This window comes from Triticum aestivum, chromosome 2A (assembly GCF_018294505.1).
Source record: "Triticum aestivum cultivar Chinese Spring chromosome 2A, IWGSC CS RefSeq v2.1, whole genome shotgun sequence".
NCBI classification, from domain to species: Eukaryota; Viridiplantae; Streptophyta; class Magnoliopsida; order Poales; family Poaceae; genus Triticum; species Triticum aestivum.
In genome coordinates this window covers 561370585-561437972 of record NC_057797.1, presented here as the reverse complement: position 1 = coordinate 561437972, position 67388 = coordinate 561370585, and the positions used below count along the sequence as shown (strand labels likewise).

General features: G+C 44.6%; 2 protein-coding genes and 2 pseudogenes across 3 annotated transcripts; 2 read left to right on the top strand and 2 right to left on the bottom strand.

The window, feature by feature from the left end:
- The first annotated feature begins 22518 nt into the window (after positions 1 to 22518).
- On the top strand, positions 22519 to 25715 carry LOC123189422 (uncharacterized). Of its 2 annotated transcripts, none has more exons than XM_044601834.1 (4): positions 22519 to 23051; positions 23128 to 23763; positions 23869 to 24795; positions 25039 to 25715. In XM_044601834.1, exons 2-4 carry the CDS (start codon positions 23731 to 23733, stop codon positions 25171 to 25173), a joined length of 1095 nt encoding a protein of 364 aa, XP_044457769.1. In that variant the 5' UTR covers positions 22519 to 23051; positions 23128 to 23730; the 3' UTR covers positions 25174 to 25715. The 2 variants fall into 2 exon arrangements, with proteins under 2 accessions (XP_044457769.1, XP_044457768.1); XM_044601833.1 differs by having other exon boundaries at positions 22519 to 23054.
- Positions 25716 to 26127: 412 nt separating this feature from the next.
- On the bottom strand, positions 26128 to 28633 carry LOC123191752 (glyceraldehyde-3-phosphate dehydrogenase A, chloroplastic-like; annotated as a pseudogene).
- Positions 28634 to 29454: 821 nt separating this feature from the next.
- Positions 29455 to 44782, top strand: LOC123191750 (ran guanine nucleotide release factor-like; annotated as a pseudogene).
- An 856-nt stretch (positions 44783 to 45638) lies between these two features.
- Positions 45639 to 47577, bottom strand: LOC123189421 (glyceraldehyde-3-phosphate dehydrogenase A, chloroplastic). Its single transcript, XM_044601832.1, has 4 exons — positions 47347 to 47577; positions 47136 to 47243; positions 46498 to 47050; positions 45639 to 46410 (listed from the first exon to the last, which is right to left on the bottom strand). Exons 1-4 carry the CDS (start codon positions 47386 to 47388, stop codon positions 45908 to 45910), a joined length of 1206 nt encoding a protein of 401 aa, XP_044457767.1. The 5' UTR covers positions 47389 to 47577; the 3' UTR covers positions 45639 to 45907.
- Between the last annotated feature and the right edge of the window lie 19811 nt (positions 47578 to 67388).

Below are 67388 nucleotides of genomic sequence, written 5' to 3'. Positions count from 1 at the left end.
GGCGGCGCGGTCGATGTGGGCGCGGGCGGCGGCGAGTGGGAGGCAGACACGTGGCGGCGGCAGCTGGGTTGGACACGTTCGGCCTGGTTCGGACGTGTCCGGCGGCGCGGGGGAGACGGATCTAGGGGTTTCGGGGGAAGAAGGAGACGTGAAATTTCGGAGGGGGGCTATTTATAGGGATAGAGGGAGCTAGGAGTGTCCAAATGAGGTGCGGTTTTCGGCCATGCGATCATGATCGAACGCTCTATATGATGGAGAGGGTTCAGGTGGGTTTTGGGCCAAATTGGAAGGGTGTTGGGCTGCAACACACACGAGGCCTTCTCGGTCCCTCGGTTAACCGTTGGAGCATCAAACAAAGTCCAAATGGTATGAAACTTGACAGGCGGTCTACCGGTGGTTACCCAAGGCCTCTTGGAAATTCTCGGTCCATTCCGGAAATGTTTAACCCCCACACACGAAAGAAAGGTAGAAATGACCACCGGAGGAGAACGGGGCACCGGAATGCAAAACGGACAACGGGGAAAATGCTCGGATGCATGAGACGAACACGTATGCAAATGCAATGCACATGATGACATGATATGAGATGCATGACAACGACAACAACACACGAAGACAAAAACCCAAACCCGAGAAAATAAAATAACTTAGTGCCGGAAACGGCAAGAGTTGGATTACATATTAGGTAAATTACAACCGGGTGTTACAGATCCACTCCTGGATTACTTTGGTACCTCCCTGCTAGACTAATAGGAAGGCACACATCAGGTCTTGTACACAACATTGCATACATGATAGAGCCTATGGCTGAAGCATAGGGAACACTTTTGATTTTCTCTCTATCTTCTGAAGTGGTCGGGCATTGAGTCTTACTCAACTTCACACCTTGTAACACAGGCAAGAACCCCTTCTTAGCTTGATCCATTTTGAACTTCTAAACTTTATAAAGGTATGTGCTTTGTGAAAGTCCAATTAAGCGTCTTGATCTATCTCTAGAGATCTTGATGCCCAATATATAAGCAGCTTCACCGAGGTCTTTCATTGAAAAACTCTTATTCAAGTATCCTTTTATATCATTTCCAATCAACAATATGCCATCCACATATAATATTAGAAATGCTACAGAGCTCCCTCTCACTTTCTTGTAAATACAGGCTTCTCCAAAAGTCTGTATAAAACCATATGCTTTGAACGCACTATCAAAACGTTTATTCCAACTCCGAGAGGCTTGTACTAGTCCATAAATGGATCGCTGGAGCTTGCAAACTTTGTTAGTACCCTTTGGATCGATAAAACCTTCAGGTTGCATCATATACAACTGTTCTTCCAGAAATCGATTCAGGAATGCAGTCTTTACATCCATTTTCCAAATTTCATAATCATAAAATGCGGCAATTGCTAACATGATTCAGGCAGACTTAAGCATCGCTACGGGTGAGAAGGTCTCATCGTAGTCAACTCCTTGAACTTGTCGAAAACCTTTCGCAACAAGTCTAGCTTTGTAGACAGTAACATTACCGTCAGCGTCAGTCTTCTTCTTGAAGATCCATTTATTCTCGATGGCTTGCCGATCATCGGGCAAGTCAACCAAAGTCCACACTTTGTTCTCATACATGGATCCCATCTCAGATTTCATGGCCTCAAGCCATTTTGCGGAATCTACGCTCATCATCGCTTCCTCATAGTTCATAGGTTCGTCATGGTCAAGTAACATGACTTCCAGAACAGGATTACTGTACCACTCTGGTGCGGATCTTGCTCTGGTTTACCTACGAGGTTCAGTAGTAACTTGATCTAAAGTTTCATGTTCATTATCATTGTCTTCCTCACTAATTGGTGTAGGTGTCACAGGAACCGGTTTCTGTGATGAACTACTTTCCAATAAGGGAGCAGGTACAGTTACCTCATCAAGTTCTACTTTCCTCCCACTCACTTCTTTCGGGAGAAACTCCTTCTCTAGAAAGGATCCATTCTTAGCAACGAATGTCTTGCCTTTGGATCTGTGATATAAGGTGTACCCAACAGTTTCCTTTGGGTATCCTATGAAGACACATTTCTCCGATTTCGATTCGAGCTTATCAGGTTGAAGCTTTTTCACATAAGCATCGCAACCCCAAACTTTAAGAAACGACAACTTTGGTTTCTTGCCAAACCATAGTTCATAAGGCGCCATCTCAACGGATTTTGATGGTGCCCTATTTAACGTGAATGCAGTTGTCTCTAAAGCATAACCCCAAAATGATAGTGGTAAATCAGCAAGAGACATCATAGATCTCACCATATCTAGTAAAGTATGATTACGACATTCTGACACACCATTACGTTGTGGTGTTCCGGGTGGCGTGAGTTGTGAGACTATTCCGCATTGTTTCAAATGTAGACCAAACTCGTAGCTCAAATATTCTCCTCCATGATCAGATCGTAGCTCAAATATTCTCCTCCATGATTGTTTCAAATGTAGACCAAACTTGTTACTTCACTCTGAAATTCTTTGAACTTTTCAAATGCTTCAGACTTATGTTTCATTAAGTAGATATACCCATATCTACTCAAATCATCTGTGAAGGTGAGAAAATAACGATACTCGCCGCGAGCTTCAATATTCATCGGACCACATACATCAGTATGTATGATTTCCAATAAATCTGTTGCTCGCTCCATTGTTCCGGAGAACGGCGTTCTAGTCATCTTGCCCATGAGGCATGGTTCGCAAGTACCAAGTGATTTATAATCAAGTGATTCCAGAAGTCCATCAGTATGGAGTTTCTTCATGCGCTTTACACCAATATGACCCAAACGGCAGTGCCACAAATAAGTTGCACTATCATTATTAACTCTGCATCTTTTGGCTTCAACATTATGAATATGTGTATCACTAATATCGAGATTCAACACAAATAGACCACTCTTCAAGGGTGCATGACCATAAAAGATATTACTCATATAAATAGAACAACCATTATTCTCAGATTTAAATGAATAACCGTCTCACATTAAACAAGATCCAGATATAATGTTCATGCTTAACGCTGGCACCAAATAACAATTATTTGGGTCTAAAACTAATCCCGAAGGTAGATGTAGAGGTAGCGTGCCGACGGCGATCACATCAACTTTGGAACCATTTCCCACACGCATCGTCACCTCGTCCTTAGCTAGTCTTCGCTTGATCCGTAGTTCCTGTTTCGAGTTGCAAATATCATCAACAGAACCAGTATCAAATACCCAGGTGCTACTGCGAGCTCTAGTAAGGTACACATCAATAACATGTATATCACATATACCTTTGTTCACTTTGCCATCCTTCTTGTCCGCCAAATACTTGGGGTAGTTACGCTTCCAGCGACCAGTCTGTTTGCAGTAGAAGCACTCAGTCTCAGGCTTAGGTCCAGACTTGGGTTTCTTCTCCTGAGCAGCAACTTGTTTGCTGTTCTTCTTGAAGTTCCCCTTCTTCTTCCCTTTACCCTTTTTCTTGAAACTGGTGGTCTTGTTGACCATCAACACTTGATGTTCTTTCTTGATTTCTACCTCTGCTGCCTTTAGCATTGCGAAGAGCTCGGGAATTGTCTTATTCATCCCTTGCATATTATAGTTCATCACGAAGCTCTTGTAGCTTGGTGGCAGTGATTGAAGAACTCTATCAATGACACTATCAACAGGAAGATTAACTCCCAATTGAGTCAAGTGGTTATGATACCCGGACATTTTGAGTATATGTTCACTGACAGAACTATTCTCCTCCATCTTGCAGCTGTAGAACTTATTGGAGACTTCATATCTCTCAATTCGGGCATTTGCTTGAAATATTAACTTCAACTCCTGGAACATCTCATATGCTCCATGACGTTCAAAACGACGTTGAAGTCCCGGTTCTAAGCCGTAAAGCATGGCACACTGAACTATCGAGTAGTCATCAACTTTACTCTACCAGATGTTCTTAACATCATCAGCAGCATCTGCAGCAGGCCTGGCACCCAGCGGTGCTTCTAGGACGTAATTCTTATGTGCAGCAATGAGGATAATCCTCAAGTTATGGACCCAGTCCATGTAATTGCTACCATCATCTTTCAAATTTGCTTTCTCAAGGAACGCATTAAAATTCAACGGAACAACAACACGGTCCATCTGTCTACAATAACATAGACAAGCAAAATACTATTAGGCACTAAGTTCATGATAAATTTAAGTTCAATTAACACTGGTAGAAAAAGGGCCTATAGTCCTGGTTCGTAAGGGCCTTTAGTCCCGGTTCCTGAACCGGGACTAAAGTGTCGGTACTAATGCCCTGACCCTTTAGTCCCAGTTCAATCCAGAACCGGGACTAAAGGGCGCGGCCACGTGGAGCTCCACCTTTAGTCCCGGTTGGTAACACCAACCGGGACTAAAGGAAATTTTATGATTTTTTTTGAAAAAAAATTGAAATTTTTTTTTGAAATTTTTTTTATTTTCAAACTTCTGAATTATTTTAACCTCTAGTCTGTAATCACCACCCCTCATCACTTCTCAATTTATCCTCTAATCACCCCTCATCATTCCAAATCATCTAACTTCCCGAACGGTCACCCATCCTCCCACTCCCCCAGCCTAAGCACGCTTAACTTCCGGGTTCTATTCTCCCTCGCTCCAAGTCTGCACTTGTTGTTTTCCTGACAATAGTAAGATGTCAATCCTATTAACCTTCAGGAATTTTCTTGAGCATGAAGTGACACATTTCACTGTTTGAGTTTGAAACTATTGTTTTAAAAAACAATAATTATTTAGTAACACTAATATTTCTTGAATAATGAGTTTGACCATTGTTTGACCATAGTTTGACCACAATTTGACCACAGTTTGACCAAATTTGACCAAAATTGAAATAACTAAAATAATTATTTAGTAACACTAATATTCTAGAATAATTAGTTTGACCATTGTTTGACCACAGTTTGCCCACTGTTTGAATATTTTTCAATTTTTTCCACTCTAGATCTTAAAAGCCCCGTAACTTTTTTCTATTAGGTTTTTGAGGATTTTGAAAATGTTTAACGGGGTTTCCCCAGTTAAATTTGGCTTTAACTTTTTGAGTAGATGATTTTTCATATAAAAAACTTTTTCATCCGAGTTAGTATGCAAAAGTTATGCCCATTTTTACAAATTTCAGAGAGATTTTGCAAATAAAGTCAAAATTCACATTTGCAAATTTTCCCAACAACTAGACCACATATCACATGAGAAACTTATTTTCTTTTATTTTTTTGACATTTCCATTATTTTCTTTTATTTTTTTAAAACTGAAAAGGTGATCCACAGGGGGGGGGGTAGAGTTTGAAAATGGGACCTTTAGTACCGGTTCGTGGCACGAACCGGGACTAAAGGTCTCAACCCCATTAGTCCCGGTTCGTGCCTCAAACCGGGACTAAAGGTCTAATCTTTAGTCCCGGTTTGAGGCACGAACCGGGACTAAAGGTCATCGCACCCTTTAGTCCCGGTTCATGTCTTAAACCGGGACTAAAGGGCCCGAGTGAACCGGGACTAATGCCTTAGCCGCACGAACCGGGACCAATGCTCACATTAGTCCCGGTTCTAGACTGAACCGGGACTAATGGGCTGAGCCGGCCTGGACCATAGCCCTGTTTTCTACTAGTGTAATCATATTACTTAAGAACTCCAACTTAGATAGATATCCCTCTAATCATCTAAGTGATCACGTGATCCATATCAACTAAACCATAACCGATCATCACGTGAAATGGAGTAGTTTTTCAATGGTGAACATCACTATGTTGATCATATCTACTATATGATTCACGCTCGACCTTTCGGTCTCAGTGTTCCGAGGCCATATCTGCATATGCTAGGCTCATCAAGTTTAACCTGAGTATTCTACGTGTGTAAAACTGACTTACACCCGTTGTAGATGAACGCTGAGCTTATCACACCCGATCATCATGTGGTGTCTCGGCACGACAAACTTTGGCAATGGTGCATACTCAGGGAGAACACTTTTACCTTGAAATTTAGTGAGAGATCATCTTATAATGCTACCGTCAAACAAAGCAGAATAAGTCGCATAAAGGATAAACATCACATGCAATCAATATAAGTGATATGATATGGCCATCATCATCTTGTGCCTTTGATCTCCATCTCCAAAGCACCGTCATGATCACCATCGTCACCGGCGCGACACCTTGATTTCCATCGTAGCATCGTTGTCGTCTCCCCAACTATTGCTTCTACGACTATCGCTACCGCTTAGTGATAAAGTAAAGCAATTACAGGGCGATTGCATTGCATACAATAAAGCGACAACCATATGGCTCCTGCCAGTTGCCGATAATTCGTTACAAAACATGATCATCTCATACAATAAATATAGCATCATGTCTTGACCATATCACATCACAACATGCCCTGCAAAAACAAGTTAGACGTCCTCTACTTTGTTGTTGCAAGTTTTACGCGGCTGCTACAGGCTGAGCAAGAACCATTCGTACCTACGCATCAAAACCACAATGATAGTTCGTCAAGTTAGTGTTCTTTTAACCTTCACAAGGACCGGGCATAGCCACACTCGGTTCAACTAAAGTTGGAGAAATTGACACCCGCCAGCCACCTATGTGCAAAGCACGTCGGTAGAACCAGTCTCGCGTAAGCGTACGCGTAATGTCGGTCCGGGCCGCTTCATCCAACAATACCGCCGAACCAAAGTATGACATGCTAGTAAGTAGTATGACTTGTATCACCCACAACTCACTTGTGTTCTACTTATGCATATAACATCTACGCAATAACTTGGCTCTGGTACCACTTTTGGGGAACGCAGTAATTTCAAAAAAAAATTCCTACACACACGCAAGATCATGGTGATGCATAGCAACAAGAGGGGAGAGTGTTGTCCACGTACCCTCGTAGATCGCTAAGCGTTAGCGTTATCACAACGCGGTTGATGTAGTCGTACGTCTTCACGATCGATCGATCCTCAGTACCGAACGTACGGCACCTCCGCGTTCAACACACGTTCAGCCTGGTGACGTCCCACGAACTCACAATCCAGTAGAGCATGGGGAAGAGTTTCGTCAGCACGACGGCGTGGTGACGATGTTGATGAAGCTACCATCACAGGGCTTCACCTAAGCACCACTACAGTATGACTGAGGTGGATTATGGTGGAGGGGGCACCTCATACGGCTGGGAGAGATCAATGATCAACTTGTGTCTAGAGGTGCCCCCCTGCCCCCGTATATAAAGGAGCAAGGGGGAGGCCGGCCAGCCCCTGTAGGCGTGCCAGGAGGAGGAATCCTCCTCCTAGTAGGAGTAGGATTCCCCTCTTTCCTACTCCTACTAGGAGGGGGAAAGGAAGGAGAGAAGGAGAAGGAAAGGGGGGCGCCGCCCCCCTCTCCTAGTCCAATTCAGACCAGAGGGGGAGGGGTTGCGCGGCCTGCCCTGGTCGACCCCTCTTTCTCTCCACTAGGGCCCACCAAGTCCCATTAACCCCCGGTGGGTTCCGGTAACCCCTCCTGCACTCCGGTAAAATCCCGATTTCACCCGGAACTCTTCCGATGTCCAAATGTAGGCTTCCAATATATCAATCTTCATGTCCCGACCATTTAGAGACTCCTCGTCATGTCGGTGATCATATCCGGGACTCCGAACTACCTTCGGTACATCAAAACATATAAACTCATAATACCGATCATCACAGAACTTTAAGCGTGCGGACCCTACGGGTTCGAGAACTATGTAGACATGACCGAGACATGTCTTCGGCCAATAACCAATAGCGGAACCTGGATGCTCATAACAATATATGTTGTTCCCTTTGTCATCGGTATGTTACTTGCTCGAGATTTGATCGTCGGTATCTCAATACCTAGTTCAATCTCGTTACCGGCAAGTCTCTTTACTCGTTCCGTAATGCACTATCCCACAATTAACTCTTTAGTTGCATTTCTTGCAAGGCTTATAGTGATGTGCATTATCAAGAGGGCCCAGAGATACCTCTCCGGCAATTGGAGTGACAAATCCTAATCTTGATCTATGCCAACTCAACAAGTACCATCGGAGACACCTGTAGAGCACCTTTATAATCACCCAGTTACATCGTGACGTTTGGTAGCACACAAAGTGTTCCTCCGGTAATCGGGAGTTGCATAATCTCATAGTCATAGGAACATTTATAAGTCATGAAGAAAGCAATAGCAGTAAACTAAAACGATCAAGTGCTAAGCTAACGGAATTGGTCAAGTCAATCACATCGTTCTCCTAATGATGTGATCCCATTGATCAAATAATAACTCATGTCTATGGTTAGGAAACTTAACCATCTTTGATCAATGAGCTAGTCAAGTAGAGGCATACTAGTGACACTATGTTTGTCTATGTATTCACACATGTATTATTTTCTGGTTAATACAATTCTAGCATGAATAATAAACATTTATCATGAAATAAGGAAATAAATAATAAATTTATTATTGCCTCTAGGGCATATTTCCTTCAAGAACTTCTTCAAACGGCTCTAGAACAGCATGAGGCGTATTCTTATAGTCGAGACAGGATTCATTCGACCCCTCGCCCAAACCGGAGCCCGAGTTATAGCAGACATATAGATTCAGCAGCCGTTTCAAGCAACACCCAGCGCCATGACCAGCCGTGCGGGCATAACCCGTTTGAGCTCCTAACTTGATCGATCAGGACAGGATATGCTAGGAGGCTGAGCGGGCGGCTCAGCAGGCAGCTTACTAGTATTTTCCAATTTATCCGACGGCTTCTATTGAGGCAGGCGTGACCACAAGGACTGGAGGTATCCCTTGTTTGGTACCGGCTCTACGTAATGAGCGTTTGCCCAAGGATTTCAAGGGGCCTCGAAAGGTGCCTAATTACACAGCCGACTTGCAGCCCAGAGCATGGATTGAAAGCTATGAGATGGCCATGGATCTATTGGAGGTCAGTGACGCAGCAATGGCCAAGTACATCACCATGATGTTGGATGGAGCGGCCCGCACTTGGTTGAAGGGGCTGCCGCCTAATTCCATTGGTTCATGGGTAGAGTTAAAGGCCCGGTTTATTCAGAACTTCAAAGACACATGCAAGCGACCCATGTCAATTTTGGATTTGACTAATTGCAAGCAAGAGGAAGGTGAGTCCACGACCCATTGGGTGCACTGGGTCAAGGCCATAATACATTCATCTGATAAGATGGATGCCGGCTCTGCAGTCTTGATGTTGGAGAAGAATTACCGTTTTACGCCTCTGAAACAGAAGCTGGGGCGTCTCAAGCACGATTGTAACAACATGGGCCAGCTAATGGCGGCTTTGGTCAAGTACGCTGACTTTGATAGTACCAAGGATCCCGAATCTGATGAGGATAAGACAGGGAAGGGAAAGAAGAATGGCAATACCAAGGGTCATCAGCATAACCCGGCGAATCAGGGAGGCAATAAACGTAAGGCTGGCGGTAGCCCGGAGTTTGTGGCTAACACCAATGCATAGGGTAACAATCAACGACGTAAGGGGAGACCACCTCCTCGGTCCGGCGGGTCAGGTCCTACTCTTGAATAGTTGCTCAATGAGCCCTGTCCAAGGCACGGTACTCGGTAGAAACCGGCCACTCACCTATGGAAGGATTGTACGATCATGAATAAGGATGGCAATTTTACCCATGGATATCCGATCCGAATGGATAGGGTTTGGATATTCTTTCGTGTCCATGGGCGGCGCCCAAACCCGACCCGATTGCTCGTGGGCAGGGCATGGATATAATCTTGCACCCATGGGTATACCCAAACCCGGCCCGATAGTATGACTTAATGGGAAAAAATCTGCTTTGCCTACCCCACAGTCACATGTCCCACTGCAATTTTACACTTTGTTATGTAAAATATGCAAAAGAAATTACACAATCCCCATCATAACTTTTATTAGTTGACACTCAATCCCCTTAGTAACCTACTCCAATGCCCCTCCCCTTATTTTTATCTCCTTGTTAAATGGCTCGTCATTCTCGTCTGTTAGAAAAATATACTAAATGATTTTAGGTTGTTAGTGGACGTTGATTTACCATAAGTTGATGTTTACCATATGTCAAGACTAGCCTGTCATGAGGTGAAGAATAGAAGAGATTATGTTAACACTGTGTTATGTCTTATTTATATGCCTCGAGAGGAGCCAATGGATATCCAGTGGATATGGATATCCATCAGGTTTGGACATGGACACAATTTTTCACCCGTGGATTTTTTTCATGGGCGGGCAAAGACTGTCTTCATGAATATGGATATGGATTTGATATTGTTCAACCTGATCCAAACCCGACCTATTGCCATCCTTAATCATGAAGGCTTTCAAGAACTCTAACATGTTCGATGGCAACCATGGGCCGGGTAGTGGCTCAGGTGGCGACGGTTTTCACGGCCCGAGCGGCGGTTCAAATTCCGGCTTTCAAGGCTCTCAAGGAGGTCAAGGTGGTTATAATCAGCAATCTGGCCAGGGAGGTCAGCAGCAGCAGCAATATGGTTATCAGAGCAATCCAAAGCAGCTGAATAGTGGACAATATCATGTGTTCACACTACTAGGAAAAACCTTATACACAGAATCTTACCAGTAGCGTGTGTTAAAATGAGGCGCTACTGCTACTTAGCAGTACCGCGTTAGCTGTAGTGCCGTATTAGTAGTGCAGCTACCCGCACTACTGATAAGCATTTTACTCGCGCTACTGCTAGGCTTTTCCCTAGTAGTGTCACCACCAGTTTGTGCAAACGAGATCAGAAGCTTCATAAAAGGGCTGTGAACGCCGTTGAGCCGGCAGTTCCTCGTTATTTGAGATGGTTGGAGCAGCCTATTCTATGGAGTAGGGAAGATCACCCTCCCCGGGTTGACAATCCGGGTCACTTGGCCTTGGTGGTGGCACCTCAGGTTGGTGGATATAAATTCACTAAAGTGCTCATGGACGGAGGCAGTAGCATCAACATCATGTATTATGAGACATTCCGTCTTATGGGGTTGACTGGTAAGAGTCTTAATACATCCAACACCGTTTTCCATGGAGTGGTGCCTAGTAAATTGGCATACCCAGTGGGTAAGATTAAACTAGAAGTAGCCTTTGGAGATGAGCATGATTCTAGGGCTGAGAAGTTAACTTTTGAAGTGGTCAAAATCAAGAGCCCATATCACGCCCTGTTTGGACGGCCGGCTTATGCCAAGTTCATGGCGCGACCGTGTTATGTTTATCGGCAGCTCAAGATGTCGGGTTATAAGGGCACCATCACAGTGCATGGGCGTCAGAATATAGCATTGGAATGTGAGGAAGGTGATGCTGCTTACGCTGAATCTGTGTGTGCAATAGAGGAGTTGAAGTTCTATAAGGACAATGTTGACCCGGCGGACATGATGTCTTTGAAGAAGCCAACCACAGAACATGAGCCGGTGCTAAAGTTTAAATCAGCTGATGAAACCAAGCTTGTTGATTTTATCCCAGGCGACTCATCTAAGAAGTTCAGTATCAGCGCTAATCTGGATCCCAAATAGGAAAGCACGCTCATTGAGTTCATCCGTGAGAACCGGGACATCTTTGCATGGAAACCTTATGACATGTCGGGTGTACCGAGAGAAATCGCTGAGCACACTCTCAATATTGATCCAAAGTTTAAGCCGGTCAAGCAGTTTCTTCGGCAGTTTAATGAGGAGAGGCGTAAGGCCATTGGTGAGGAAGTGGCACGGCTCTTGGCAGTCGGGTTCATTATTGAAGTTTTCCATCCAGAGTGGTTGCCTAACCCAGTGCTCGTGCTTAAAAAGAACGGCACCTGGCGTATGTGTGTGGGTTACACGGACTTAAACAAGGCTTGTCCGGCTAATCCTTTCGCTCTCCCTCGTATTGATCAAATCATTGATGCTACGGCAGGTTGTGAGCGTTTGAGCTTTTTGGATGCTTATTCTGGTTATCATCAGATCAAGATAGCAGTTAAGGACCAGGAGAAGACGACTTTTATTACTCCGTTTGGAGCCTTCTGCTATGTGTCAATGCCTTTTGGGCTTAAGAGTGCCGAGGCGACTTATCAGTGATGTGTGCAGAACTGTCTACACAGTCAGATTGGGCGCAATGTTCATGCTTATGTGGACGACATTGTGGTGAAGTCCAGAGAGAAGGAGACCTTGATAGATGATCTAAATGAAACCTTTGATAACCTCTAGGTCTACAAGATGATGCTTAACCCGGCCAAGTGTGTTTTTGGAGTGCCAACGGGCAAGCTTTTGGGTTTTCTGGTTTCTAACAGAGGCATCGAGACTAACCCGAGAAGATCAAGGCAATCACCTCTTTGGCTAAACCGGCATGTATCAATGATGTTCAGTGTTTGGCGGGTTGTATTGCTGCTTTAAGCCGGTTCATAAGCCGGTTAGGTGAGAAGGCCATACCATTGTATCAGATGATGAAAAAGACAGACGACTTTATCTGGAGTGATGTTGCTAATGCTGCCTTTGAAGATTTGAAGAGACAGCTCATTGAGCCATCGGTCCTTGCTGCTCCTATTGATAAGGAGCCATTATTGTTATATGTGGCTGCTAACACACGTGCCGTCAGTGTGGCCATCGTCATAGAGCGCAAGGAGGCGGTCAAGGAATATCCAGTTCAACAGACGGTTTACTATGTCAGTGAGGTGCTTATTGAGTCTAAGCAAAGGTATCCACATTGGCAGAAGCTCGTCTATGGGGTATTCATGGCAAGCCGGAAACTTAAGCAATACTTCCAGGGTCATCCCATCACTATGGTTAGTTCTGCTCCTTTAGGAGATATCATTCAAAATAGAGAAGCCATAGGACGAGTCGCCAAGTGGGCCATTGAACTTGGGCCTCATGGTTTGAAGTATGTGACACACACCTCTATCAAGTCTCAAGCATTGGCGGACTTCATCAACGATTGGACAGAGCTAAAGATTCCTGAAGAGAAGCCGGACAATACATATTGGACTATTCATTTTGAAGGGTCCAGGCAATTGGAGGGCTCGGGGACTGGAGTTGTTTTAGCTTCCCCTCGAGGTGACAAATTTTGTTATGTGCTACGGTTGATGTTTCCATGTACTAACAATGCAGGTGAGTATGAGGCCTTGCTCCATGGTCTTCGGATGGCTAAGGAGATGAACTTAAGCCGGGTAAGGTGCTTTGGCGACTCAGATTTGGTGGCTCAACAAGTATTAGGCAAGTGGGATTCCAAGGATCCTCTCATGGCGGCTTATCACCGTGAAGTTGATGCCATTGCTGGACATTTCAAGGGCTACCAAGTGGAGCACATTGATCGCAGAAAGAATGAGACGGTTGATGCTTTAAGCCGGCTGGGGTCTCAGCGTAAGCCGGTGCCACCTAACACTTTCTTAGATATTCTGCATAACCCTTCTGTCAAGTTACCCACAAAGGAAGACTTGGCTCTTCCAGACCTGAAGGCTCAGTTGGTGGCAGCTCTTCACGTCATCCCAGATTGGACAGTGCCATATTTGGCTTATATGACCCGGGGCGAGTTGCCTGAGGATGAAACCTTGGCTAGACAGATAACCCGGCGGTCTAAGTCAATGACAATTGCCAATGGTGAGTTGCATCATCGTAGTGTCACTGGGGCGTTTCAACGTTGTGTCTCTCCTGAGGAAGGTTAAGAAATTCTTCGTGAGATCCATGAAGGAGATTGCGGCCATCACGCCGGTTCAAAGTCTCTTGTGGCCAAAGCTTTCCGTCATGGTTTTTATTGGCTGACGGCTCACGCTGATGCGGAAGATCTAGTCAGTAAATGTGATGGTTGCCAGAAGTTCTCACGACGGGCTCACGTGCCAGCTCAAGAATTGAGGATGATTCCAATTACTTGGCCATTTGCAGTCTGGGGGCTTTTGACATGGTTGGGCCTTTCAAAAGGTCCAAAGATAAAAAGACACACCTTCTAGTGGTGGTTGATAAATTCACAAAGTGGGTTGAGGCAGAGCCGGTTAGTAAGTGTGACACAGCCTTAGCGGTTCAATTCATGAAAAAGGTGATCTTTCGTTTTGGCTTTCCACACAACATCATAACTGACAATGGTATTAATCTGTCCAAAGGCGCTATGGAGGAGTTCTGTCAACGTGAGCATATCCGGCTTGATGTTTCGTCAGTAGCTCATCCCCAATCCAATGGTCAAGCAGAAAGAGCTAATCAGGAAATCTTGAAAGGCATCAAGCCCCGGCTTCTGGTTCCTTTACAACGAACACCGAGTTGTTGGGTGGAGGACTTACCCTCTGTGATATGGAGCATCAATACTACTCCTAATAGGTCTACGGGTTATACGCCTTTCTTCATGGTTTACGGAGCAGAGGTGGTTCTACCAAGTGACATATGTCATGACTCGCCCCGCGTGGCGGCTTATGTTGAAGCTAATAACGAACAAGCCCATCAGGATGCACTTGACCTATTAGATGAAAAGCGTGACTTGGCAACAGCCCGCTCGGCGATTTACCAACAGGATTTGCGTCATTATCACAGTCGCCGGGTTAAGTCCAGAACCTTTCAAGAAGGTGACTTGGTGCTCCAGCTCATCCAGGATCAAACTGATGCACACAAATTATCCCCACCTTGGGAAGGGCCTTTTGTGGTCAGCAAGAACTTGAACAACGGGTCATACTACCTCATTGATGTTCGAGAGCACAAAGACTCACGTAAATCGGAGGAGGAGACCCGCCGGCCGTGGAATATCGCTCATCTTCAGCCTTGCTATACTTGAGCCACCGGCTCTCATGATGTACATATTTTGATGATGTATATATTATGATAAGTAATAAAACAGGACCTCCGTCCTTTTCATCCTCAAAGTTCATATGTCTTCATTATAAAAATTTAAAACGACCAAAAGGGGGCTGATCGTGTTCGAGTCTGGCTTTCCTTTGGTCCGGCTCACGATCGTATTCAAATCTAGCCGTTAAACCTCATGATCACTAGGGGGCTTCCTGTTCAAACATAGGTCGTATTCGAACCAAAGAGAACATAGCTGTCGGTACCCTCTTGGTCGGCACAATGACAAACTCACTATGGGGTTTCTTGATCGTATTCGAATCATAGCTTAACCCCTTTTGGGTCCGACTTTGATCGTATTCGAATCAGGGTCGTTAAAAACCTCTCAATGTCATTTGGGGGCTTCCTGTTCAAACATATGTCTTATTCGAACCAAAGAGAACACAGCTGTTGGTACCCTCTTGATCGGCGCAATGCCAAAGCCACTGGGGGCTACATGATCGTATTCGAATCCTAGCTTAACCCCTTTGGTCCGGTTTACTGATCGTATTCAAATCAGAAGCCTCAAATATGTCTTTTTATCTTTTGCTCAAGTTTTTTTGGAAACAATCTTTGTTTTTCGCTTGAGACTTTTTGTCCAGATCTAAGTATAAGTATGGTTTCAATTTAACCCGGCTTTGTTTTGGACGATAAGTCGCCAGGGTATGACAATCATCATACATGTGGAAGCGTTGGCTTCTAAAATATTGGGTTATCACCCTTACTGTTCAGTTTACATGAACCGGCAGTGCAAATTCAAAATCATAGGTATGATATTGTCGTTGTGTTTCAAAGTTAAAATTCATAACAGGCTCATATGTGTCTTTTCTTTCAATATTAATGGTCGTATGTAAGATATTATGATCCACCCTGTGGTAAGCCACCAGCATAATTCAATATCATAAGAATGATATATTTCATGATTGGTTATTCTTGCATCCAGCCTTGGTTATAAAGCTATGTTGGTTTCCATGGTTGTGTATTGGGCGTTATGACCCCTCCGGCGATAAACCGCCAGGACAATTTTTTGCATGCAGGAACAGATTCAACACTATTGATATTTTAAGGGATGTCAAGCTTATCTCCACATAACAGATAAAATTGTTGTACGCATCCCAATATGCACGATGGCATAAGCAGAACATGAAGTTTTAAGCTAGCCTATTACAAGGCGCTTGGAGCCCAAAAGGATAACACTGTTTTTTACTCTCACACATAGCAGATGATATACTAGAGCCGGTTTATGAATCCTGGCCGGGTTGACTAGATGGTTGTGACTCATCCCTTGTCAGTTTGTCATCCTCCACCATTTGGAAATTGGGTTTGGACCAATCAAAGCCATGAAGGGCGACAAACTCAGCCTCATCATCAATCAGACCAGACGGGTCAATTTCTGGGGCAAAAGTGTGTTTTGGAATCGGTGGAACTAAGTCCATCACTTTATATGAAGCGGTCGCCATCTTCTTATTTTCTGCATCAAAACCCAGCTGATACGTGGTGAGATTGGTTTCTTCAGCAATAATGGTGGCATGAGGACGAATCCCTTTCACACAGGCAGCAAAGTCTTCTTGGTCGAAAGGAGTTCCATCTTCCTTAAGGCTGGGGTACCCACTGGCTATGTCCGCCGGGACTAACTCCGGTACCCAGGCTTTGGAGCGGTTTAACCAGTTACGGCTCCGGCTCTCACGCAAGAACACTTGATTTCCTAGAACCTGGCGGGTTAGATGGACAGCTTCTTCAAGACATCACTCAATAAGTTTGGTTCTTGGTTTGCTGGGGAGATAATGGCAAGAGCCTATTGAGCTGTAGTTTACAATTGCTCCACAAGTGTGTAAACTGCCTTGAGCTTTATCAGGGTGTCTTGACTCAAGTTGCTGCTCCGGGGACCTATCAAGTTTTCCCAAAAGTTAAGTAGGCGGCTTACATTATGGTGACAAATATAGACTTTGAGTAAATAATAAGGTGATTTACCAAAGATTGCAGAAACCATCTGAGACACACGGTTCTTTAAACCGGTGAGTTCAGCGATAACTTCTTTCAGAGCCGCCTCGGCCGTCTCGGCACGCTAGTCAAGGCAGTCTTCTCATTGGCCCAAGCCTTTTTCTCTGCACTAAAGCTAGTCTTCAGTTTTTCTGCTTCAGATACACTCAATTGGAGTTTGGATTCAGTTTTCTTTCTTTCAGTCTCTTGAGTCGCCAGCCGGTTGTTGGCCTCAGAAAATTGGGACTCCAGTTCTGTGGTTGCAGCCTGTATACAACATAAGGTTGCTTAGTTTCATGGCGGCTTATGTAGATGATAGTTGCATGGAGGATTATAAAACAAGTCCCAAGTACTTTGCCAGCAATAACACTTGGCACTTGGGGGCTAATGTCTGTCGGCGTAATTTTTTCAAAGGAACTGGATTCTTTCCAGAAGTCCCAAGTGCTTTGCAAGCAAGACCACTTGGCACTTGGGGGCTAATGCATATTGCTGTTTTTACCACCGAAGGCAAATTGAAACACTAGCAGCATCCGGTTTGGTTGTAAACCGGGCGTCGAAAGGAATCTAAGGCTTATAAGTCTATTAAAAGTCTACAGATCATTCACTCCTATCATAATCAACAAACTTGGGGCTGCTAGGGTACATAACTTATATAAACCGGAGAACATACCTCATATTTTTGGTGCATCTGTTTGACCATTTCAATCTCTGAATCACGGCTGGAGTGGACTTGACTGAGATAGCAAGATAGTACTTCACCATTACTCAAATGGGCATAGTGGGAGACATCAAACCTCACTTTCTGCCTCTCCATGACTTCTTGTTTTGTGGAGTGTCTTGCTAGCACAGTTGGATTCCCTGGTTCAATAAATCTGGTGTCAGTGATTAAAACATCATCGTCGTGAATCTCTGGCTGGTTAGCTGAGCTTGATGGTTCAGCAGTGGATGGATTAAGAACGGTTTCGTCAACAGATGGCTCAGGTACATCTGATTGAACGTTGATGGCAGGGTCTTCTGGTGCTTCAGTTTGTTTCAGGACAAGAGTCGGCTGCGCCGGTTCAGCAGCTTTTGGATCCTCAGACGGTTTTGCCACCTTTGCTTTCTTGGGCTTTGCTTGTCCACTAAGAAATAATTTGATGAGTCAGTATAACGATGCAGGCATAAAGGTGCAGAAGAAGAATAACTATCTTTACCCGGGGTGGTCCTAAAAGTCGGCAGCTGAGTTTGTGAAGAATCACCAGAGGAGGAACGAGCAATCTCCTGCAAAAGTGGAATTATAATTGAGTGACTTATAAAAGTAACTTGTTTATCAGAGTTAAGGTCTAAAAGAACCTCATTTTGGTGTTTCCGAGGGGTTTTTGGTAAGAAGGAGGGTAACTCATCATCTCCATCGGCCCGGGTCTGACAGCGGCTCTCATGTTGCTGTTGTTTCAAAAGAAAATGAGGATCTAAATAAGCCAAGGGGTGTGAAAACCTTACTTTCCAGGTTACCCACCGAAGTTTCTGCCTTGGTAAAGGTTCTGAGTCAGAGGAAATAATATTTATCTCTTCTTCAACTGCCTGGCTGGCCCCCGTGTCCTCCTGGTAATAGTCAGTGTCAATAAGGTTGTTAAAAAGCAGGCCAAGAGAGTCAAGGGCTACCTCCGACTCAGAGGTGTCATCCAGCTTGAGTAAGTCAGAAGCAGTTGTTTTCTTCCTAGACTTTCTGGCGATTTTCTTGGCCGCTAATGCAGCAGCTCTAGCTTTTTTGGCAGCCTCATGATCATATTTGGCCTTCCAAAAGTCAGACTTAGCCTGTAGAAAAATAACATGTTGAAACTCATGCAAATACTTAACTGCTAAGGAAAAAGGAGTCCAGAAGATTTACCTCTGGTGCCGGGTTAAGCTTGTAGAAAGGATTCAACCCTACTATGCTACAGTCTTCATATTTGCTGTTGACGAGGGTGGTTGACATTTCAACAATAGCTTCTTCGGTTAGACGCAAGGAACTATGATGTCATGGATTGTCTGTTCCTCTGGTATAGTTGCACATCAAGTCAGATCGGCGGCTCAGAGGGATGATCCGCCATGCGATCCAGCAGCAGATCAAGTCAAGTCCAGTTAAGCCATTTCCTAGCAAGCTTGAACCGTTTTGATTTTTGGGGTAAGCTTCTTGCGTTCAGCGGCAGAAAGTTTGTCAGGGAGTAAATATTTAGCATTAAGAAGCTCAGCGCGATAACCCGGCATTGGATTTTCATAAGCCGGCGACGTATCCTTGCAGTAGAACCAGGTTTGGTTTCAATCCTTGGGATGGCTTGTCAAGACTACTAGAGGAAAGACAACATCCCGTCTGCGTTGAATCGAAATCCCGCCAAGTTCCAAGCTGGGACCGTTGGTGTACTCGTTCTGGCGGTTCAAGTAGAAGTATTCTCTGAAGAGTTCAACAGTAGGTTCGTCTTGAAGATAAACCTCGCAGAAAACTTGGAAATTGCAGATGTTTGATATGGAATTGGGTCCAAGGTCTTGTGGATGAAGCTTGAAAAAATGCAGAATGTCTCTAAAGAATTTTGAGCCGGGCGGCGAGAAACCCCGGTTCATATGATCAGTGAAGACGATGATCTCACCATCCTTTGGCTGAGGTCTCTCTTCGGCCGGGTCAGGGGCGCGGTAAGACATGACACTCTTCTCTGGTAAGTATCCGATAGTGACAAAATCCTTTAGAGTATCCTCGATGACTGTGGAAGGGACCCAGTTGCAAGTTGTCATCGTCTTCGGCGGCATGGTGAAAAGACAATCTAAAAGGAAGTAATTTGCCGGCTCAAATTAGGTGGTGGAATTGCAAGCTAATGATTGTAGTACAGATGTATAATGGCGGTTTAAATAAGGGCTAATGGTATATACGGGGAAAATAAGCCGGCATGGTAAACCGCCATACCTAAAGATATTCAAGAGTTGCCAGCAACGAAAAATTGGCTAACTACTGAGATAAACAAGTTTCACAGGCTGCAACTATTATTTTGGATCAATGGCTGTTCAGGAAAAGGAAAATAAATCTAGACCTAAAAGTCGGTACAAATGAGTTCATGAGCTTGCACAAGGTTTTTTCTTCCAGGAAAGGGGATCTACTGATATCAAAAGTGGAAACAAACGACTACCGCATTGGTTTAACGCCATTTCCATATTAAAGGAGCTCGTGGTACAGCCTGGAAGATGAACTACGATGAACTACGAAGAACACAGAGAAGCTCGCAAACTCTAGTGCGGATCTAAGGTAGGAGAAGGCAGAAACTTACCGCCGCAGATCTGCTATGGAGGATTGCCGCCGTTATCTGGATCGACTCAGGTTGATGCAGCGGCCGAGGTTGAGGAAGACGAGGTGCTCTGCGGCGGTGATGGAGCTCGAGCGGTAGAAGGGTTGCGAGGGAAAGAAGAAAGAAGGAGAAAAATGGGAGATGGCTTTCGGATCCTATTTATAAGGAAATAGGGAACGTGCAGGTGCGAAATACGAGGAGACCGAAAATATGGTCATCCAACTACCAGGACGCCTCGATTCTCGGGATAATCATTAAGATAAAGATCCGTTGAGATATATTAGATAAAGTGTGAAGTAATTGCAGATAACGTCATGGCGAGTTATCACAAATCCTGGAGATGATGTCATGGCGGGTTACAAATTTTCGCACGATAAGGAGCAAAAGATTTCCTATAAGTGTTGAAGATTGACATGAACCAGTTCAAATCAATCTGGGGCCTAATGTTGGGGATATGACTATTAGGTATGACCCGCCTAGGAGGGGCCGGGTTACACCTATGGCGATTCATGAAGCCCAAGTCAGCTCTGGAAGATGGCAGTTCAGTTAAGGGCCCAAAACCCAAAGGTGACTCAAGGCCCGTAGAGATAAACCGACATATGTACATAACTTGTATTGTAAGGTAGGAATAATTAGAGACCGAGCCGGACACTATTTATGAGCCGGCCGGGACTCTATGAGCCGCTGGGCGTCAGCCTCTGTATATAAAGGGATGACCCCACGACGGTTCAGGACAAGTAACCACAGATCGGAAGCTAGGTCAAGCGGATTCGCTCCTTAGCAATCGAAACATAAGCAATACCACCTCAAACTGGATTAGACCTTTACCTTCACCGCAAGGGGCCGAACCAGTATAAACCCTCATGTCCTTTGTCCCGTTTTAACCCCTTTAAGCTTCCTAGTTGCAATGGCTCCACGCTTAAGTCCTTTCACTAGGACATCTGCTGTGACAATTCCACGACACTGGCCGAAGGCTTTACAAGGGCAATATCAGGGTCATGTTAAGAATCACACCACCATTCTTGAAGCAGTCGCATCATAGGATCTTTGGATTTGGCATGCCCGGGTCTCACACTGACATCAATGTGCCGCAATGATCGTCGTTGTTTGCGAGGCTGATTGAAGGAAAAGCTCCTCCTTGCCACTATACTGTCAATGGACATGAGTACACCATGAGCTACTATCTGGTTGATGGTATGTATCCTCCATGGGCTACCTTTGTCAGCACCATCTCAAACCTAGTTGGCTAGAAAAAGTCTCACTTTGCCCAAAGACAAGAAGCAGCTAGAAATGATGTCGAGAGGTCATTTGAAGTCCTTCAGTCCCATTTTGCAATTGTTCGTGGACCTGCAAAACAATGGGATCCGGAGACCTTGTGGGAGGTGATGACATGTTGTGTGATCATATACAACATGATCATCGAGGATGAGGGTGACAACGCTGCTGCAACTTTGGAATTTGAGAACATGAGTGGTCTTATCCAACTTCCGGACGAGAATTCGACCACATTTGAGGAGTTTATTCAAATGCATCAACAAATTCGGCATCGACCAACTCACGAGCAGCTCAAGGAGGACCTGATTTAGCATCAGTGGGCGGTGAAAGGAGACAACAATGTTGGGATATAAAATATTTGAAGTTTTTTAAGTTTAAACTAGTGTTGCATGCGGCCATTTGAACTTTCGTGCCCTTTGCATGTGGCTACTTGATCGTGTCAACTGGGGGAAAAATCTGAAAGCCCAGATGTATGCGGCTATGGTTACTATTTCCCGCATCCGACTAATGCGGTAAGGTTTTTTGCGGGTTACCGTTGGAGATGCCCTAAGCACCCATCCTGGGAGTCGGTTGTGGTGTTGGGTTTCCCATCCCCTTAATTTTTCATCTAAAAAGGTTGGTACCCTAAGTGTTGCTAAAACCTAATTTTACCAAAAAAAAATGAATAACATTTTAAAAATACTCATTTGAATTTGATTACAGTCTAAAGTTATTAAAAATATGCAAATATTTTCAATGTGTACATGGTTTTAAATGGGACTCTGTGCCATTTAGCGCAACGTGACCTCGTTTCGCTGGATGTGCTTCCCCCGTAAGAAAGGAAAACAATTCGCTGGATGTGGTTCCCCTAAAGAAAGACAAATTGCGAATCAATCTGTAGTTGAGTTGGTTAGGTGGACAGTGGTATCCCCAACCCACCAGGGTTCAAATCCTGGTGCTCGCATTATTCCTGGATTTATTTCAGGATTTCCGGGGATGCGCTTTTCGTGGGAGGAGACGTTCCCGTCGAAGACAAGGCGCCTACGGTGACTTCGTAAATCTCAAGATGATATGCCGGCTCAGTCTCTCGGAGGTGCTCATAGGGGTAGGGTGTGCGTGCGTGCGTTCATAGGGATGAGTGTATGCGCGTGTATATGAGCGCTTGTGTCTGTACTGATGCTAAAAAAAAAGACAATTCGCTGGCTGTGGTTCCCCTAAGAAAAAAATTAATTCGCTGGATAGCCGATCGTGGGGATCCGTAGGCGCCGCCCCTCCCCTGCGGCAACCACCTACCCCTTCCCTGCTCCGCTCCGCTCCCGCCTGCCACCACCACTCTACGCCGCCGCCATCCCCCGCGACAGCCCGCTGCCCTACACCTCCCGTCCTGCTCCGGCCACCACGACTCTCCTCCATCGTCATCCCCTGCGACAGCCCCCTACCCCACACCTCCCGTCCGGCTCCGGCCACCATGATCTCCTGCGGCGGTCCCCTACCCCACACCTGCGACAGCCCCCTATCCAATACCTGCCGTTCGCCGCTAGCCACCACACCATCCCTTGCGACAGCCCCCACTGCAACCCCTGCCATCCGCCGCCGACCTCCATCGCTCTCCTTCGTCGCCACCTCCACTGCCTGGGCTAATATGCCTGGCTGCGTTTCGGGCGAAATAATCTTGCGGGAGACGGACTTAATTTGCTTCTGTTCGTGCGGCAGGCGCAGTCTAAAAGGAGTAATTTTTTTCCGAAGGAGTCTGTCTGTTGAGAAGTTGTAATCAGGATCCTCTTCCTCTCCTCTAATAATCTCCTCTTCCTCTCCTCTAATAATCTCCTCCCTTTTGTAGGAATTGTGCAATCGGGGAAGAGAAAAGATAGGTCTAGGGCACATCTAGATATGCTCTAGTTATTGCACATCTAAGTGAGTGAATCAAGCATAAAGAGGAAAGAAAAAAAGAAAAAGAAAATATCCACACGAATCACAATGTAAGATCAATGACATAAGACTTAGATGTGCAATACTTATGGCACATCTAGATGTGCCTTAGCAAAACTGAAAAGATAAATTTCTGTTTGTGCGGCGAGGGCTGTCCAAAAGGAGGAATTTTTTCTGGGTCTATTAAGGAGTTGTAATCAGGATCCTCCCCCCTCTCCTTTAATATCTCCTCCCTTCTGGACTAGAGCTGGCCTTAATAAATAGAGAGTCGGAGGAGTAGGAAGGGGCCCTCGTCGATCGAATAAGTTGGCATCCCTGATTTGATTTTTGCCGGTGATTAGTCTCCTTTGTTGCGCCGGCCTAAATAAGCAGAGGAGGAGTAGTAGGGGGATTCGAATATGGGCAGATCAGGCATCCGCCGCTTGTCGCAGATCCAATAAGGTCGATCCAAATAGTTCAGGCGTCTCATCATCAAGAACAGTTTTTTCAACAAGACCAGTTGATCTGATCAGCCATGATGAAGAAAAGACGTCACCGCAGAAACAATGTAAGTTTTGTTTCTGTTTTGTTTCTGTTGTGCCTGATTGATATTTGTACTATGTACTAGTACAAACGAAAGGTTCTTCTAAAGACTGATTATTTGTTGTTCCAGGTAAATGCAACACAGAAAGCAACCCTCAACAAAGACGCTGCTGGCAGCGAAGAAGTCGGAGACAGGCTTAGCAAGCTGCCTAATGACATTCTACTCAACATTCTGGAGAGGGTGGACACGCTCGATGCAATAATGACCTGCATCCTATCAAAGCGAATGATGAAGCTCTACACCAAGCTCTCGCAGTTCTTCCTAAGTTGTAGTTCCATTCTAGGTCACAATGTTAGAACCAACAGTGAATATGTCAGAACCAACAGTGTTGTGGCTCATGTAACGGATAATATCTTGAGCACAAAGAGTCCGGAGATCACCATTAGCAAACTCAAAATCAGATTCATCTTGATGCAACCTGATTGTTACACAATTGACAAATCTGTCGCCCGCACCATGGCAACACAGAAGGTTGGTGCAGCTGAGTTTGAGATCATAACAGAGAAAATTCATAAGAAGTGTTCTCCTGCCGATCTCCTCTATCATGCGAAGCAGTTCAATGATTTTTTCAGTGCTTGTCTGGATGCATTTGCTGGCCTCAAGCGCCTGTGGCTGCGCAATATGAGGTTTGGTGAACTAGACATACCCAACATCCTCACCACTTGCAAGCTCTTGGAGTCTTTGCATTTAACCAATTGCGACTCGGGGATGAATTCTGTGGTGCAACTAGAACATGCTAAACTTACTGAGCTCGAGGTCGAGTATGGGAAATTTGAGATAGTTGAGCTGACATGTCTACCAAAACTCCAACGGGTGAGCTATAAGGGCTGGTTCAACTCTCATAAAGGTCCCCTGTATTTTGGTTTTGTACCACAGCTTTCAAAGCTGAGGCTTGCTAAAATTGGCACCCGACCAACTAGGACTCTTGAGTTAAGTCAGCTCCTTGGTAATGTTCCTTACATAGGCAACCTGCATCTGGATTTTCAAAGTGAAAAGGTACTAATTAGCCATTTGAATCATACCTGTCCATTCTCACTCTATATATGATGGTTATATGTAATACTCCCTCCGTTCCATATTAAGTGTCGCTGATTTAGTACAAAGTTGTAATAAATCAGCTACACACAATATGGAACGGAGGGAGTAACAGTAGTAGCTTAAGTTGGTCTTCTCCACCAGTTGAGAATGTGATTTATATGCAACTTGCATTCAGTTTGTAAATTGTTTTTCCTTTCCCAGATTTGGGTTCTGCCAGAAAGCTCGAAGCTGCTCAGGCCTGTGCTCAGCCAACTACAGCAGGTGAATCTGGACAATCTTTCTGAAGGATGTGATTTAGCTTGGCAATGTTTATTATTGAAGCTGCACCGTCCCTAAAAGAGCTCTGCATCACAGTCTTGGATCATTGGTGCAATATGGTGATGAGAGACAAAGAGTTCCGGAAGAACAATGGTTTCTGTGAAAAGGCAGACGTGGAGTGGAAGCCACCCCCCTGATTTCAAGCACAAGAATCTGGTTAAGCTCACCATCTATGGCTTCCAACCTGACGACATCTTTGTGCGATTCATCAGGTGTGTCATGGAACATGCGGATAATATGGCAGAGATATCTCTGCATGACAGGAAGAAGGTATGTCTGCGCTGTGGTGTCTTGGATCCTGAGATGAAGTACCCATCGAGGTATCCACGGAATGCTGATGAACGCACACATATCACTGAAGAATTGGGGAGGTCTTTGCCTGCTATGGTTCGCTTCTGGACGTAATTAACAAAAAGAGATGTACTACCTAGTATTAGTACTAGTTTGCAAATCCTCTGAACTATAATTTAGTAGTACTCTTGCTTTCCTTTGAATTGAAGCTATGTGAAGTGTTTGTCTAATGGAGAAAATATTTAGTAAATTTTTAGAGTATTTTGACATTTTTGGATTGGGATAAGCTCATAGATACTCCCTCCGTCCGAAAATACTTATCTGAGGAATGGATGTATTTAGATGTATTTTAGTTCTAGATACACCATTTGTATTCATTTCTATGACAAGTATTTCCGGACAGAGGGAGTATGTGGCTGCATGAGGTTAAAATTGAGCGCTTGATGCGTTGGGACAAGTTGACATGCTCACTTAATCTTTATGCATACCAGTGTAGAAATAATAAGGGGATAATGCATTGCAATGATTTACGCATTGTTGTATAAAATCAGAAAAAGAAAGAAGAAGCTGTTGGGAGCTCGACACTTTGAATTCCCATTACAAAGAATCGATCATCTGTGACGATGGCTGGGGAAAATTTTGAGAGGAGTCACTTCACAGGGCAATGCCGCTGTCCGGCGTTTACTTCCATTGGTTGGCGACGGTGTCGGCGAGGTCGATGACCCTCTAGGAGTAACCCCACTCGTTGTCGTACCATGCAATGACCTTACCATGTCGTCTCCCATGACCATGCTGAGCGACGCGTTGATGGTGGAGGACACGTCGGAGCACCTGAAATCAATGGACACGAGCGGCTCATGGCCGACGTCGAGGATGGCATTGAGCTCGTTGGCCGCGCCGTCGTGGAACGCCTGGTTCAGCTCCTCGTCGAGGGTGTTCTTGGAGACCTGCACCACGAGGTCGACCACAGACACGTTTGGGGGTGGGCACCCGGAGCGATCCCGTTGAGGCCTTGACATGTTTGGCCATCTCCAGGACAGATTGTTGATCATGTCACCAGAGCACTAGTGATTTGGCCATCTCTAATCAGCCCATAGAACTTTCAATGCAAATTGGTTTCCTGCAGTTGCTTATCTGAACAAGACACATGTTAAGTTTTTTCTTAAGCTCTTCAAGGCTAACCTTGTGGTGCTCGAGTGTTGAAAGGCCTTGTATTCCATTCACATGCTGCCACTCTGTTGATCTGTTTCATCATGTTCAAATTGTCCTCTGAACTGAAACCTGATGCACAGATAATCCAGCGGATCCATGGCTAATACCCCCTTTTAGTTCAGTTATTAAAACCAAACCAGCCATAAGCACTACAGCACGGACGACATTACGAGGCATTCTAAAACGCCTCTGTAGGACGCAAAAATGCCTCTGAATGTTTTTATTAGCGTTTCCCAAAAATGCTAGAATTGGTCGCGAAGGGAAAGGCCAATTGAGGCATTTTTCCATAACGCCTGCAAGATCTGGCATTTCCAGATTCGCCAGAAACGTTGTTCTCGGGCGTTTCCTTAAATTGCCACTAAAGCTTCAGACGGAGATACTATTTTCTCTACTATGGGATAAAAATACAGGTCCCCCTGTCCTGCGCACCCGTAACTTAACTGTACATGCCTACACGCACCCTACCTAACCCTTGAATACAATGTAATAGCAAGAGAGCATTCACCTGTTAATCTGCTTTCTGAAATGGTACCCATCTTTCCTCCTTTTAAGTACGTTCAACTGTTACTCGCTATCCGGTATGGGACTAAAAATTTAAGTTAAAATGTCGCACGAGCAAGCTTCAGACGGAGATCCTATTTTCTCTGCTATGGGATAAAAATACAGGTCCCCTCGTCCTGCGCACCCGTAACTTAATTGTACACGCCTACACGCCTTGTATTCCATTCACATGCTGCCACTCTGTTGATCTGTTCCATCATGTTCAAATTGTCCTCTGAACTGAAACCTGATGCACAGATAGTCCAGCGGATCCATGGCTAATACCCCCTTTTAGTTCAGTTATTAAAACCAAACCAGCCATAAGCACTACAGCACGGACGACATTACGAGGCATTCTAAAACGCCTCTGTAGGACGCAAAAATGCCTCTGAATGTTTTTATTAGCGTTTCCCAAAAATGCTAGAATTGGTCGCGAATGGAAAGGCCAATCGAGGCATTCGCCTGCAAGATCTGGCATTTCCAGATTCGCCAGAAACGTTGTTCTCGGGCGTTTCCTTAAATTGCCACTAAAGCTTCAGACGGAGATCCTATTTTCTCTACTATGAGATAAAAATATAGGTCCCCCCGTCCTGTGCACGCATAACTTAACTGTACACGCCTACACGCACCCTACCTAACCCTTGAATACAATGTAATAGCGAGAGAGCATTCACCTGTTAATCTACTTTCTGAAATGGTACCCATCTTTCCTCCTTTTAAGTACGTTCAACTGTTACTCGCTATCCGGTATAGGACTAAAAATTTAAGTTAAAATGTCGCGCGAGCAAGCTTCAGACGGAGATTCTATTTTCTCTGCTATGGGATAAAAATACAGGTCCCCCCGTCCTGCGCACCCGTAACTTAAATGTACACGCCTACACGCCTTGTATTCCATTCACATGCTGCCACTCTGTTGATCTGTTCCATCATGTTCAAATTGTCCTCTGAACTGAAACCTGATGCACAGATAGTCCAGCGGATCCATGGCTAATACCCCCTTTTAGTTCAGTTATTAAAACCAAACCAGCCATAAGAGTCAGCTGACCCTAAACCAAAACAAAACCATGGCTTCCCGCACGGCCGCACTAACCAGATGCACCACTGAATGAATGAAAACAAGAAGAAAACGACCATCTCTGTTGATTTTGAAATCCCCCAAAACCCTACTTAGAACAGAGTAATCAAGCACATAGTGGTTCACTTCTCACACAGAATCGGATGTGGTTACGAACCTGCACGTGTCGCCGGCTCCCAACGCTCAGTTAATGCCGCTGATCGCCGTCCGTCCCGCGGCCGTCGTCGTCAGGGAGAGAACTGAGGGGGGCGCGAAGACAGAGGCTGGGTGGGTCGAAGGCTCGAAGCAGATGAAGGAGCTAGCTGGGTCGAACCGGTCTTGGTCCCACTCGTCAGGCGCCACATTGGCAAAACCACCCATGGCCGCTTATAAGGCTGGTTGCAATGGGAGTATCATATACTCAATCCATATACTTGTATAATGCATATGGTACTGGTGTATAATACTACCTCCCTTTGTTCCTAAATATTTGTCTTTTTAGAGATGTCAAATGAACTATCACATACGGATGTATATAGACATATTTTAGAGTATAGATTTACTCATTTTGCTCTGTATGTAGTCACTTGTTGAAATGTCTACAAAGACAAATATTTAGGAATGGAGGGAGTATCATATACTATTACTCCCTCTATTCATAAATATAAGACGTTTTAGAGACTTGTATGGTCAGTCTAGAACGTTTTATATTTGTGAACAGAGGAAGTATCATGTAGTACTTTATTTATTGCCATGTATGACACATACTCCTAGTAGCATAGCATTTATTATGATACGCTATCATGATATGATACTCAATCCTCTCTTTCTCTATTTAATTCAACGACACCTCATCAAAATTGTCTATTCCCTCCGTTCCTAAATGTATGTCTTTGTAGAGCTTCCACTATGAACCACATTCGGATGCATATAGATGCATTTTAAGTGTAGATTCATTCATTTTGCTCCGTATGTAGTCCATCTAGTGGAATCTCTACAAAGACTTATATTTAGGAACGGATAGGAATGGAGGGAGTAGTTGGCATGCATGCATGATACTGGAGTATGATACATTACAACTAGCCTAAACTCGCTCGAATCACGAACCCGCCCGACCCTCTCCGGCTCTCTCCCCCACCCCCGTCTTCTCCCACGCTCCAGAACCTTGTTTTGCTGTCTAGTCACGGGACTCCCTTGTCAAGATGGCCGGCGAGAGTAGCACCAGGCGCCCCCTCTTCGGCGGCGCCATCTCCACCGCCTTCCCCGCCCGGTTCCAGGTACTGCAACGCCCTTCTCCATCGCACACATCGCTTGCTCCTCCTCCTCCTGCTCCCGCTGACGCCGTTTCTGTTTAGTTTTGGTACTGTTTGGTTTGGTCAGGATGTGAGAAACATTCGCGAGGTCCCCGACCACCAGGTTCGTCCGATTCCCCCTTACATGGTCTCGTTTGGAGCGCGTTGGTTGGTGTTGGGGATCGTAGCAGAAATTTAAAATTTTCTACGCATCACCAAGATCAATCTATGGAGTAATCTAGCAATGAGGGGAAGGAGAGTGCATCTACATACCCTTGTAGATCGCTAAGCGGAAGCGTTCAAGTGAACGGGGTTGATGGAGTCGTACTCGTCGTGATCCAAATCACCAATGATCCTAGCGCTGAACGGACGGCACCTCCGCGTTCAACACACGTACGGAACGAAGACGTCTCCCACGCCTTGATCCAGCAAGGAGGAAGGAGAGGTTGAGGAAGAGAGTCCAACAGCAGCACGACGGCGTGGTGGTGATGGAGTGGCAGTTCTCCGGCAGGGCTTCGCCAAGCTCACGTGGAGGAGAAGAGGTATTGGAGGGGAGGGGCTGCGCCAGCAGGGGAAGAACTTCGTGTGTTGGCTGCCCCTTTGCCTCCACTATATATAGGGGGAGAGGGAGGGCTGCTCCCCCACCTAGGGTTTCCACCCTAGGGGTGGCGGCAGCCCCAATCCCCATCTTGGGGTGGCGGCCAAGTGGGGGGGAGAGGGAGGCGCACCAGGCATGGGCCTTAGGGCCCATTTGCCCTTAGGGTTTGCCCCCTCTTCTCTCTAGGCGCATGTTCCTTGGTGGGGAGGCGCCCCAGCCCACCTAGGGGCTGGTCCCTTCTCACACTTGGCCCATGTATGCCTCCGGGGCCGCTGGCCCCACCTGGTGGACCCCCGGACCCCTCCGGTGGTCCCGGTACACTACCGGTGACACCCGGAACACTTCTGGTCGCCAAAACCATACTTCCTATATATCAATCTTTACCTCCGGACCATTCCGGAACTCCTCATGATGTCCAGGATCTCATTCGAGACTCCGAACAACATTCGGTAACCGTGTACATACTTTCCCTATAACCCTAGCGTCATTGAACCTTAAAGTGTGTAGACCCTACGGGTTCGGGAGTCATGCAGACATGGCCGAGACAACTCTCCGGTCAATAACCAACAGCGGGATCTGGATACTCATGTTGGCTCCTACATGTTCCACGATGATCTCATCGGATGAACCACGATGTCAAGGATTCAATCAATCCCGTATACAATTCCCTTTGTCTATCGGTACGATACTTGCCCGAGATTCGATCGTCGGTATCCCGATACCTTGTTCAATCTCGTTACCGGCAAGTCTCTTTACTCGTTCCGTAACACATCATCCCGTGATCAACTCCTTGGTCACATTGTGCACATTATGATGATGTCCTACCGAGTGGGCCCAGAGATACCTCTCCATTTACACGGAGTGACAAATCCCAGTCTCGATTCGTGCCAACCCAACAGACACTTTCGGAGATACCCGTAGTGAACCTTTATAGCCACCCAGTTACATTGTGACGTTTGGTACACCCAAAGCATTCCTACGGTATTCGGGAGTTGCACAATCTCATGGTCTAAGGAAATGATACTTGACATTAGAAAAGCTTTAGCATACGAACTACACGATCTTTGTGCTAGGCTTCGGATTAGGTCTTGTCCATCACATCATTCTCCTAATGATGTGATCCCATTATCAACGACATCCAATGTCCATGGTCAGGAAACCATAACCATCTATTGATCAACAAGCTAGTCAACTAGAGGCTTACTAGGGACATGGTTTTGTCTATGTATCCACACATGTATCTGAGTTTCCTATCAATACAATTCTAGCATGGATAATAAACGATTATCATGAACAATGAAATATAATAATAATAATAACTAATTTATTATTGCCTCTAGGGCATATTTCCAACAGTCTCCCACTTGCACTAGAGTCAATAATCTAGTTCACATCGCCATGTGATTAACACTCACAGGTCACATCGCCATGTGACCAACATCCGAAGAGTTTACTAGACTCAATAATCTAGTTCACATCACTATGTGATTAACACTCAATGAGTTCTAGGTTTGATCATGTTATGCTTGTGAGAGAGGTTGTAGTCAACGGGTCTTGCCATATTCAGATCCCTATGTATTTCGCAAAACTTTATGTCAAATCATAGATGCTGCTACCACGTTCCACTTGGAGCTATTCCAAATTGTTGCTCCATTATACGTATCCGGTATCTCTACTCAGAGCTATCCGGATAGGTGTTAAGCTTGCATCAACGTAACTCTTTACGTCGAACTCTTTATCACCTCCATAACCGAGAAACATTTCCTTATTCCTCTAAGGATAATTTTGACCGCTATCTGGTGATCTACTCCTAGATCACCTTTGTACCCTCTTGCCAGACATGTGGCAAGGCACACATCAGGTGCAGTACTCAGCATGGCATACCGGATAGAGCCTATGACAAGAGCATAGGGGACGACCTTCGTCCTTCCTATTTCTTCTGCCATGGTCAATCTTTGAGTCTTACTCAACTTCACACCTTACAACTCAGGTAAGAACCCCTTCTTTGACTGATCTATTTTGAACTCCTTCAAAAACATGTCAAGGTGTGCGTTCTTTGAAAGTATCATCAGGTGTCTTGATCTATCTCTATAGATCTTGATGCCCAATATGTAAGCATCTTTATCCAGGTCTTCCTTTGAAAATCACTCTTCAAACAACCGTTTATGCTTTCTAGAAATTCTACATTATTTCAGATCAACAATATGTCATCCACATATACTTATCAGAAATGTTGAAGTGCTCCCACTCACTTTCTTGTAAATACAAGTTTCTAGCAAACATTGTATAAACCTAAAAGCTTTGATCACTCCATCAAAGCATATATTCCGACTCCGAGATGCTTGCTCTAGTCCATAGAAGGATTGTTGGAGCCAGCATACCTTTTAGCATCCTTAGGATTGACAAAAACCTTTTATTGTATCACACACAACTTTTTCTTATGAAAACTGGTTTTTGACATCCATCTGTCAGATTTCATAATCGAAAAATACAGCTAATGCTAACATGATTCCGACGGACTTAAGCATCGCTACGGGTGAGAAATTCTCATCGTAGTAAACTCCTTGAACTTGTGAAAAGACTCTTTCCCACAAGTCGAGCTTCATAGACGGTAACATTACCACCCACGTCCGTCTTCTTCCTAAAGATCCATTTATCTCAATGGCTCGCTGATCATCAGGCAAGTCCACCAAAGTCCATACTTTGTTCTGATACATGGATCCTATCTCGGATTTCATGGCTTCTAACCATTTGTGGGAATACGGGCCCACCATCGCTTCTCCATAGCTCGTAGGTTCATTGTTGTCTAACAACATGATATCTAAGACAGGATTACCGTACCACTCAGGAGTAGTACATATCCTTGTCGACCTACGAGGTTCGATAGCAACTTGATCCGAAGCTTCATGATCACTATCATTAACTTCCTATTCAACAGACGTAGGCGCCATAGAAAACATCTTTCTATGTTGCATCACTCTCTGGTTGAAGTAAAGGTTCGACAACCTCATCAAGTTCTATCTTCCTCCCACTCAATTCTTTCGAGAGAAACTCCTTCTCGAGAAAGGACCCTTTCTTAGTGACAGACAATTTGCCATCGGATCTGAGATAGAAGGTGTACCCAACTGTCACCTTTGGGTATCCTATGAAGATGTGTTTGTCCGCTTTGGGTTGGAGCTTCTCCGGCTGAAGCCTTAAGCATCGCAGCCCCAAACATTAAGAAACGACAACTTTGGTTTCTTGCCAAACCAATGTTCATACGACGTCGTCTCAACGGACTTATATGGTGTCCTATCTAAAGTGAATGCAGCTGTCTCTAATGCATAACCTCAAAATAATAGCGGAAGATCGGTAAGAGACATCATAGATCGCACCATATCTCATAAGATTCAATTACGACGTCCGGACACACCATTACCCTGTGGTGTTCTAGGTGGCTTCAACTATGAAACAATTCCACAATGTCTTAAGTGTTTGCCAAACTCATAACTCAGAAATTCTCATTGATCAGATCGTAGGAATTTGATTTTCTTGTTATGATGATTCTTAACTTCACTCTGAAATCGCTTGAACTTTTCAAACGTTTCAGACTTGTGCTTCATTAAGTAAATATACCTATATCTACTCAAATCGTCAGTGAAGATGAGAAAATAGCGATATCCACCGCACGCTTCAATTCTCATTGGATCACACGCATGAGCATGTATGATTTCCAACAAGTCACTTGCCCATTTCATTGTACCTGAAAACGGGGTCTTAGTCATCCTGCCCATGAGGCATGGCTCGCATGTGTCAAGCGATTCAAAATCAAGTGACTCCAAATATCCATCGATATGGAGTTTCTTCATGCATCTTACGCCAATATGACCTAAGCGGCAGTGCCACAACAAAGTGGTACTATCATTATTAACTCTACATCTTTTGGCGTGAACATGTGTATATTCTCTAACTTAAATGAATAACTGTATTGCAATGAACATGATCTAATCATATTCATGCTCAACATAGACACCTGATAACATTTATCTAGGTTCAATACTAATCCCGAAGGCAGATGGAGCGTGCGATGGTGATCTCATCAACTTTGGAAACACTTCCAACACACATCGTCACCTCGCCCTTAGCCAGTCTCCGTTTAGTCCGTAGCTTTTGTTTCAAGTCACCAATAATAGCAACTGAACCGGTATCCAATACCCAGGTGCTACCAGGAGTACTAGTGAGGTACACATTAATAACACGTATATACTTTGAAGTTGCCAGCCTTCTTATCTACCATGCATTTGGGGTAATTCCGCTACCAGTGACCGTTCCCCTTACAATAGAAGCACTTAGTCTCGGGTTCGGGTTCAACCTTGGGTTCCTTCACTGGAGCGGCAACTGGTTTGCCATCCATGAAGTTTCCCTTCTGGCCCTTGCCCTTCTTGAAACCAGTGGTCTTGTCAAACCATCAACACTTGATGCTCCTTCTTGATTTCTACCTTTTTCGGTCTTAAGCACCGCGAACAGCTCCGGGATCAACTCCATCCCTTGCATGTCATAGTTCATCACGAAGATCTAGTAGCTTAGTGATAGTGGCTAGAGAATTCTATCAATCACTATCTTATCTGGAAGTTTAACTCCCACTTGATTTAAGTGATTGTTGCACCCAGACATTCTGAGCACATGCTCACTAGCTGAGCTATTCTCCTCCATCTTATTGGCTAAAGAACTTGTCAGAGGTCTCACATCTCTCAACACGGGCATGAGCCTGAAATCCCAATTTCAGCTCTTGGAACATCTCATATGTTCTATGGCGTTCAAAACGTCATTGGAATCCCGATTCTAAGCCGTAAAGTATGGTGCACTAAACTATCAGGTAGTCATCAGAATGTGTCTGTCAGGTGTTCACAACATCCACAGACGACGTTGTAGGGGTTTGCACATCGAGTGGTGCATCAAAGACGTAAGCCTTCCGTGTAGCAGTGAGGACACTCCTCGGACTACGGACCTAGTCCGCATCATTTCTTACAATATCTTTCAACTTAATCTTTCTCTAGGAACGTATTGAAACAGGGAGCTACAACGTGAGCTATTTATCTACAACATATTTGCGAAGACAATTTAGACTATGTTCATGATAATTGAGTTCATCTAATCAAATTATTTAATGAACTCCCACTCAGATAGACATCCCTCTAGTCATCTAAGTGAAACATGATCCAAATCGACTAGGCCGTGTCCGATCATCACGTGAGACGGACTAGTCATAAACGGTGAACATCTCATGTTGATCATATCTTCTATACGACTCATGTTCGAACTTTTGGTCTTCCATGTTCCGAGGCCATGTCCGTACATGCTAGGCTCGTCAAGTCAACCTAAGTGTTTCGTGTGTGTCCCGAGGCCATGTCTGTACATGCTAGGCTCGTCAACACCCGTTGTATTCGAATGTTAGAATCTATCACACCCGATCATCATGTGGTGCTTCGAAACAATGAACCTTTGCAACAGTGCACAGTTAGGGGGAACACTTTTCTTGAAATTTTAGAGAGGGATCATCTTATTTAAGCTACCGTCGTTCTAAGCAAATAAGATGTAAAACATGATAAACATCACATGCAATCAAATAGTGACATGATATGGCCAATATCATTTTGCTCCTTTTGATCTCCATCTTCGGGGCTCCATGATCATCGTTATCACCGGCATGACACCATGATCTCCATCATCATGATCTTCATCATCGTGTCTTCTTGAAGTTGTCTTGTCATCTATTACTTCTACTACTATGGCTAACGCTTTAGCAATTAAGTAAAGTAATTACATGACTTTTAAGTTGACACGCAGGTCATAAATAAATTAAGACAACTCCTATGGCTCCTGCCGGTTGTCATACTCATCGACATGCAAGTCGTGATTCCTATTACAAGAACATGATCAATCTCATATATCACATATATCATTCATCACATCCTTTGGGCCATATCACATCACACGGCATATGCTGCAAAAACAAGTTAGACGTCCTCTAATTGTTGTTGCAAGTTTTTACGTGGCTGCTATAGGTTTCTAGCAAGAACGTTTCTTACCTACGCGAAAACCACAATGTGATATGCCAATTTCTATTTACCCTTCATAAGGACCCTTTTCATCGAATCCGATCCGACTAAAGTGGGAGAGACAGACACCCGCTAGCCACCTTATGCAACTAGTGCATGCCAGTCGGTGGAACCAGTCTCACGTAAGAGTACGTGTAAGGTCGGTCCGGGACGCTTCATCCCACGATGTCGCCGAATCAAGATAAGACTAGTAACGGCAACTAAATTGACAATATCGACGCCCACAACTGCTTTGTGTTCTACTCGTGCATAGAAACTATGGATAGACCTAGCTCATGATGCCACTGTTGGGGATCGTAGCAGAAATTTAAAATTTTCTACGCATCACCAAGATCAATCTATGGAGTAATCTAGCAACGAGGGGAAGGATAGTGCATCTACATACCCTTGTAGATCGCTAAGCGGAAGCGTTCAAGTGAACGGGGTTGATGGAGTCGTACTCGTCGTGATCCAAATCACCGATGATCCTAGCGCCGAACGGACGACACCTCCGCGTTCAACACACGTACGGAACGGAGACGTCTCCCATGCCTTGATCCAGCAAGGAGGAAGGAGAGGTTGAGCAAGAGAGTCCAACAGCAGCACGACGGCGTGGTGGTGATGGAGTGGCAGTTCTCCGGCAGGGCTTCGCCAAGCTCACGCGGAGGAGGAGAGGTATTAGAGGGGAGGGGCTGCGCCAGCAGGGGAAGAACTTCGTGTGTTGGGCTGCCCCTTTGCCTCCACTATATATAGGGGGAGAGGGAGGGCTGCGCCCCCACCTAGGGTTTCCACCCTAGGGGTGGCGGCAGCCCCAATCCCCATCTTCGGGTGGCGGCCAAGTAGGGGGGAGAGGGAGGCGCACCAGGCATGGGCCTTAGGGCCCATTTGCCCTTAGGGTTTGCCCCCTCTTTTCTCTAGGCACATGGGCCTTGGTGGGGAGGTGCCCCAGCCCACCTAGGGGCTGGTCCCTTCTCACACTTGGCCCATGTATGCCTCCGGGGCCGCTGGCCCCACCTGGCGGACCCCCGGACCCCTCCGGTGGTCCCGGTACACTACCGGTGATGCCCGGAACACTTCCGGTGGCCAAAACCATACTTCCTATATATCAATCTTTACCTTCGGATCATTCCGGAACTCCTCGTGACATCCGGGATCTCATCCAGGACTCCGAACAACATTCGGTAACCGCGTACATACTTTCCCTATAACCCTAGCGTCATCGAACCTTAAGTGTGTAGACCCTACGGGTTCGGGAGTCATGCAGACATGGCCGAGACAACTCTCCGGTCAATAACCAACAGCGGGATCTGGATACCCATGTTGGCTCCTACATGTTCCACGATGATCTCATCGGATAAACCACGATGTAAAGGATTCAATCAATCCCGTATACAATTCCCTTTGTCTATCGGTACGATACTTGCCCGAGATTCGATCGTCGGTATCCCGATACCTTGTTCAATCTTGTTACCAGCAAGTCTCTTTACTCGTTCCGTAACACAACATCCCGTGATCAACTCCTTGGTCACATTGTGCACATTATGATGATGTCCTACCGAGTGGGCCCAGAGATACCTCTCCGTTTACACGGAGTGACAAATCCCAGTCTCGATTCGTGCCAACCCAACAGACACTTTCGGAGATACCTGTAGTGAACATTTATAGCCACCCAGTTATGTTGTGACGTTTGGTACACCCAAAGCATTCCTACGGTATCCGGGAGTTGCACAATCTCATGGTCTAAGGAAATGATACTTGACATTAGAAAAGCTTTAGCATACGAACTACACGATCTTTGTGCTAGGCTTAGGATTGGTTCTTGTCCATCACATCATTCTCCTAATGATGTGATCCCATTATCAATGACATCCAATGTCCATGGTCAGGAAACCGTAACCATCTATTGATTAACGAGCTAGTCAACTAGAGGCTTACTAGGGACATGGTGTTGTCTATGTATCCACACATGTATCTGAGTTTTCTATTAATACAATTCTAGCATGGATAATAAACGATTATCATGAACAATGAAATATAATAATAATAACTAATTTATTATTGCCTCTAGGGCATATTTCCAACAGTTGGTTCGTTCCCTTATTGATCGATGTGTGTGGTTCTGCTGCGTAACCAGGAAGTTTTCGTCAATCCCGCCCGTGAAGAGAGCCTCATCTTCGAGCTGCTCGACCTCAAGGGCGAGGTGGAGGATGGCGGCAGCGCGCTCTGGTTCCTGCGCGACGTCGCCAACGAGCAAGATGCGGGTGATCTCTACTCCTAATGGAGGAGTCCGTACGTCGTTTCGTTCGTTCGCTCCATCTAACAAAGCCTCGACACCCTCACCGCTAATTCCGTCGTATCCCATCTGGCTCAAATATTGAGATTTGTTTCCATCTCTACTCCTAATGGAGGAGTCCGTACGTCGTTTCGTTCGTTCGCTCCATCTAACAAAGCCTCGACACCCTCACCGCTAATTCCGTCGTATCCCATCCGGCTCAAATATTGCGATTTGTTTCCATATATGTGGCGATCCTAAATTTCCTAAATCCCATCCCTTCCCGTTTCCTTTTTTTTGAAACTCTAGCCACGATGCTCCATCTCAATCTCTCTCGCATCAGCAGAGATCCCCTCGTATCCCATCTGGCTCAACAATTACAATTTGTTTCCGGGTGTAGCGATCCCAACTTTTCTAAAGCCCACCCCTTCACGTTTCTTTGTTTCTGAAACTCTAGCCATGATGATGCTCCATCTCTATCTCCCTTTCATCGGAGCAGACTGGTTGGATGCCTGTCGATGGCCGAGGATGGCAGCTATGGTGGCGAGGAGGTGGCAGCGAGGTGACAAGGCGGAGTGACCGTGTAGCATGCGGTGAGGGAAAGTAGTCAAGGGCAGGCTCATCGGCATCCACCTCGACTTCGGCGGCGGCGAGAGAGGCTCACTACTTAAATTTCATGGTGCTGGTTGCCTTGCCAAGCTAGGCACGTGCCTGCATTCGTGTTTCAGATCCTAGGGTGGAGCGTGCAGTAGGCCTCGCCCCGACGCTGCTCCGCCGGGTGGTTGGGCTGCTAGCGGCACAGTCTGGCGCGCGAACATTACATGAACGCATCAACCTAGTTGCTTCCGAATAGAAGCTTGGTGCACCTCATCGAGGCATGTGGTCTGTCGCGGTCTCCCTGGCGTCCAGGACAGTGGCCATGGAGCACCTCGTCGAGGCATGTGTTCTGCCATGGTGGTGGTGCAAAGTCGGCGTGGTCAAGGTGACATAGGCCGTGTTGGACCCGACATATGATGGTATTCCATCAACGGCAAGGTCAGCACTCTGCCTGATGTATCCTGTTGTACACCGCTTTTTCTGCAGTTCTATGACGTCAACGCGCTCCGCGAGCGGCAGTCGGCACTTTCTCCATGGCACAAAGGTGCTCGACGTGACCCAACAGAGATCTGAGCTTTGTGTTTGGCTCCCTCGCTCGATCACCCAACGCCGTCGGCAAGCACACCTTCCACGGACGGGACGACGGCCTAACGTGTCCGACAGTCTGGTTAATTCCGATGCACAGAAATCTCAGCGCATGCCGGTACACTGCTGATGCTGCCCATGTCTCGGATCTGTCCCCGTCTGAGTTTGCCATCTCAAATCTATTTACTTGGTGATGCTAGGGTTCAGATCTTAGGGGTAATTCGTTAACCATAACAAGCCAATTGAAGCCTGTTAATTCTAGGACCTTTTAGATGCTCATGAGTTGGAATCAGGGGTATTTAGTGAATATTTTCTTTTAATCCGAATTGCTCAAATACACACGTGAGTTAATTCGGCCATTAAGCGAGGGTTTCGTAAGGACTGGTACGAATCCGGGGATTGTATAGTTTGTGTCGTGAAGCTGGTTTATGTTGTAGAGCACTGTAGTCTGCCGTTTTCTGCAATTCATTTCACAGAGGAGTTTATAAATCTTACTCACTAATTGAATGTTCAATTCTGAAATCTAGACAACCAGCTGTATTGTGTAGTTCTGCAAGAACTATAGGTGCTAACTATGGCCATGGTGTGAAGTTTTGAATTGAACATTTAATTGTGATAACTTCATGTGAGGGTTATCAATTGCTTGCATGAAATAGTTTTGTAATTGTACCTTCGTTCTCGTAAGTCCCTTACAGAACGGTGAATCAGTCGGTCTGATGGTAACCTGGGCTAGCGTTTTCGAGCGTAAATACTTATTGCGTAGGATTTGAGACCACATGCCCTCCGGCTCTGTTTTGCTCCGTTTGCGAGCTGTAAGACCTTTACGATGATACTTTCTGGATTTTTAATAAGAGGGACGCATGCATCATCATGATGCAGAGGCCGGGGCTACCTCCATTTCCAAAAAAAACAGTTACAAGCTTGGGATCCTACTATACTATTCATATGGCGCTATGTATTTTGCTTTTTATGCAACATTGTTATACATTTCCTACCTCTATGTCTTATGCTAGAGGTAGGATGTCTTATGCTAGAGATGTCTTACATGGTTTAATTTCCTTTTCTCTGTTTGAGAAATAATTGTAATCCTAGGTATCTTGATATAATGGTTTCTGAAGGCATACAAATCACACAACTTTCCTTGGACGCTGATCTATCAACACATATTCATCACCATATCACAATCTACAACACTGTAATCCGAGGTGCTGGTTTATTTCTAATACTCATATATCAGAGTGTGAGTTATTTTCCAAATAAATTTTTTCTGTGCAACATAAATATTTTATTATTATTCTATAGGAAAGTATATGACATTCCTTCCAAGAATTAATTGTTCTAATGATAGTAGAGGGCCTCCATGCACAGGGTAACGATTAAAGCTTTGGCCTTACCCGGTAATTTTGGGAGCAATGCTAAGTTGCTAACTTATATTTTGCCATTATAGTTTGTTTTGTAGGCCTCATTTTTACCATATTGGCATAGGTTAATACACAATTACATTGTGGTCATATTATTTGAAATGCTTTTTTTGTTCGATAGAATTGTTTCAACCTTGCGACCATTCAAAGAAAATTATACTGTCACCCAGGCCAAAGAGGAGGGGCCATATGGGGAACACGCATCAACCACCAGGGATGAAACCCCATCGCGGCCGACGACCAGACAATCAGCCAGAACGTGACCAACTACCAATGCGGCAATGCCTCTCACCGGTTGGAGACGAGCGGACGGGAGAGGGTGTGCAAGATCCGACAGAACACCACCAGATTTGGTAAGTAACGTAAAAAACCAAGATAACAAGGAGCGGTATTTTAATGGTTGGAGAGGCGGGGATCACTAATAGATCAATGTTTGTATTCTTGTTGCCATATGGGGAACACGCATCAACCACCAGGGATGAAACCCCATCGCGGCCGACGACCAGACAATCAGCCAAAATGTGACCAACTACCAATGCGGCAATGCCTCTCACCGGTCGGAGACGAGCGGACGGGAGAGGATGTGCAAGATCCGACGGAACACCACCAGATCTGGTAAGTAACGTAAAAAACCAAGATAACAAGGAGCGGTATTTTAATGGTTGGAGAGGCGGGGATCACTAATAGATCAACGTTTGTATTCTTGTTGCGTTGGTGTTGAAGAACGAGAGATTTACCAACGACAAATAGTGTACGTATGTATCTTACTTTTCTTATCGACAACACAATGAAATGTTTGCATAATTTGAAGTTTTAACCCATGGCAATGCACGAGCATAAGCTAACAAACTAATGTCTACTTGAAAAACGATGTAAGCATTTAATGTATTGCAAGAAATTTGTGTGGACCTGTCTGCTGGAGTGGAGGCCCAGCCAGACTCTCTCAGTGTTGGCGCCTACTACTTGGAGCGGCGAGCGGCAGTTAGTGGATGGCGGAAGAGCCCTGTCGCCGTGCAGCTTGGAGGGGGAACGCGACGCCCTCGGCACCAGAAATCGGCCTAGGATGGCAGATCGATGGTGCGGCTCGCTTGTTGTTGGCACCGAAAATCGGCCTGGGATGGCCAGATCGACGGCACGGCTTGACGGCGGTCGGAACCGGCTGCTCACCCGGACACATGGCGGGGAGTGGAGAAGGCGGGCGAGATCTCAATGGAGGGGTTGGGAGGTGCCGATGAGCATGGAAGGGAGGAGGCAGGGACATGCCAGGGGGAAGATGTGGCGGCCAGGACATCGTGGCGGAGAGGGATAGCGGGGGCAACGTCATGACGGAGAGAAGGAGTGGGAGGGTGAGAGAGGGAGGGGTGCGTGCGGTGAGAGAGTGGTTGAGGTGGTACGCAGGGTAGGTAAGCTAAAAACTAGGTATGTGAAAAATAATTTATTTTTCCTTATGTTTATTAATATAAAATATCATTTATATATGTTTATATATTTATATGTAATTTCGGATAGCCATTTTTTGCAAATAAAATCAGTTGTGTTAGTCTCAAATTTGTTTTCATATACTATACAATATATACTTATATAATGTAGTAAAATTTTTATTCCAGTTTTGTTTGTCGGAGATAAGAAGTGATGGATTTGGATGATGTTTTAAAAATATTAACTGCCATTAGCGTGTAAAATTTAACATGTGTTATGGCAGAATATTTTAGATGTCCGTGGCAACGCACGGGCATTCTACTAGTAACCTGGTAATGTCCTGGCTTCACTCTGTGAATAGCTTGGCCACTTGGCCCTATAAATTTCGATTCATTGCCATTAAACAACAGTTCTCCCTGCTTGGCTTTCTGTCCAAAACAACCGTATTCTTCTTTCGACAATAAAAGCAGCTGTACTCACGAATTCTTTGCCTGCTTCATGTGCATTGAATGGTCATGAACTCACGGTTGTTAAATTTCCGATCCAAGTGGATTTTACTCATGTTGGTAACTTACCTCTTTTTTTGTCGGTTAGGTGGTCGAGCACTCTGGGACAGTTGAGCTAGCTGGTCTGCGCTCCGGCGAAGCACCTGCAGTGGCTGGAACTGCAATTGGCAAGCTGGTAAGCAAACGTCCTGTGCCATATCCAGATTACCCTGCTCCTTGCCTTCAATCGACCTCCAGTTGATTAGTTTCCACCTGTGCTTCCCTGGATATGATACCTTTAATTGCACAAGTCAGCTCAGTCTCATAATTTGATATTTCTGTTCCTTGGCATTCATTATATGATGGCCACTTCACACCGGCAGTGAATAAAATTTACTTAAGGATCTCACGCTTGATTTCGGCATCTGTAGGCTGTTTCAAAAGGGAGGCAAGGCAGAGAAGCACAGAACATTGTTCGGGTGAGTACACCCATCCCTTGGAATTATGGTTCAACAGTTAATGTTTGCTTTTTCAACTGAGCATTGGGCTACCTTTGCAGCTTTACTTGGCAAACATACGTCTCAAGAATGCAGCAACTGATGTAGTTATCACCGCCAGTGGCGGAGCCAGGATTCGAGTATAGGGGGGGGGGGGGGGGAGTACATATATTGATCTAATCTCGTTGGTAATTACTCATCGCTGCTACTAAAATTGTCGACCATTGGGGGGGGGGGGGGGGGCAGGCCCCTGCTCGTCCCCCCCTGGCTCCGCCCCTGATCACCGCATACAAGCCGCTCGTGATAAAGTAAGCTTAGCAGATCACTATGACATACTTCCTCTGATTAATGAAATTTTATGAACCAATCTTTTATTAAAAAAATTACCTTCTCAAGTAGAAAGTCTTGTTCAGATTTATCATCATAGCTAGTACTATTTATCACCATTTATCAATCTTTGTATGACTTGATTATTATACAGTGCTTAGGAGAACTATGTATTATTTGGTATAATCTGAACTTGCATAAATCTGATCTATATCGACATGTTTGAATGACAATCAATAACTTCTTATGCAGTAGCAATTATGCTTACTAATCATGTGGGTTTTAAACTCCCTTGTCTCTGTCATCTTTATAATTCAGAATGACAATCCTGCCCTGCTCAATTTTTTTCAGTTCATTATCTAGGCTACACACGTTGAATAAAATTGTATTATCGTAGTAGTATGGTCAATGGCAGAACTAAAATATGAAACAAAAAACCTTCTCGGTTGATGAAACAGAAGCCTCTTTTGCTCAGGGCCTCATGTAGTTACTTCAGTTTTCTACCTAGGCTAGTCATGTTGAGTGCTATAATAGTACTATGGGGAGACCACAATGCCAAAACTAGATTTTATACTTTTCAGCTGAAATGCAGATGAAACAGTATAATGATGCATCACAAGTAATGTGGAGATAGTCGTATTAGATCTGAGTGAAAGCAAGTAAAATTAGTATGGACTTACATATCCAAGTTAACAACTAGCTAGGTACGATGCCTTGATTTTTATGCTCGGGTATTATGTTTGTGCTGCCCACTTCTACAATGTTACAGGCTACCCCTTGAATGATATATTTTTCTGTCATTTTTATTTCAGTCCTTTGAGTGAAAGTGCCCAGGCAGTTGCAGCTGGACCAGCAGTACCCGCAGAACAAGCAGGATGCTTGCCAATGTCGGAGGTCTTCAGACTTGCAGTGATGAACTTCGATGTACATGATTGGAACCTTTTCAATGGCAGCGGTTGAAGCAGGGACGGTAAAAAGGTGTTCTGCAAAGGAATCAGGAATGCACTTTCCTTGAGCGAAAACTAGTATCTGAATTTTCCTTTAGAGTAGTTATTTTTTGTTGCTGAAAATGCTATCAGTCTAGCACTTAGCGTATGAAGTGTCATCCAAAGAACCCTGGTTGAAGTTCAATATATCATGTTAGCTTCTACTAGAATTTACTTGAATGGTTCTTAGTACTTGCTATTTCATCGATAAATACTGCATACAGTATGTCTTATCATGGGGCATTGAGTAGAGAGAGCTCAACTCTGAATTCTAAATATCTTGATTCTATCAAGTTAAACACGGGCCATTTGGGTATAGAGATTCGAGATGTTTTGATCCATCTGAATGCTTCAGAGTGGAAAGACACCCTCTGTGGTCTGTGCATTGTATGGTCTGCAATATCTATCCCTGATGAGTTCCATGTATTCTTGACCACTCACACACTGATTGGCACCAAGCATATAGGATGGCAAACATGTGAACCATGATGTCCAATGAAAATACGACCCACAAAAGTTGTGGGTCTACTCTCTAAGTAGTTCATGCCATCATCCACCTAGACTCGGCGCGCAGATCGCAATCTCTTATCTTGTGAGTCAGTTTGTGTGGACAACTCTGATAATGAGTTTTCGCACAAATGAAATAAAAACTCTGATAATGGGCTGCATGGTTGTGCTCCCTTTAATTTTGCAATTGCCATCAGAAGTTCAAACTTTTCATTTTATGGTAACTTTCGTGTATGGTTCAAACTTTTCTTCCTGAGTTGATCATGCATGTTTAGATAGCAGTAAAGGTCAAAACGATGGAAATGTTCGAAGAACAAGTTGAATTCTACATCAGAACCTGGCAAACGATAGTATATATTACAGATGCACAGCGTTGAGACTTCCTTTGCAGGAAGTCTATTATAATCCGTGTCTGGACACTGAAAAATCAGAGAAAGAAAAAAGAAGAACAAGAAAAGAAAGGAAAAAAAAGAAGCTGTTGGGAGCTCGATACTTCGAATTCTCATTACAAAGAATCGATCATCCGTGACGATGGCTGGGGAAAATTTCGAGAGGAGTCACTTCACAGGGCAATAATGCCGCCGTCCGGCGTTCACTTCCATTGGTCGGCGACGATGTCGGCGAGGTCGACGACCCTCTGGGAGTAACCCCACTCGTTGTCGTACCACGCGATGACCTTGACCATGTCGTCTCCCATGACCATGCTGAGCGACGCGTCGATGGTGGAGGACACGTCGGAGCACCTGAAGTCGACGGACACGAGCGGCTCGTCGCAGACGTCGAGGATGCCCTTGAGCTCGTTGGCGGCGGCGTCGCGGAACGCCTGGTTCACCTCCTCGGCGAGGGTCTTCTTGGAGACCTGCACCACGAGGTCGACGACGGACACGTTGGGGGTGGGCACCCGGAGCGCGATCCCGTTGAGCTTGCCCTTGAGGTTGGGCAGCACCAGCGCCACGGCCTTGGCCGCGCCGGTGGAGGTGGGCACGATGTTGAGCGCGGCGGCACGGGCACGGCGCAGGTCGCGGTGGCTCGCGTCCAGCAGCCTCTGGTCGCCGGTGTAGGAGTGGGTTGTGGTCATGGTTCCCTTGATGATGCCTGCGCCATTGCCACCGCCATTTTTAGTTACTTAAAGAAGTTGATTCAGTTGAGGGAGAGAGACGGGACGGGGTGACGGGCACGTACCGAACTTTTGGTCGAGCACCTTGACGAAGGGGGCGAGGCAGTTGGTGGTGCAGGAGGCGTTGCTGATGATGGTGTCGGCGTGGGTGTAGAGGTCGGCGTTGACGCCGCAGACGTAGGTGGGGATGTCGCCCTTGCCGGGCGCGGTGATGAGCACCTTCTTGGCGCCGGCCTCGAGATGCTTGCCCGCGCCGGCGCGGTCGACGAAGACGCCGGTGCCCTCGATGACGAGGTCGATGCCCATCTCGCCCCACGGCAGGTTGGAGGGGTTGCGGTCGGACACCACCTTGATCACCTTGCCGTCCACGGAGATGGCGTTGTCGCCCACGGGCTTGACGTCCGCGTCGAAGATGCCCAGCGTGGAGTCGTACTTGAGGAGGTGGGACGCCTGCTTCACGCCTCCGGTGTCGTTGATGGCGATCACCTCCAGCGGCGAGCTGTCGCCGCGCCCGTGCCAGCACCGCAGGAAGTTGCGCCCGATGCGCCCGAACCCGTTGATCGCCACCTTGAGTTTGGCCTCCGTCGGCGCCTTGCGCGACCCGCCGCTGGTGCTCACCTGCAAGCACAGCGCCGCCGCGTCACGCACACACGCTCCCATGGCACGCGGCCAAGCAAGCTACATTCCGCCGATCATGTCATACCGCGTACGTCCTGAAGGAAACCGCGGACATGAAGTCGTCGGAGGTGGCATTCCGCCGGAGCGGCAGCGACGACGAGCTCCTCAGCCCGGAGAACTCCAGCATGCCCCCCTGAATCGAGTATTCGAGTTGGACGCAAATCACTTACAGAACCGTGCGTGACAAACAGGGAAGAACTGTAGGACGCAGGCATGGAATGGAACATGGGACATGCCTGGAGTGGCGCCATGGCCGTGGAGAGCATGGGCGACGCCATGTCCAAAGGGTCTGATCAGATAGGGGGGAAGATCAAGGACGGTGAGGCGGGCGTGGCTGTATATACGGGTTAGGGGATTGGAGCTTGTGGTGCACGCGGGGTGGGAATTGAGATCGTGAGGCCCGGATTGGGCGAGAGATGAGATTTTGGATAGCCCAATGTATGGCTGCCAGTGCCCGCCATCGCGGCTCCCACACTTCGCTATTCCGGTCGATATGTGGCTTTTCGCTTCTTCATTCATGTGACCCTTCCTTCGTCATGTGCCTGATCGCATATGTTTTTTTCTTGTTCTTTTGTGATTATTTGTTGCAATGTACATACATCCTGTATTGTTGATGTAATGCTCGCTCGCTCGCTGGATAATGTGCGTTCCGTTCTGTGGACGTCGAGCAGAGCACCGTTTCGATCCGAGTTTCTGGGGTGACTCGACAAACGTTGAACGTTGTGAGCTGGCCATATGAAGATGTCAATAATGGGTCCTCAGTATGGTTAGAAAGATAATGGTATCTCCAGTCATTAGCGTTTGTGTGTGCATTTATATATGAACGTTTGTGTTTATTAAAAAAGGAAACTGAGGATTTTTGAATAGTGGCAGATGAAATAAAGCCATTTCATTCGCAAAAAAGGGCCTTTTCACCTTTCCTTGCCCCTGTTTTCTGGCGGAGACACGAGGACGGGTGTCGACACCATCCTTTTCAGCTCTGTTTACAATATTTATTCGGAAGTACTTCATGGACAATGTTTGCTATATGACATTAGCACGACGGCTAATCCAACCGCCTACTGCTGTTTAGATTTGTCCATGGATGGTGCAATATTGCTTGTAGATCCATCTAACATTTGATTCCCAATAAAAAATAGAATAGAAAAATATGGACAAAAAATAAATCCACTCGGTTTCAGACTTGGTACAACCCAAAAACACCATTCTCTTTGGGTCGCACAACCAAAAAATCATTCTGAAGGTCTACAGGAAGATAAAAAAGGGATTGTATCAAGAACTATTGTAGACCTTTACGAGTCTTACAACCAATTTGACTGGAAAGTCCAATGGCAAAAAGAAGGAGATTTGTTAGCTCGCTATTTAGTACGAGTTGGTGAAATGAGGGAATCCATCAAAATAATTCAACAAGCTGTAGAAAAATCCCTGGAGGACCTTGATACGTCTCCAACGTATCTATAATTTTTGATTGTTTCATGTTGTTATATTATCATTCTTGGATGTTTTATAATCATTTTATATCTTTTTTGGTACTAATCTATTGACATAGTGTCAAGTGTCGGTTGCTGTTTTTTGCTTGTTTTTTACGTCGCAGAAAATCAATATCAAACGGAGTCCAAACGTAGCGAAACTTTTTGAGGAATTTTTGTGGACCAGAAGACATCCAATGGGCCGGAGAAGCATCAGGGGGTGCCCCGAGGGGGGCACAACCCACCAGGGCGCGCCCAGGTGGGTCGTGCCCACCTCGATGGCCTCCCGCACCGCCTCTTTGCTCTATAAATATCCCAATATTTCAGAAACCCTAGGGGAGTCGATGAAAAATCAATTCCAACCGCCGCAAGTTTCAGAAACACTAGATCCAATCTAGACACTATCACGGAGGGGTTCATCATCCTCATTGGTGCCTCTCCGATGATGTGTGAGTAGTCTTTTGTAGACCTTTGGGTCCATAGTTAGTAGTCAGATGGCTTCCTCTCTGTCTTTTGATTCTTAATACAATGGTCTGTTGGAGATCCATATGATGTAACTCTTTTTGCGGTGTGTTTGTTGGGATCCAATGAACTTTGAGTTTATGATCAGATCTATGTTTTTATCCATGAGAGTTATTTGAGTCTTTTGATCTCTTATATGCATGATTACTTATAGCCTCGTATTTCTTCTCCGATATTTGGGTTTTGTTTGGCCAACTTGATCTATTTATCTTCCAATGGGAAGAGGTGCTTTGTGATGGGTTCGATCTTACGGTGCTTGATCCCAGTGACAGAAGGGGAACCGACACGTATGTATCGTTGCTATTAAGGATAACAAGATGGGGTCTATTTCTACATAAATAGATCTTGTCTACATCATGTCATCATTCTTATTGCATTACTCTGTTTCTCCATGAACTTAATACACTAGATGCAAGCCGGATATCGGTTGATGTATGGAGTAATAGTAGTAGATGCAGGCAGGAGTCGGTCTACTAATGTTGGACATGATGCCTATATAATGATCATTGCCTGGATATTGTCATGATTATTTGAAGTTCTATCAATTGTCCAACAGTAATTTGTTTACCCACCGTTTGCTATTTTTCTCGAGAGAAGCCACTAGTAATACCTACGGCCCCAAGTCTCTTCTTTATTATATTTGCCTCCGCGATCTATTTTATTTGCTTTTATTTTTAGATCTGTTAATCAAAAAATACAAAAATAACTTGCTGCAATTCTTATTTATTTATTTTGTCTCGAGTTCCCTTGAGATCTACTTATCGAATCTACTACAATTTTACCTATCTTTTTACCCGTGAGGGATTGACAATCCCTCTCTTACGTCTGGTTGCAAGTATTTATTCTTTGTGTGCAGGAGCTGTTTACGTGGTGTTGCGTGGTTCTCCTACTGGTTCGATAACCTTGGTCTCACCACTGAGGGAAATACCTACCGTTGTTGTGCTACATCATCCCTTCCTCTTTGGGAAAATACCGACGTAGTTCAAGCAAACATCAAAAAGAATTTCTGGCGCCGTTGCCGGGGAGACATCATCAACATCTACCAGGTTCCTAATCACAAATCTCATATCCTTGCAATTTACATTATTTGCCATTTGCCTCTCGTTTTCCTCTCCTCCACTTCACAAAAAATTGCCATTTTATTCGCCCTCTTTTTCGTTCGCCATTTTCTCGTCAGATCTGTTTTTGTGTGCAATCTTGTTTGCTACTTCTTGTCGCTATGGATGGTTCTTCCGCTATTGTGTGCACTCCCGAGAACGAAGTTCTTAACTTCAAACAAAGTGGAGGAGGGAATTTAAAAGATGCTTGGCATAGGATTTGCAATGCTCATAATAGATCTATCCGTAAGCAATCAACCGTTGTTCTTTTTCGTTGTTTTTATGTGGGCATCACCACTTGGTATAGATTCGTCCTTGATACGATTACCGGTGTAAATTTCTTGATGTGTCCCTCTCTTGATGCTTTTAATGCTACGGGAAATTTAGTGGGTTCACCACCGCTTGTGGTTAATGAAACAACTTTGACTCTTGAGCATGTTATGGAAAGACTAGATGCTATTGAAAAGAAAATACTTACCAAACAACATATTGAAAACTTGGATAAAAATGCATAATTTTGCTACTAAAATTGGGTCAAAAGCGGGAGAAGTTTTTAAGTTATTAAAAGAAAAGGGGACCGTAATTCATGAAAGAATTGAAGAAAGCCCGTCTCGGATTGATAAACTGGAAGAAATCTTTTGTAATCTAAGTACGACCTTTGCTTCCGCTAAAACTATTGAAAAACTCCCGTAAAAGTTGGCAAGATTACTCAAGTTACTAAGGACAAGGGTGCAACTTCTAGTAATAGCAGTAAAGAAGATCTTAAGATGATTAGTATTCACCCGGATTTTGTCGAAGTAATAAGAGACCCTTTGTGCAAGAATGAATTCCTTAAACTTGTTCCTAGGAGTATTGTCATTGAAATTTTTTATGCTAAATCCTTGAAAAATTCTAAGTGCTTGATTGAAGAGTTGGAAACCAAAGATGACAATACTTAGATCCTTGCATTATGCCTAGATAGGGGCATAAAACAATAGCGCTTGTTGGGAGGCAACCCAATGAATAAAATTTATTTTTGTCCTTTTCTTTCTGTTCTTGAGTGTTTGCACAATCGTGCTACTGTTATGATTGTGTTTTTTGTGTTTTAATTAGTGTTTATGCCAATTAAAGCCTTTAGGATCTTGTTGGGTGATAGTTGATTTGATGTTGCTGAAAAATAGAAACATTTGCATCCAGGAAAATAATTTTATTTTTTAACATAAACACGATAAAATACTGATTTTATTTGCAGAAGATTAATATACAAATTGCTCACATTTTCCTAATTTTTCAGAATTTTTGGAGTTACAGAAGGATTCAAAATCTCCAGATTGCTACTGATTGTTCTGTTTTTGACAGATCTTGTTTGCTTTGCGTTGTGTGCTTGTTTTGATGATTCTATGGTTTTCTTTGAAGAGTTTTTGCCATAGAAAAGTTGGAATACAATAGATATAATGCAAAAATAAAATATGAATGGGTTTGCAACAATACTTATAGTAGTGATTTGCTTTCTTATACTAACGGATCTCACGAAGGTTTTGTTAAGTTTTGTTTGATTGAAGTTTTCAAGTTTTGGGTGACTTTACAATGAATGAAGGAATAAGGATTAGCAAAAGGATAAGCTTGGGAATGCCCATGGCACCCCAAGATAATATTCAAGAAGTATCAAGCAACTAAGCTTGGGGATGCCCCGAGTGGCATCCCCTCTTTCTTCTAACAACCATCGGTATTTTACTTGAAACTATATTTGTATTCGTCACATACTATAAGTTTTGCTTGGAGCGTCTTGTATGATATGAGTCTTTGCTTGGAGTGTCTTGTATGATATGAGTCTTTGCTTGTTTTGCTTTTTATTTTAAGTCATCTATCCTTGCTGGACACACCTATATGAGAGAGCCAAAATTATGCCATGACTTATTAGAATTGCTTTCTACGCTTCACTTAAATATTTATTGTTGGGGACCGCAGTATTTCAAAAATTTTACCTACGATCACGCAAGATCTATCTAGGAGATGCATAGCAACGAGAGGGGGAGAGTGTGTCTATGTACCCTCGTAGACCGAAAGTGGAAGCATTTAGTAACGTGGTTGATCTAGTCAAACGTCTTTGCGATCCAACCGATCCAAGTACCGAACGTACGACACCTCCACGATCTGCACAAGTTCAGCTCGGTGAAGTCCCTCGAACTCTTGATCCAGTTGAGGCCGAGGGAGAGTTCCGTCAGCATGATGGCGTGGTGACGGTGATGATGAAGTTACCGACGCAGGGCTTCGCCTAAGCACTACGACAATATGACCGAGGTGTAAAACTGTGGAGGGGGGCACCGCACACGGCTAAAGATCAACTTGTGTGTCTATGGCGTGCCCCCTCCCACGTATATAAAGGGGGAGGGAGGAGGAGGCCGGCCAAGGGTGGCGCGCCCAAGGGGGGAGTCCTACTCCAAGTAGGATTCACCCCCCGCCTTTCCTACTTCCACAAGGAGAAGGGGGGAAGGAGTAGGAGAAGAGAAGGAAAGGGGGGCCCGACCCCCCTAGCCCTAGTCCAATTCGGTTTGGGCAAGGGGGGCGCGTGCCGCTCTTTGGCCTGCCTCCTCTCTTCCACCATTAGGCCCATGAGGCCCAATAACTTCCCCCCCCCCCCGGGGGGGGGGGGGGTCAGTAACCCCCGGTACTCTGAAACGATCCGAACCATTCCGGTGTCCGAATGTAACCTTCCAATATATGAATCATTATGTATCGACCATTTCAAGAGTCCTTGTCACATCCGTGATCTCATCCCAGACTTCGAACAACCTTCGGTCATCAAATCAAATAAACTCATAATACAAATCATCGTCGAACGTTAAGCGTGCGGACCCTACGGGTTCGAGAACTATGTAGACATGCATGACCGAGACACATCTCCGGTCAATAACCAATAGTGGAACCTGGATGCTCATATTGGTTCCTACATATTCTACGAAGATTTTTATCAGTCAAACCGCATAACAACATATGTTGTTCCCTTTGTCATCAGTATGTTACTTGCCCGAGATTCGATCGTCGGTATCACCATACCTAATTCAATCTCGTCACCGGAAAGTCTCTTTACTCGTTCCGTAATGCATTATCTCGTGACTAACTCATTAGTCACATTGCTTGCAAGGCTCATAGTGATGTGCATTACCGAGAGGGCCCAGAGATACCTCTTCGATACACAGAATGACAAATCCTAATCTCGATCTATGCCAACTCAACAAACACCACCGAAGACACCTATAGAGCATCTTTATAATCACTCAGTTATGTTGTGACATTTGATAGCGCACAAGGTGTTCCTCCGGTATTCGGGAGTTGCATAATCTCATAGTTATATAAACATGTATAAGTCATGAAGAAAGAAATAGCATAAAAAGTAAACGATCATTATGCTAAGCTAATGGATGGGTCTTGTCCATCACATCATTCTCTAATGATGTGATCCCGTTCATCAAATTACAACACATGTCTATGGCTAGGAAACTTAACCATCTTTGATTAACGAGCTAGTCAAGTAGAGGCATACTAGGGACACTCTGTTGTCTATGTATTCACACATGTACTAAGTTTCCGGTTAATACAATTCTAGCACGAATAATAAAAATTTATCATGATATAATTAAATATAAATAACAACTTTATTATTGCCTCTAGGGCATATTTCCTTCAGTCTCCCACTTGCACTAGAGTCAATAATCTAGATTACATAGTAATGATTCTAACACCCGTGGAGTCTTGGTGCTGATCATGTTTTGCTCGTGAGAGAGGCTTAGTCAACGGGTCTGCAACATTCAGATCCGTATGTATCTTGCAAATATCTATGTATCCCTCCTTGACTTGATCACAGATGGAATTGAAGTGTCTCTTGATGTGCTTGGTTCTCTTGTGAAATCTGGATTCCTTTGCCAAGGCAATTGCACCATATTGTCACAAAAGATTTTCATTGGACCCGGTGCACTAGGTATTACGCCTAGATCAGATATGAACTCCTTCATCCAGACTCCTTCATTTCCTGCTTCCGAAGCAGCTATGTATTCCGCTTCACACGTAGATCCCGCCACAACACTCTGCTTAGAACTGCTCCAACTGACAGCTCCACCATTCAATAAAAATACATATCCGGTTTGTGACTTAGAGTCATCTGGATTAGTGTCAAAGTTTGCATCGACGTAACCGTTTACGATGAGCTCTTTGTCACCTCCATAAACGAGAAACATATCCTCAGTCCTTTTTAGGTATTCCAGGATGTTCTTGACCGCTGTCTAGTGATCCACTCCCGGATTACTTTGGTACCTCCCTGCTAAACTAATAGCAAGGCACACATCAGGTCTGGTACAAAACATTGCATACATGATAGAACCTATGGCTGAGGCATGGGGAATGACTTTCATTTTCTCTCTATCTTGTGCAGTGGTCGGGCATTGAGTCTGACTCAACTTCACACCTTGTAACACATGCAAGAACCCTTTCTTTGACTGATCTCTTTTGAACTTCTTCAAAACTTTATCAAGGTATGTGCTTTGTGAAAGTCCAATTAAGCATCTTGATCTATCTCTATAGATCTTGATGCCCAATATATAAGCAGCTTCGCCGAGGTCTTTCATTGAAAAATTCTTATTCAAGTATCCTTTTATGCTATTCAGAAATTCAGTATCATTTCCGATCAACAATATGTCATCCACATATAATATTAGAAATGCTATAGAGCTCCCACTCACTTTCTTGTATATACATGTTTCTCCAAAAGTCTGTATAAAACCATATGCTTTGATCACACTATCAAAGCGTATATTCCAACTCCGAGAGGCTTGCACCAGTCCATGGATCGTTGGAGGTTGCACACTTTGTTAGCACCTTTAGGATCGACAAAACCTTTTGGTTGCATCATATACAACTCTTCTTTGAGATATCCATTAAGAATGCAGTTTTGACATCCATTTGCCAAATTTCATAATCATAAAATGCAGCAATTGCTAACATAATTCGGACAGACTTAAGCATTGCTACGGGTGAGAAGGTCTCATCGTAGTCAACTCCTTGAACTTGATGAAAACCTTTTGCAACAAGTCGAGCTTTATATACAGTAATATTACCATTAGCGTTAGTCTTCTTCTTGAAGATCCATTTATTCTCTATGGCTTGCCGATCATCGAGCAAGTCAACCAAAGTCCACACTTTGTTCTCATACATGGATCCCATCTCAGACTTCATGGCCTCAAGCCATTTCGCGAAATCTGGGCTCATCATCGCTTCCTCATAGTTCGTAGGTTCGTCATGGTCAAGTAACATGACCTCCAGAATAGGATTACCGTACCACTCTGGTGTGGATCTTACTCTGGTTGACCTACGAGGTTTGGTAGTAACTTGATCAGAAGTTTCATGATCATCATCATTAGCATCCTCACTAATTGGTGTAGGAATCACTAGAACTGATTTCTGTGATGAACTACTTTCCAATAAGGGAGAAGGTACAATTACCTCATGAAGTTCTACTTTACTCCCACTCACGTCTTTCTAGAGAAACTCCTTCTCTAGAAAGGATCCATTCTTAGCAACAAATATCTTGCCTTCAGATTTGTGATAGAAGGTGTACCCAACAGTCTCCTTTGGGTATCCTATGAAGACACATTTCTCCAATTTGGGTTTGAGCTTATCAGGTTGAAGCTTTTCATATAAGCATTGCAACCCCAAACTTTAAGAAACGACAACTTGGGTTTCTTGCTAAACCACAATTCATATGGTGTCGTCTCAACGGATTTCGATGGTGCCCTATTTAACGCGAATGCAGCCATCTCTAAAGCATAACCCCAAAATGATAGCAGTAAATCAGTAAGAGACATTATAGATCGCACCATATCTAATAAAGTGTGGCTACGGCGTTCAGACACACCATTACACTGTGGTGTTCCAGGGGGCGTGAGTTGTGAAACTATTCTGCATTGTTTCAAGTGAAGACCAAACTCATAACTCAAATATTCACCTCCACGATCAGATCGTAGAAACTTAATTTTCTTGTTACAATAATTTTCCACTTCACTATGAAATTCTTGAACTTTTCAAATGTTTCAGATTTATGTTTCATCAAGTAGATATACCCATATCTGCTCAAATCATCTATGAAGGTCAGAAAATAATGATACCCGCCGCGAGCATCGACACTCATCGGACCGCATACATCAGTATGTATTATTTCCAATAAGTTAGTTGCTCGCTTCATTGTTCCGGAGAACGGAGTCTTAGTCATCTTCCCCATGAGGCATGCTTCGCAAGCATCGAGTGATTCATAATCAAGTGATTCCAAAAGCCCATCAGCATGGAGTTTCTTCATGCGCTTTACACCAATATGACCTAAACGGTAGTGCCACGAATAAGTTGCACTATCATTATTAAACTTGTATCTTTTGGCTTCAATACTATGAATATGTGTATCACTACTATTGAGATTCAATAAAAATATACCAGTCATTAAGGGTGCATGACCATAAAAGATATTACTCATATAAATAGAACAACCATTGTTCTCTGATTTAAATGAATAACCGTCTCGCATCAAAAAAGATCCAGATATAATATTCATGCTTAACGCTGGCACCAAATAACAATTGTTCAGGTCTAAAACTAATCCCGGAGGTAGATGTAGAGGTAGCGTGCCGATGGCGATCACATCGACTTTGGAACCATTTCCCACGCGCATCGTCACCTCGTCCTTAGCTAATCTTCGCTTAATCCGTAGCCCCTGTTTCGAGTTGCAAATATGAGCAACAAAACAAGTATCAAATACCCAGGTGCTACTACGAGCATTAGTAAGGTACACATCAATAGCATGTATATCAAATACACCTTTCACATTGCCATCCTTCTTATCCGCCAAATACTTGAGGCAGTTCTGCTTCCAGTGACCAGTCCCTTTGCAGTAGAAGCACTCAGTCTCATGCTTAGGTCCAGACTTGGGCTTCTTCACTTGAGCAGCAACTTGCTTGCCGTTCTTCTTGAAGTTCCCCTTCTTCCCTTTGCCCTTCTTCTTGAAACTAGTGGTTTTGTTGACCATCAACACTTGATGCTCCTTCTTGATTTCTACCTCTACAGCCTTTAGCATTGTGAAGAGCTCGAGAATTGTATTATCCATCCCTTGCATATTATAGTTCATCACAAAGATTTTATAGCTTGGTGGCAGTGATTGAAGAACTTTGTCAATGACACTATCATCAGGAAGATTAACTCCCAGTTGAGTCAAGTGGTTATGGTACCCAGACATTCTAAGTATATGTTCACTGACAGAACTATTCTCCTCCATTTTGCAGCTGTAGAACTTATTGGAGACTTCATATCTCTCAATCCGTGCATTTGCTTGAAATATTAACTTCAACTCCTGGAACATCTCATATGCTCCATGACGTTCAAAATGTCGTTGAAGTCCCGATTCTAAGCTGTAAAGCATGGCACACTGAACTATCGAGTAGTCATCAGCTCTGCTCTGCCAGACATTCATAACATTTGGAGTTGCTCCTACAGCGGGCTTTGCACCTAGCGGTGCTTACAGGACGTAATTCTTCTGTGCAGCAATGAGGATAATCCTCAAGTTACGGACCCAGTCCATGTAATTGCTACCATTATCTTTCAACTTAGCTTTCTCTAGGAACGCATTAAAATTTAAAGTAACAGTAGCACAAGCCATTTATCTACAACAACATAGACATGCAAAATACTATCAGGTACTAAGTTCATGATAAATTAAAGTTCAATTAATCATATTACTTAAGAACTCTCACTTAGATAGACATCCCTCTAGTCATCTAAATGATCACGTGATCCATATCAACTAAACCATGTCCGATCATCACGTGAGATGGAGAAGTTTTCAATGGTGAACATCACTGTGCTGATCGTATCTACTATATGATTCATGCTCGACCTTTCTGTCTCAGTGTTCTGAGGCCATATCTGCATATGCTAGGCTCCTCAAGTTTAACCTAAGTATTCTCCTTGTGCAAAACTGGCTTGCACCCATTGTATGTGAACGTAGAGCTTATCACACCCGATCATCACGTGGTGTCTCGGAACGACGAACTGTAGCAACGGTGCATACTCAGGGAGAACACTTATACCTTGAAATTTAGTGAGAGATCATCTTATAATGCTACCGTCGTACTAAGCAAAATAAGTTGCATACAAGATAAACATCACATGCAATCAAAATAAGTGATATGATATGGCCATCATCATCTTATGCCTTTGATCTCCATCTCCAAATCACCGTCAAGATCACCATTGTCACCGGCTTGACACCTTGATCTCCATCGTGGCATCGTTGTCGTCTCGCCAACTGTAACATCCCAAATTTTCAATTTGGAATGTTATACATTACATCATCACTGCATATCATATTTTAATTGCTTTTGGCCTGATCCAGAAATTCTACGCAACTCAAGGACCCACGGAGAGAGTTGGGGGTTTCGTTATTTTCATATTTGAGTTTTCTCAAAATTTGAAGATAGGATCATTTGATTTTTGTTATTTTATCTTCAATTATTTCCATTATAGAAATATGAGAGAGGGAATAAAATGACTTTCCCAAAATAAAGAAATATTGAGGATTTAATAAAAAATAAATAAGATATTATTTCAGAGTTTTTGGCTAGTTTTATTTGAATTTAGGAAAAATTGCACGTTTTTTCAAAACTGCATTTCGGGGCCAAGAAAATGTTCATCTCGTTCTAAATTTTTTATTTAGGCGGTGAAAATTTATTTTGGACTTTTTAGAATTTTATTTTATTTTCTAGAATTTTTCTTAGTTTCGGCGGAATTGTTTAAAAAAACTGTTCGCGCGCCCGACTGGGCCGAAGGCCCAGCCGAGCCGACCCAAGCCCGCGCCGCCGCCGTCTCCCGCACCGGCTCGGGACTGGAGTCCCGAGCGAAGCCGCCGCCGCCGCCCGAGTCCGGGAGGAGCACGCCTCCTGAGACGGCCCCTTCCCCAAGCCACCTCACCCCCCTCTCATAAATACCCGCCGCCGCCACCTCACCCCGCCACCTCGCCCCACCCCACCTCCCGCAGCCGCCGCTCGCCGCCGCAGCTGCCGCGCCGCCCGCCGCCGCAGCTGCCGCGCCGCCCGCCGCCAACGCCTCCCCGCCCCGCCAGAGCCCCGAGCTGCCGGAGTCCGATGAGGTAGCCGCGCCATTCGCCGCCGGTTTTCTGGAGAAAACCGATCGGTTTTTCCTTGAAAACCCTAGGTTTTTTTATTAGATCAGTTTTATCGGTTCTTTTATCTAGCGAGCGTTCGCTCGTTGGTTCGTTTTAAACGGACGAGTTCACCGTTCAGTTTCAGATAACGAACGTTCGTTCGTTAATCTGTTTGTCAGTTTTTCTTTTTCTTGGATTTTCCGCGATTATTTCTGATCGCGATTTCTGATCCGATTTTCATTTTAGTTTAACTTTTTGCTCGTTTATCAGAATCAGGCGATTCAAGCACCTAGAGTTTTGTCTGGAAACCCTCTTTCCGTTTAACCAACTCAAACAAGTTTTTGCTTCTGTAAAATTTGACTTAGGTCCAGATTAGTAATCGAAGCTTGTTTTCTTTCGCCGTTTGACTTCCATTGTTTCGTTCGATTTGTTTCTTTTGCAAACCGGAGTTATTAAGTTGAACCTTCTGGTTAGATCTCTTATTTGAGTTTTACTTGTGCATTAGATGACTGCTTATTGTATGCTTGTTCGTTTGTTTGTTTGCGTTAGAGTACCCGGAGTGCGCCGCTTGCTACTTCGAATCTCTAGGTTTCGCGGATCATCAGCAAGGCATGTAACACTTTGATTATACCTTCTACTACCAAGTTTTATTGCATTAGATCAACCCTCAAGCCATTGCATGAATAGGATCTGATTAATATGTGGGTTTTGGGAAGTAGATGAGGTAGTACCTATTACCTGTTTTATTATCAAACCCTGGGAGTTACTTCTACGTTTGCTTATGCCATGCTATGCTTGTAGACGTGGATTGGGTTTGAGTGTATCCATGACAGATGTGAGAATGTTAATTAATGGTTCAACTTAAGGTGGCAACTTTAACACACATCTGGGTGGATTGAGGTACCTGGGTATTCCAGTGATTGCATGTTGTTTTTCTTTATGGACCGCCACCCAGGCTCCAAGGGATCATGAGATTATTCATACTAGAAACTTCCGTGTGCAGCCACAAGCTACTATGGGCTCTAGCATAGTTGATTAAGTCGTGTGAACTCTTACAATGGTAGACTAGCAGATGTAGGGGAAAGTAGGTGTAACAGTCTACCCGATCGTAAGGAGCTAGCGCTTCTGAAAGACTATGTCTCGATCATCCGTTTCTCAAACACCATGTAGTGCGAGAATCCCAACGGAGGAGATCGAGTCTTGTGGGTAAAAGTGCACAAACCTCTACAGAGTGTATAAACTAATCATGGTTAGTCGTGTCCCCGGTTATGGACGTCTTGAGTATCTAGTACTTGGATTATCATGTGAATCTCATCATGTGACTTTAATTAATTTTGTTGGGTTTTAATGATGATGTTTAATTGGGATTGAGAGGGTGTCTATGCTCTCAATGTTTAACAACCACCATGATAGTTAAATAAAATTTATTCCTTTGCAGTAGGGAAAAACTGTCTTTATGCAAAACTGTAACCATAGAGCTTTCCACCAGCCATATATGCATGTAGTATAGCCTATTTCTGTTCACTACTCTCTATGTGTTACATTGCCAGCATATTCCATGTGCTGGCCCGTTTTCGGGCTGCAACGTTCATGTTGCAGACTTTTCAGACGACGAGTAAGGAGCCTTAGGTCGTGGTTCTATACTCAGTGATGCCGTTGGAGTTGATGGACTCACTTATCTTCCAAGCCTTCCGCTTATCGTTATTAGATGGCCTTAAGCCATATTATTTGTATTAGGTTCTCTTTTCATACATTCGATGTAATAAGTGTGTGATTGCTACTCTGTTATAAATCCTTCAAGTATTGTGCGTGTCAGCATTACTGATCCAGGGATGACACTGAAGCACAGAGATCAGACCGTTTGAGGTCTGGTCGCTACAAGATGGTATCAGAGCACACGCTGACTATAGGACACGACCACTAAGATAAAGACCTAGATCACTATTCTCCTCTCATTTCTGACTTCTCATCTTTTCTACTCTTTTAGGATGGCGGATGCAAGGAACAAGTGCATGCAACCGGATGAAGATACACCCTTTGGACACCACCTGAAGGAAGTCACTAAGTACCTGAACATCGGAGTACCAAGCTTCACCGGGACCTACAACACCACTTTACCCAAGGAGGAGCGCTGGATGATTCAAGTTCAAGTCCCAGGAAGGACGTTCGCGCCAGTCACCGAGCCCATAGAGTTTTCCTTTGATGCACCAACCTGGAGTCTAGGAAAGAGCATGGCAGCCCACATCGCCATGGGATGTATTGGAGAAGTTTACCATAATGATCTCAAGGATACTATCTACTAGATTTGTGGACGCCGAGATGAGCAATGGGAGATGATCAGCACCAGGAAGGATAGATCAATCGCAGCTTTTATCCAGGAGTTAAACCAGCACATTCGACGCTAGGAGAACCAGATGTGCTCAGGCATGATAGATCTGAAGAAGGCGATGACAAGAATCACGGAAGCTGGAGGAAGAACTCAAGGCTACACGTGAAGATTATGAGGAGGAAATCGTCGTACTAGTGGAGAAGAATGACGACCTGATTAAGAAGATCGGAATATTCATGGGAGACCCCACACCAGTAGAAGAAGACGAAGAACCCAAGGAGATTCGCCCGGAAGACTACATCATCATCAACGACACCGACTCTGACCTGAGCGATGATGACTATGAAGACGAAGCTGGAGCAGATATCATGGAGTCTGCAACCGAGGAATATTTCTAGTAGACCACCACATCAGTAGTAGTATTCCACCATGTAAATAGAGTAGTCCAAGCACTTTTGCGATAGTTAGACCGATTGTATGACCTTGATTGATTGATTGAGTGAAATGTTTGTGTTTGTCTCATGTGAATATGGGTAGTGTTTTCTCATTAGACCTCATTCTATTCTAATCTCTCCCCTCTAAACCCATCAGATGCCTCCGAGACGTGACAATGGATTTGCATTTCCACCGGAGCTCACTCAGTTGATCCAGCAGCAGAATGCGTTGATGCAGTTGCTAGTCCAGAATCAGGATCAGGGGAACAACAATAACAACAACCCACCACCACCACCACCACCTGTTGATCACTTAACCCGTTTCCTTAGACTGAATCCGCCGGTGTTCTCTAGTAGCACCGAGCCTATAGTAGCAGATGATTGGCTCCACAAGATTGGAAGGGAGTTAACCACTATAGGATGTACTGACGCTGAGAAGGTGCGTTTTGCTGCACATCAGTTGGATGGACCAGTAGCATCATGGTGGGAGAATTACACTGTCACCTACCCTATAGCCACGGTGACATGGGACCAATTTCAGCAGGCTTTCCGTACAGCCCATGTTTCAGCAGGAGCTATGGCCATGAAGAAGCGTGAGTTTCGCAACTTGCGCCAAGGAGGACGGACAGTTGGCCAATACGTGGATGACTTTAGTAAGTTAGCACATTATGCCCTGGATGACGTTGCTACGGATGCAGCTAAGCAGGAGAAGTTTCTGGAAGGACTGAATGATGAGTTGAGTATGCAGTTGATGGTAGCAAATTTCAACAACTACCAGGAGTTGGTAGATCATGCTCTTATGATTGAAAGGAAGCAGCAACAGATTGAGAACCGCAAGAGGAAGTATGGACAAGGGAAATACAATTCAGGAGCTCAGCAGAAGCCACATTTTACCCCAAAATCGGGAGGACATTTTCAGCATACCCATGGAGGAGGGAGTTCGCATAATCATAATGGCCCCAAGAATGGTAATGGGAATGGGGGGAAGCAACGGTCAGAACCGTACCAACCCATCAACCCCAGCCAAGAGAGACCTGAGCCAAGTCACTTGTTATAAGTGTTAGAAGACCGGACATTATGCCAATGAATGTCCTGAAGCCCAGAATGGAAATGGCAATGGAAGCTCTGGGAAGAAGCCGAACCCTTTCAACAGGGGACAGGTGAACCACGTTAACGTGGAGGAGGTTGAAGCCCAGCCAGATGCAGTAATAGGTAAGTTTTTGGTTAAGTCATTTACTGCAATCGTTCTTTTCGATACTGGTGCATCGCATTCATACATATCAAGGGGATTCGTGGATAAGTATAAACTGCCCACCAAGGTTCTTAGAACATCTATGTTAGTAAGCTCACCAGGAGCGGAGTATATGGCCAGTAAAGGATGTTTTCAAGTGCCATTGAGTATAGGTAGGCATGTGTTTCCCTCGGATTTAATCATTTTGGAATCACAAGGTTTGGATGTAATTCTGGGTATGGATTGGCTATCGATGTATGGAGGAAACATCGATTGCGCCAGTAAGTCGATTTTGCTTACCACCCCAGAGGGAAGAAGGATCAAGTATGTATCACGACATGTGCCGAATAGGACTCAAGTAAATTCCTTATCAGGAGTTGTATAGGAGGAGGTACCGGTGGTAAAGGATTTTCCGGATGTATTTCCAGAAGAGTTGCCAGGCATGCCACCGGATAGAGACATTGAGTTTTTGATTGAGCTTTTGCCAGGCACAGGACCAATATCTAAGAGACCGTATAGAATGCCTGCAAAGGATTTGGAGGAGATTAAGAAGCAGATTAAGGAGTTACTGGATAAGGGATATATTCGCCCAAGTTCGTCACCTTGGGGATCACCAGTACTTCTAGTGGAAAAGAAGGATGGATCGTTAAGGATGGTTGTTGATTATCGAGGATTGAATGAGGTGACGATCAAGAATAAGTACCCACTGCCGATGATCAATGATTTGTTTGACCAATTGCAAGGAGCTAAGGTATTTTCCAAGATCGATTTGCGATCAGGATACCACCAGTTGAAGATTCGAGAGCAGGACATACCTAAGACAACTTTTACCACAAGGTATGGGCTGTATGAGTATACCGTTATGTCATTTGGTCTGACTAACGCACCTGCTTATTTTATGAACATGATGAACAAAGTGTTTATGGAGTTTTTGGATAAGTTCGTCGTAGTATTCATTGATGATATTCTGGTTTACTCGAAGAATGAAGAAGAACATAAAGAACATTTGCGTTTGGTACTTGGTAAGCTCAGAGAACATCAGTTATACGCCAAGTTCAGCAAATGTGAGTTTTGGTTGAAGGAAGTTGGGATTCCTCGGACATGTTATATCCGGAGAAGGAATAGCAGTAGATCCCACCAAGGTTGTCACTGTGACAAATTGGGAAGCCCCAACAACAGTTGGAGAGATCCGGAGTTTTCTTGGACTCGCAGGATACTACCGGAGATTCATTGAAAATTTCTCAAAGATTGCAAAACCTATGACGGAGTTGTTGAAGAAGGATACCAAGTTCAAATGGACTGAGAATGTGAGGCCAGTTTCCAGGAGTTGAAGAAACGTTTGGTTACATCGCCAGTGTTGATTCTGCCAGATCAGCGCAAGGATTATGAAGTATATTGCGACGCTTCACGTCGAGGACTTGGAGCAGTGCTTATGCAGGAGGGAAGAGTTGTTTCATATGCCTCACGACAGCTTAAGCCCCATGAGTTGAATTATGCTACACACGACTTGGAGTTAGCAGCCGTAGTGCACGCATTAAAGACGTGGAGACATTTTCTCATCGGAAACCATTGTGAGGTGTACACGGATCACAAAAGTTTGAAATACATCTTCACGCAGAAGGAGTTGAATCTCAGGCAAAGGAGATGGTTGGAGCTCATCAAGGATTATGATATGAGATTACATTATCATCCCGGAAAGGCTAACGTAGTAGCTGACGCATTGAGCCGCAAGAGCCATGTCAACACACTAATGACCGGAGAGTTACCAAAGGAGTTAGCCGAGGATCTTCGTGAGCTATGTTTGGAGATAGTTCCGAGAGGCTATGTAGCAGCATTGGAGATTCAGTCTACTCTGATGGATAAGATCAGAGAAGCTCAGAAGACCGACAAGGAGATTGCCACCATAAAGGAGAAGATGAGCAAGGGAAAAGTTAAAGGATTTCGTGAGGATGAACACGATACCTTATGGTTTGAGGACCGCGTTTATGTGCCTAATGACCCGGAGATCAGGAAGCTAATTCTGCAAGAGGCCCATGATTCGCCGTACTCGATTCACCTAGGAAATACCAAGATGTATCTGGATTTGAAAGACACTTTCTGGTGGACCAGAATGAAGAAGGATATTGCAGAGTATGTAGCAGTTTGTGATGTATGTCAGAGAGTAAAGGCAGAGCATCAGAAGCCAGCAGGATTGCTACAGCCATTGCCGATACCCGAATGGAAGTGGGATAAGCTAGGCATGGATTTTATCATGGGATTACCCAGGACCCATTCAGGCTATGACTTGATATGGGTTGTAGTCGATCGCTTGACGAAGGTAGCTCATTTCATCCAAGTGAAGACCACTTACACTAGTGCTAAGTTGGCCAAGATATACATGACCAGGATCGTATGTCTGCATGGAGTTCCGAGGAGCATTGTATCAGATAGAGGAACCCAGTTTACCTCAAAGTTCTGGAATCAGTTGCACGAAACTTTGGGTACCAGACTAGAGTTCAGTACATCTTTTCATCCGCAGACCGATGGACAGACCGAGAGAGTCAATCAGATTTTGGAGGATATGCTGAGAGCTTGTGCGCTAGATTATGGATCTAGTTGGGATGACAACTTGCCATATGCGGAGTTCTCTTACAACAATAGTTATCAATCCAGTTTGAAGATGGCCCCTTTTGAAGCCTTGTACGGAAGAAGGTGCAGAACACCATTGTCGTGGGACGAAGTTGGAGACCGCCAGTTGTTTGGACCAGATTTGATTAAGGAGTCTGAACAGAAGGTGAAATTGATTCGCGATAGGCTCAAGGTAGCCCAGTCCAGGCAGAAGAGCTATGCAGATTCTAAACGCAAGGAGATAGTTTACGAAGCCGGAGATAGAGTTTATCTTCGTGTATCCCACTTCGAGGAGTTAAGCGCTTTGGAGTTAAGGGAAAGTTAGCGCCACGTTTTGTGGGACCATACAAAGTTTTGGAGCATGGGAGAAGTTGCTTATAAGTTGGAGTTGCCCGAAGGATTGTCAGGAGTTCACGATGTGTTCCACGTTTCCCAGTTGAAGAAGTGCCATGCAGAAATGGCGGATATACCGCTGAGAGATACAGTGCCGCTGGAAGCGATTCAGTTGGATAGTGATTTGACCTATGAGGAGAAACCAGTTAAGATTCTCGAGTATGCCAGCCGAGTCACCCGCAGTAAGGTTATCAAGTTTTGCAAAGTTCAGTGGAGCCACCACACCGAGGATGAAGCCACCTGGGAGCGAGAGGAAGATCTGCTGAAGGACCACCCTCACCTATTTTCTAGCCAACCCGAATCTCGAGGGCGAGATTCATCTTAAGGGGTAGGTTTGTAACATCCCAAATTTTCAATTGGGAATGTTATACATTAGATCATCACTGCATATCATATTTTTATTGCTTTTGGCCTGATCCAGAAATTCTACGCAACTCAAGGACCCACGGAGAGAGTTGGGGATTTCGTTATTTTCATATTTGAGTTTTCTCAAATTTTGAAGATAGGATCATTTGATTTTATTTATTTTATCTTCAATTATTTTCATTATAGAAATATGAGAGAGGGAATAAAATGACTTTCCCAAAATAAAGAAATATTGAGGATTTAATAAAAAATCAAACAAGATTTTATTTCAGAGTTTTTGGCTAGTTTTATTTGAATTTAGGAAAAAATGCACGTTTTTTCAAAACTGCATTTCACGGCCAAGAAAATGTTCATCTCATTCTAAATATTTTATTTAGGTGGTCAAAATTTTATTTTGGCATTTTTAGAATTTTATTTTATTTTCTAGAATTTTTCTCAGTTTCGGCGTAATTGTTTAAAAAAAACTGTTCGCGCCCCCGACTGGGCCGAAGGCCCAGCCGAGCCGAGCCAAGCCCGCGCCGCTGCCGTCTCCCGCACCGGCTCAGGGCTGGAGTCCCGAGCGAAGCCGTCGCCCGAGTCCGGGAGGAGCACGCCTCTCGAGACGCCCCTTCCCCAAGCCACCTCGCCCCTCTCATAAATACCCGCCGCCGCCACT

Bases quoted from the DNA above. Each gene is read 5' to 3' on its own strand.
- LOC123189422 (XM_044601834.1), top strand. From the start codon at position 23,731: ATGATGAAGAAAAGACGTCACCGCAGAAACAAT. The intron at 23,764-23,868 runs GTAAGTTTTGTT...TTGTTGTTCCAG, and splicing joins GACGTCACCGCAGAAACAAT to GTAAATGCAACACAGAAAGC. The intron at 24,796-25,038 runs GTACTAATTAGC...TTCCTTTCCCAG, and splicing joins TGGATTTTCAAAGTGAAAAG to ATTTGGGTTCTGCCAGAAAG.
- LOC123189421 (XM_044601832.1), bottom strand. From the start codon at position 47,388: ATGGCGTCGCCCATGCTCTCCACGGCCATGGCGCCACTCCAG. The intron at 47,244-47,346 runs GCATGTCCCATG...TACTCGATTCAG, and splicing joins CGGCCATGGCGCCACTCCAG to GGGGGCATGCTGGAGTTCTC. The intron at 47,051-47,135 runs GTATGACATGAT...CTGTGCTTGCAG, and splicing joins TTTCCTTCAGGACGTACGCG to GTGAGCACCAGCGGCGGGTC.